This window comes from Quercus suber, unplaced genomic scaffold (assembly GCF_002906115.3).
Source record: "Quercus suber isolate HL8 unplaced genomic scaffold, Cork oak 2.0 scaffold_202, whole genome shotgun sequence".
NCBI classification, from domain to species: Eukaryota; Viridiplantae; Streptophyta; class Magnoliopsida; order Fagales; family Fagaceae; genus Quercus; species Quercus suber.
The window spans coordinates 345,930-408,418 of record NW_027069660.1 but is presented as its reverse complement, the minus strand read 5'-3'; the positions used below and the strand labels follow the sequence as shown (position 1 = coordinate 408,418).

At 33.7% G+C, this 62,489-nt stretch overlaps 7 protein-coding genes and 1 pseudogene across 8 annotated transcripts; 6 read left to right on the top strand and 2 right to left on the bottom strand.

Annotated features, from left to right (window-relative positions):
* Positions 1-6,002: 6,002 nt before the first annotated feature.
* Positions 6,003-10,476, bottom strand: LOC111994546 (uncharacterized; the record flags this gene model as incomplete). Its single annotated transcript, XM_065779205.1, is given in 8 exon segments — positions 6,003-6,390; positions 6,534-6,623; positions 7,495-7,630; positions 9,403-9,483; positions 9,652-9,852; positions 9,936-10,057; positions 10,060-10,126; positions 10,237-10,476. Coding segments are annotated over 8 exon segments (1,011 nt in total), but the record flags the coding sequence as incomplete, so codon positions are not given.
* A 2,160-nt stretch (positions 10,477-12,636) lies between these two features.
* LOC111997063 (phosphoribosylaminoimidazole-succinocarboxamide synthase, chloroplastic) lies at positions 12,637-19,730 on the top strand. Its single transcript, XM_024029109.2, has 12 exons — positions 12,637-13,188; positions 13,297-13,398; positions 13,502-13,631; positions 14,603-14,695; positions 14,779-14,867; positions 15,418-15,498; positions 15,675-15,764; positions 15,880-15,969; positions 16,148-16,198; positions 16,292-16,338; positions 19,167-19,224; positions 19,332-19,730. Exons 1-12 carry the CDS (start codon positions 12,877-12,879, stop codon positions 19,389-19,391), a joined length of 1,203 nt encoding a protein of 400 aa, XP_023884877.1. The 5' UTR covers positions 12,637-12,876; the 3' UTR covers positions 19,392-19,730.
* An 810-nt stretch (positions 19,731-20,540) lies between these two features.
* On the top strand, positions 20,541-25,582 carry LOC111997053 (uncharacterized; annotated as a pseudogene).
* Positions 25,583-29,142: 3,560 nt separating this feature from the next.
* On the top strand, positions 29,143-30,455 carry LOC111997057 (glutathione transferase GST 23). The gene is made up of 2 exons (XM_024029101.2): positions 29,143-29,539; positions 29,879-30,455. Exons 1-2 carry the CDS (start codon positions 29,225-29,227, stop codon positions 30,218-30,220), a joined length of 657 nt encoding a protein of 218 aa, XP_023884869.1. The 5' UTR covers positions 29,143-29,224; the 3' UTR covers positions 30,221-30,455.
* Positions 30,456-34,397: 3,942 nt separating this feature from the next.
* LOC111997056 (glutathione transferase GST 23) lies at positions 34,398-35,801 on the top strand. Its single transcript, XM_024029100.2, has 2 exons — positions 34,398-34,914; positions 35,254-35,801. The coding sequence occupies exons 1-2, from the start codon at positions 34,600-34,602 to the stop codon at positions 35,611-35,613; spliced, it is 675 nt and encodes a 224-aa protein (XP_023884868.1). The 5' UTR covers positions 34,398-34,599; the 3' UTR covers positions 35,614-35,801.
* On the bottom strand, positions 35,383-38,761 carry LOC111997055 (pentatricopeptide repeat-containing protein At5g27460). Of its 2 annotated transcripts, XM_024029099.2 has the most exons (5): positions 38,587-38,761; positions 38,202-38,457; positions 36,105-37,460; positions 35,866-35,954; positions 35,383-35,648 (listed from the first exon to the last, which is right to left on the bottom strand). In XM_024029099.2, exons 1-3 carry the CDS (start codon positions 38,622-38,624, stop codon positions 36,225-36,227), a joined length of 1,530 nt encoding a protein of 509 aa, XP_023884867.1. In that variant the 5' UTR covers positions 38,625-38,761; the 3' UTR covers positions 35,383-35,648; positions 35,866-35,954; positions 36,105-36,224. The 2 variants fall into 2 exon arrangements, with proteins under 2 accessions (XP_023884867.1, XP_023884866.1); XM_024029098.2 differs by having other exon boundaries at positions 35,866-37,460.
* A 2,565-nt stretch (positions 38,762-41,326) lies between these two features.
* On the top strand, positions 41,327-48,280 carry LOC111997059 (chaperone protein dnaJ 1, mitochondrial). The gene is given in 13 exon segments (XM_065779203.1): positions 41,327-41,643; positions 41,728-41,818; positions 41,903-41,992; positions 42,087-42,178; positions 43,944-44,027; positions 44,182-44,220; positions 44,487-44,597; positions 44,680-44,721; positions 44,822-44,909; positions 47,173-47,237; positions 47,400-47,462; positions 47,556-47,595; positions 47,874-48,280. Coding segments are annotated over 13 exon segments (1,002 nt in total). The 5' UTR covers positions 41,327-41,616; the 3' UTR covers positions 48,044-48,280.
* Positions 48,281-55,742: 7,462 nt separating this feature from the next.
* Positions 55,743-58,424, top strand: LOC112031981 (putative pectinesterase 52). Its single transcript, XM_065779227.1, has 5 exons — positions 55,743-56,045; positions 56,095-56,254; positions 56,352-56,588; positions 57,469-57,719; positions 58,134-58,424. Exons 1-5 carry the CDS (start codon positions 55,756-55,758, stop codon positions 58,294-58,296), a joined length of 1,101 nt encoding a protein of 366 aa, XP_065635299.1. The 5' UTR covers positions 55,743-55,755; the 3' UTR covers positions 58,297-58,424.
* The last annotated feature ends 4,065 nt before the right edge of the window (positions 58,425-62,489 follow it).

The following is a 62,489-nucleotide window of genomic DNA, read 5'->3' as shown; positions in this document are numbered from 1 at the left end:
GTACTGTTTCTTAGGTTTGCTTCTTAAGATTCAGTCATGTAACTATTTAATTAAAAAATACACTTTATTTCTATGAGAAAAAATTAACATAGCAAAATTTTAAAAGATGAACTTAAGGAACAGGTACTATACATAAGTCTTGCTCATGTCTAAAACACTATTAAAGAAAAAAATAATGCCTAAAACATATTTTGCTAATAAGTGAGTTGGTTGCCTTGAAGAGAGTATAAGTTTTCGTATCCAATTTATTATAAATGAATAAATAAAAATATGTAAATAATAATGATTTATTATTAAGAAAATTTCAAATATATAACATCCATTTTATAGAGATTGATTTTATTACTAAGTCGAGACATTCTATATTTCTTATTTAATGATAAAATACTTTGTCAATTAAATTAAGTGAAACTCACAAATAACAATCATATATATATATATATATAATATAATCAATCATGTGATTTTTTAAATTATTAATACATCAAAAAATAATTTAGGCACGAAACCTTAAGAATGAGTTGACTCTTCTCCTTTGATTAAGATGGTGTTGTTTTCTTAAATTATAAAACTAAGTAATATGTTTATTAAAAAAATTAAAAAGAAAAAAAACTAAGCAATATTATACTTAATTAGTATAATACTTTAAAGTGAATGTTAAAAGTCTTATAATTGAATTAACACTTTTTTATGTACAAAATACTTAAAAATTGATCAATTGCATATTAACAACATATTATAATTATTATCTTTACAAAAATACTTTTAAAGTCAAAATTTAAATTCATTCAATATTAGTACTATTTAAAAGTAGAAGTAATATTTTTTTTTATGAGAAGAAAGTGGGAGTAGTAGGAGGAGGAATGATACAATCGCACCTACCAGGTTGCTTTCATAATTGATTATGATTTTTTTTTTTTTTTTAGTTAAGATTTTTCATTTGTAGGTTTATATATAAATTATTTCTGGCTCGTTATTTTTTAATAGCTTGTCTTTTACAACTATACTGTTTATATCGTTTTCGTATGTAATTCCCTTTTTTTTAATCAATTAGTCAATTCCAAGTATCCATCAAACTACGAAGTACGTACACATATGATGTGATCTGATGATGGGACATTGGGAAATATCAGTGGCCACACGTGGATGATGATGACCTGTGTTTTTTGTTTTTTGTGTTTTCATTGTTTTCTATTTTGTGGTTACCATACTAGTAGATTTGTGTGTTTGGAATATTGTTTTTTTTTTTTTTGGTTATCAGGAATACATAAAACAGACAAAGGTTATCCCACACTAGAGGTGAGACCAGCACTAACAGTTCTATTAATATACATGCCAACCAAATCTGAATTAACTAAACACAAAATACCAGTACTTGGCGGAGAACTATATACAACAAAAGCATTATCCATTGAACATCCCCATCTTGCAAGCGCATCGGCACACCGGTTTCCTTCCCTATAGACATGCTTCACTTGAACCCGAGGGAACCTTCTTAGCAAGTACCTACAGTCACACAATAAAGGAGAATATGGTTTAACAGCATCCACATTAGAGCTAATAAGATCAACCACCACTCTTGCATCTAACTCCACAATCAAATTATGAATTCCTTCACTCAAGGCCAATTTCAACCCATCCCTTAAAGCCCAAAATTCTGCTGTGACACTAGTGGCAAAACCAATGGATCTCGCAAAACCCTTGACCCAATGTTCACTGCTATCTCTGATCAGTCCCCCACCCCCTGCCTTGCCTGGGTTCCCACCTGAAGCGCCATCCGTATTAAGTTTAAACCACCCTTCAGGCGGTTTGGACCATCTCACTTGGATAGAACTTCTTTGATTCACCTTTCTCACCTTTCCAACACAAAAGAAGAAGTCCACAGCTTGGCTTAAACAATGACTGTGAAGATTCATATTAAGTGGAATGTTTTCAAATACAACACTATTACGGTGTTTCCATAAAAACCAAACAGCAAAAGGAAAAACCATACCCCAAGGAATGCTACTGTGATGCACACGCTGGCTGTGACAATTTTCATACAACCAATCACCCAAACTTTGACTATGTATAGGCTGATTGATATGAGGGGTCCGCATCTTTGACCAAAAATGAAGAGCAAAGGAACACTCCCTTAATAGATGATTGATGGACTCTCTCTGTTTTTTACACACAGGACAGAGAGTATTACAATTGATGCCACGGCTTGCAAGGACCTCCCTCACAGGTGCACTATTATGCATACACAGCCATAAAAAACTCATAATCTTTGGAATGGTATCTAACTTCCATATCCAAGCACCCTTAAATATGTTCTCCACACCAACATCCTTCAGAATACTCTGATAAGCCGAATTGGTAGAGAAATCCCCATCCTTTGTAAATTTCCACATCAAGTTATCCTCACCACTTCCAAACTCACGGATTGGGATAGCTCTGATTTTCTCTTTAATGCAAGGAGGCAAGACAAAGGACAAAGCCTCCCACTTCCACTCAAAATTACTCCGAAACTCAGCTATGGTAAGCTGCATATCCTCCCTAGTTAATGGCCCCTCTACAAGCTCCCTTAAAGCTTGCCCATGGATCCAGCTATCCATCCAAACACTTTTTCTAGAATTATTCCCAACCCTCCACCAAATTCCCTTAGAAAATATAGGAAACCCAACCTTAATAGCCTTCCAATTAGAAGAAGAAGGAAGACCATCCGGATTGTTTGAATTAATTCTAATGTTGATGGGATCGCAGCTCAATTCCAATTGTAAAGTTAATCTTGTTTTTTCCCACATTCTCGATTTCTCTCGTTTTTGTTTCTATCTTTCTGTTTTCACTTTCCTTTTCTATAATTGTTCCCTCGCTTGGCCTGTCACAAATTCATTTTCTTGGTTGGCAAATACATTAGGACCATTACTTGCCCTTTAATGATTTTATGTGGACACACACATGTATATACTTCACATGTTAATTAAACAAATTATAAAATAAATAAATATTATATAAATAATATCAAAACTTTAGTGAGTCACTTGAAATTTTAAGGATGATATGTAATGTATAAAATATATTATATTAAAATATAAAATTATGATAGATGTCCAAAATAATTGAATTTTTTCTTTTATATTGCAAATCTTGAAAGTCTTTGAAATATAATTTTAATTGAAATATGATTTAAATTTCTTGAAATTTGGCTAATAGGTTTTTACCTAAGGTGAACTTATCATAACTAATGAGAATTTAACCATTGTGGTAGATAAAAGATAGTCATTTAACACAATTACGACTTCTAGACTAGACATTTTGCATATATTCCTCAAAAAAATAAAAAAATAAAAAAAAATAAAAAAACACAATCATACCCTCTAAACTAGACTTTTTTGTATAAGTGAGATTCAACTCAAGTCCCCTTATTCAATGATGAGAGATTTACAAGTTAAACACTTATATTAATCAAATATCACAAATGATAAGAAACTAACAAAAGTTTGGGAAAACATCTATATGATCAACATAAAAACCACCCAATGAATATAGAAGGCAAGACACGTAAGTGTGGTCAACGACTACCTTGAGATTGCATATATTTCACCATACAATTTATTAAACAAACAAACAAACCATGCCCTACAGTCTAAGGGGGGAGAAGGGGGATTTGCACAAGAACAATGATAATAATTAACGAAGAAAATATAAAATACATACATATATATATATAATGGGAAAAAAATGTAGAAATCTCAATAAAACCTGAGGTAGTTTGGAAAGTTGTCAAATGTGGTTTTGCTTTCTCAACCATATTCTTGGAGTAACAATGATAAAGGTCTTCAAATTCTTTTCCGTGGATGTGCTCACAATTTGTCTCGAAGCCAAACCGAGCCCCATTCTCACTTTCATCTCTTCATAGCCAAACATGACTAGCTTTAATGTCAGTTGGTGTTGGCATATGGGGTAATAGGTTTTGTATTTTTGAATGGATCTACCATAAATTGTTGGATTCTACATGAATTCCAGTTGATTATGGGTTTCTAGTGGTAGCGATGGCGTCGACATATTGGGGATGTTTGCTTGTAGGGTTTTATCAAAGGAAATGATAAACAAAGGGTCTATTTTTATTATTTGTTATACAATAGTAAATTAATAATGCGGTAATCCAAGTGTTAAATAAATGGCACGGCATTCTCCACCTAGGATGCTACATTAGTTTATAAAAAAAAAATTAAAAAAAAAAAAAGGTATTTTAACAAAAAAAAGGTAGTAATTTTGGCATTACCATAAAAATGAAACACAAAAAAGGAACAAAAACATGGTAACAAATTTTGACGACTTTAATTCCTTCCTACCAAATAAGGCGTTTACAACAATTAGCGAGTAACACATATATGAAGTAGTAGGAGTGTGCATGAGTTGGGTTGAGGAGTTTTTCTAATATGGTCTAACATGGTCAAGTTAAAAAAATCCAACCCAACCCAACCCACCTAGATTAGGTTAGACCCATAGGTTGGATTTTTTGGTTTAATTGAGCATTAGAACAAAAGTAATACAAACAAGAGCAAATTAATAATCTAATAAACCAAAGCATAGCACCAAACCAACACAAACTATTTTATTAATGATTCAAAGTTAGTAGGATATCATATAGTTCTATCCCAATTCCCAACTAAGTTTATAAACAACAAAAGAGTAAACAATAATATTATATAATATATATTTTAAATATAGGTGGGTTTAGGGCTGTCCACAGGTCAGGTTTGTGCCCAACCCGAACTCAACCAAAAACTTTCGGGTGGGTGAAAGCGAAACCCGAAATGCTAGTCGGATCGTCTAGTTCAAGTCTCGTCGGGTTTTGAGTTGTACCTATTGGATTCGAGTTTTGTTGCCAATGTTGTTATTTGGCCGAATTCATCGAGATTTGACCAGATCACAACGAGATCTGGCCAGACCACAACAACACCTCACCAGATCTTAACGAGATTTCGCCGGATCTCAACTAGATCTCGACTAGATCTTGCCGGGTCTTGTCAGATCTGGTGGAATTTCAAGTAATTCTTCGTCAGAGAACTCCAAATATTGCTGGTTTTTGTAAGTTTTCGTCAGAAAACCTTCAAATATTGCCAAAATTTTTTAGTTTTATGATTGGGTCAGGTGGCTTGGGTTATGGGGAGGAAACCAGCCAATCGACCTGAAGGTGCTGGGTTTTGTGGGTGGCAACCCGCCACCGACCGTCAGAGTGGTTGGTCTGGGCAGTTGGCAGTTCAGGTTTGGGCAGGTTGGTCAGGTTTCTAGGTTGGGTGGACAGTTCTAGGTGGGTCAGGTCAAGTTAGGCAGATCTATGAATCTACTGACCCATACCCAATCTGACCCATCGTAAAAATTTGTTTGACAATCTAATCCAACCTACCAATCCAATATAATTTGTTAATCGGCGGGTTAGCTATACACCTCTATACGAAAGGGGGTTTTATGTGTGTAGCTATAGATACACACACACACACACACATTATAGTTTATATTTTGTTTTTCATTATTTATTTAGAGGAAGATTTTTTTTTTTAAGACTTATATTGAATTTACAAATCTAAGGATAAAATAAGAAAAATAAATAATTCAATTAAGATTCTTAGGAATAAATCAAATATTATAATCTCACAAATCCTAAGAATCTTATTAGATTCCTAATTAAACTAAACATAGAAATAGTTAAATTTCTAGGCATCCAGATTGCAAGGCACATTTTCAGTAATCTAGATGCTAGAAGTAATGTGAATTTTTCCATACCAAATGCCACATTAATTAATGATTAATGAAAAATTAACCATTTGTCACATAATAACAAATCCTTGGCAATTGAATAAAAAATAACTTCAGCTCTATTTATTTTAGAGCACTAATCATTACCGACAATGTACGGAATGCGTGTGCCATTTTGAAATTCTTAAAATCATGTTTTCAAAATTGTAACTTAAGTCGTATTTTAAACACAATTTCCAAGGTTGTGCGTTTAGATATGTGCAACAAAATTTAACCTTTATTTTATTTTTTACAAATCTCTACTCTCTAGTACAAGCATTATAAAAGTGAAATTACCTAAGTTAATGACACGTTAGGAAAATTACAAAGCCTTTGTCTTCAATGATGATGATGGCAACAGCATAGACCTCCCTAGTGTTAACACCGTTTCTTTAACTGGGTGGTAACATATATTGCAACATAATTCATATCCAAGTCCTACTATGAAGATTGCTTGCTTGCTTGCTTGCTTTGGCGCATCTACAAAATCGCCAACCTTCAAGCAATGCTACTCACTGTCCTAATTAATTACTTAAGGTGGAGGAACCCACTTCCCCGCTTTGAATTCTTTATAGAAGCTGGAGCGTTTTGAAACAACATAAAAGACTGCATCATATAAAGTGAGAAAACAAGATTACTAAAGAAACCAAACGGAATTCCTTTCAATGTAAAGGAAAAGGAAATTAAACGTCAGAATCATGAGGATTATAACACATTTAATTTGGTTGAAACCATTAGTGAAGTCATACCTGGGATCCCAGGAATAATAAAGTTTGGTTCTTTCAGGACGTTGTGAAGTGTTCTTTTCTCGCCTACTTTTACCCATTTTGAGCCTTCGCCTGTGGAACATTGAGTATAAAGTTCACATTGATATGCATGTGTTATACACACAGAGTAACCACATTGGGGCGTTAAGAAAATGACAAAGAGGGAACATAAGCATCTAGAATATATGTACTAATAGTGCTGACATGCTAGGCAATAAAATATAAAATGTACATAGAGTATCAGGTCTAAGCATCGAAGTGTCGGTGAACTTAGTTCCATACATTATCTAGCATTTCTTGCTTCCTTATGATAATAGTTAAGTGACAATGGCATCGGGGGCTCAAGCTCAGTTTAAGCAAATGACCAAAAGACAAATCAGTCTTGAAATGGTCTGGAGCTCACATGAGTTAATGAGCATTAGCACATCTTTACACCACCTCTTGAATGAATTTGCTAAAAGGGAAAAGAAAATAGAAAGAAAACAAATCCAGTAATATGATTGGATAAGTTATTCCTTGTATTTCTGAAGTCAACAATGATTGGATTAACTTACACAAGTGATTTTTAATATATTGTCATCAGACTTCCAAGTAACTACTAAATATGACGTTTCTAATTTATAACATCAGCTGCAAGACCTCAATCTTAGTAGGCCACAAGAAGTTTGTTTTTTGATAGGCGAATCATTTACTCATTAGTAGCTGTACCTAAGGCTGCTTAAAAAGGATGAAGCTACTTCATTCATGATCAAAGGCCACCAACAAAATAGCTCCATAAAAACTAAAAAACAAAAGACATGCTCACCAGGTTTCTCTAATTTCAGAGTCCAACAGACTCCAACATAAAATAACATGTTTAAAACATGATCACCAAACCACTGACAAGGAAAAAGACATCAGTTGACATTGAAAGTGTGGTAAGGGAGATTAGAAAACATCCTACCTGAAGAGATTCCATGATTCAAACCCTCAGTTGTATCCTTCTCATCTACATCAATGCTTTCTACATGAGAAGTGGCAGTTCCCTCTAGGAGATAACGAAGAAGTTTTGACTTTGATAGACAAACTCCAGAACCAGCCTGATAAATCAAGGACTAAGCAATTAGAAACAAGATATAACAATGGTGGCAATTTCTAGATCAGGTAATTATTTCTTGAAGGATTTCTATGTAAAAATATCCAAGAGAACTGTGTGATGGTCAGAAGGATGATTTTGAGAACTTTGGATTGGTAATCTCCTATGAATTATTATATGACAATTTCCTGTAGCATAATATCATGTGCAGCACTGCAAATTGCCTAAGAAGTTTAATGACACCGATATTGTTTTCAACTGTAGTGTACATTAACATAAACGTTAATGTAGCAGTGCAAATTCAGATTGGCTATTTTCTGGGAAGCATGGATACGGACACAAGTATGGGCACGGCACGGTGACACAAGCAATTTATGAAAAAATTATAACACGAAAAGGCCGGTACAACGCCAATACGTTACCTCAAATGAAGTGTCCGTGCTTCCTAAGCTATTTTATCCAGACCAATTGATCTGTATTACATTATAACTTAGCCACTTAGTCGGCCAAATCTAAATTATCAATGGAGTTCATTGGTCCCAGAAAGCATATAAAACTCACTAATTTAACCAACTTCCCCCCCCCCCCCCCCCCCAACAACAACCCCCTCTCTCTCCCAAAAAAAAAAAAAAAAAAAGAGAACCCTATAAAAAGAAATAACACACATTTGTAGACATATAGGTAGCATAAATCGATCAAGGAAGTATAAAACAAAACTACAGGAATTGCACTTCCATTGGTGTAGCTACAAAGAAGCCAAAAGTTTCAAATACGTACAGCTTGTGGGTGCATGTATGCATATATGCCTTTATTCTTGCATGACAATGCTAGGAAGCAAAATTTTGTGTCCCATGAATATGCTCCATTTCTTCTTCTTTAAAGTGACAGAAACCTCATAAATGTAAGTGACATTTTGGGTGTAACATGATTGCCTCTCCAGGCTGGCTAATTTTGATCTTTGGCCTTACATGAGCTACTTAAAATAGCTTACTCCAAGTGACTGAATGCCTATGATGTTTTTTTTCTTTTCATATTTCTCAAAACTATTGGTTGTTTCATAAAGGGTTTTGTCACAATACTGCAGCTGAAGAACTTTTTGTTTTGCGTAATGCAGCATAAGCTGCAACAAAATAAATTACCAAAAAAGGGAAAAAAATTTAAAAAAAGGCTGAAGAGGACATAAAGTGAGACATGTGAGTCACTTTTGTTTGAGTGGCTCACATTAGGCTAAAGATCAAAGTTAGCCATTTTGAGTAGCTCATGCGAGGCCAAAGATCAAAGTTAGCTAGCCCAATGAGACAATAAAGTTAACAGAAGTGTCACTTCTATTAATAAAACTTCTGCTACTTTAGAGAGGGGGAATAATGGTGGGTCTTGAACTTATAACATGCCCTCCAACTTGTTCTTATGGAAGGACGTGTCCTTTGAACTAGAGGTCATTAACAAATTAAGGACATAGACGAATCTAACATCTAAATAGTCATGCCAAACACCTACCTAAGTCCATCCTAACACATTGATCTCAACCCAACATTCAACAGAAACTTAACAAATTGTTAATTATATTTGACTTAGCCAAGGAATTAGAGAAACATATATGATATGACAAAACCAAACATAGAGGGAACCTGTTTAATGTGTTCAATGTCACACAATACTTTGACATCTTTTTGTAAAAATTTATAATTAAAAAAAAAAAAAAAGGAAACACTAATTACCAAAATGTTGAAAAGGCAATAGTAGTCACTGAAATCAGAATCATATACAAGTGCTTACCTCATAGTATAACTCAATAGATTCACGGGTGTAATTGTTCTCTTTGTCCCAAGGCAAAGGTGGACAAGTATCTGAAAACATGTTTGAAAGCTAAGGAGATCACAGAAAGCACATAAAATATCATACACAAAATTCATAACTAAACTTTTCTAAAAGTAGATTCTCTTCCCGGGGCCCACCCCCAAAGGAGAAAGGAAAAAAAAAAAACCAAAAAGGAATGTATATAAAGCACTCTACTGAAAAGGATATCATGTCAAGATGAGCTGAAAACATGTCAGTCTCACAGAAGTCCTCGATAAAGTCACTGGACATAACCTCTGCATACAGAAGAAGAACCGGCCAGTGAAGAATATTATTATTATCTAATGTTGGCTTTCTTAATCTGGTAAGTTCTTGAAACATAGCCTTCCCAATCTTCAATCCTCTATCTTCAATCGCGGAAACAAGATCCTGCAATGTTTCAGTAGGGGAAAGGGGAGTATGAGCCTCAAGGTATTAAACAAGATATGTTTTGAATAGTGCAGTTGTCAAACCTTAGCCCCAGCAACAGCCCTGGAAACTTGAGCCTCACGCTGTTGATGTTCTAACCTCCGTAAATCAATCTCCTCTGCAAGCTTCTTTAGTTCTTTGTTGTTTGGATCATGTTCAAGTCCTTTTCACAAAATGATTTCACTTCAACCAACAAGTTCAATGACAAAGATGCTTTGGCAGCTCGGTAGAGTGCCTGATCAAAATTCATACATCATCAAAACAAAAGAACCAAGACAAAGCTAAAATCCCTGCCATTTTAGACAAAAAGCATCTAGCAGAGTAAACAAAAATAAAAATTACCACCTTGACATTTGTCGGGCAAAGCTTAATTGCCTCCTCAGCATCCATTAGAGCGCGTCTGTAATTTCCTAGCAGCAAATTCACATGGGCTCTATTTGAGAAGAGAATTGACTGCTCAGAGTCGCTTAAAACCTTCTGATTAATTGCCCTTGTGTAACAATCAATAGCATCAGAGTAATGTTTTTTACCCATCTTGACATACTGGTTACCATTTTCCTGCAAACCAACCAAACCGCAAATATGTTAGGTAACAATAAAAAGACCCTGCCAAAAAAAAAATCCCTTCATCGAACTGTAATTGAGCACAGGATAATACATATGGTGTTTTCTTTAATAGAAAGGATTCTCCAAATATATGGTGTTTTCTTTTTTCTAGTAAGCACTTAGAGTATGACCAAATATTTGACAGTGAGAGCATCTAAGAGGCTTCCATGGATATCAAGCACATCCAGATATGATCCATCAAGTATCGCAATAGTATCAAGCAANTAATGAAAAACAAAATATAAACTATAAATTATGACAAATTTATTAAAACTATAGTCTAACATTAATTTTTTTTTTTTTTTTTTTTCATACATGAAACCTAAATAGAACTTTGTTAATGAATATATCAACAAAGTTGTCTATCTGTTTATGGGTGAGTTTGGTTCAGCTTTTTAAAACTTGGTTTTTTGAAAAAGTGGAGTTTTTAAAAAGTGCGGTATGAAATTGGGCTCTTTTTAAAAAACTGAGTATTTGGTAAAAACCGTTAAAAAGTATTTTTTGAAAAAGTTGAATGTTTGGTTAGAACTTATAAAAGTGACGGTTCGAGTTGTAAATTACCAAAAATGACAATGTATATATAAGGAGATTTATTTCATACTTAAATCAACTACTTAATAATACTTACTCAAAAAAAAAAAAAAAACTACTTAATAATAATAATAACAACAATAATAATTTATTGTTAACTAAAATTTGTTGTAAAAATATTTTTACAATATTTTCACAACAAATCATACTTGTTAAGTTGTTACTGATTTTAATTTGAACACACCACTTAAAATTTTTTTTCACTAGTATTAGGTAATAACAACCCACCACTTAAGATTTATTGTGAAAATATTATAGTAGCCTTTCTTAGTTTTAATTTTTTATTCTTTATTTTATTTATTCTTTATCTCTTTTTCTTTTATCCACGCGTTTATTATTATTTTTTCCCTCTTTTTTTCTCCTCCACACATGTATTCTTTACTTCTCCCTATCTTCACTTTTGACTTTTCTTTATACTTTTCTTCTTCACTAGAACACACTAGAAAATCAAGCTTCTAGAATCCGTCCACTCTCATTCTAGAACATATTATTTCTTTTTTCTCTCTCTACTTTCCTCCACACATTCAGCCACACAGTCCACACCCACACACTTCTTCATCTTGATCTTCACAGGTAATTTCTCTTAATTTCACCAAAAATATTCAATACCTCTCTCAGCCCACACCCACGCAAATTGATTTTTGTGAGTCATAGTTTCCTTCTTGTAGTGAGGCTTTGCCTCATGGCTCATCAAGAATCAAGACCCACTTCAGCACCACCATTTGAGGCAGAGAGATGAGATGAAACAAACAGGCAGCAAGGGTAATTTGGCGTGAGAACTGAGGACATCTTCTGATTTATGGAAGGGTAATTTGGTAAATTCCACAGAATCCAACGGATAGTTGATTCAACGTGCACAGACTTTTTCCAAAATGCAACTTAGAGCTCCTTTATGGCATTGCGCATTCTCTTCAGAAACCAAAAACTCAACTTTTTCCAAAGAGTTGCGTTTTATACCTAACCAAATGGGCTTTTTGTATTTGTTTTTTTAAAAACGGGCTTTTTGGGTTGGAAAAGTTGAAACAAATACGCATTATGTTGTTTTGGTGGACAAGATAATGTTGTTTGTTTTGGCAGGAAAAGATAATGTTGTTTAGGCGGAAAGAGATAAAGAAAAAGGAAAATATATTACTGATTTGTTTTATATTTTATCTCAATTGCTTAAATGATAAGGAAAAAGTGTTAAAATTGTCAATTTATAAAAAATACAATTTTCTTTAAACTTGGGAATTTGGATACCCACCTATTTTAAAGGAAATCCACATTCCTACTAAAAGGAGGAATCCAGATTCCTTGACATCTGATTTCCTAGTATGATTTGCAACTAAATATGAGAATTTTTTTTACTCAAAAAAAAAAAATAAGAATCTTTAAATATTCCTGAAAATCGTAAAATATTACCCTGTATCAAACGCCTCATAAGATAATTTAGGTAAAATTTTATTATCTAAGTTTCAAGAAAATTAAAATTCTACTACATTCTAAAAAAAAAAAAAAAAAAAAAAAAAAATTTTTACAACCCAAACCAAATTCAGGAAAAAAAAAAAAAAAAAAAAAAAGAAGAAAAAAGATAGAGAGAGAGAGAGAGAGAGACCGAGAGACAGAGACCGCCCAGGCTCGCCACTGACCACTGACCCACTTTGCGACGAAGAGGAACTCCAGTGTGAAGGACACGGTGGCCGGAAGCGAAAACTTCCATCAGCGACGGCGACGGAGGCGGTTGTCCTGATCTGATTGTTTGTCTTGAAAAGGTTACAAACACTGAAGGAAAGAGAGAAAAAAAAAAAAATGTCTCAATGTATGTCTAGCTTAAACCCACCCAAAACCCTCATCAACCCCAAAATCCCAATAAAAGACCCATCTTTCCCTTCAATCTTTACCTTCAAAACAAGACCCAGATTCCAAAAACTCACAACAATCTCTGCCTCAGTGACGTCAAGCCAAAACCAAGACCACCCACCACTCTCATTGGACTCTCTCATCAGTAGCAGTCGCAAAGATGAGCTTTTTGGGTCAATCAAAAGCTCCTTGTCTAATTGTCTCTCTGAAACCAATCTCCACCTCACTGTCCCTGGCCTCAAATCCAAAACCAGAGGCAAGGTAAACCCTTTTCAACTCTAACACCAAAACTTCATTCTATTGTATTATTATCCAGAAATTCACTCACTCTACTATTTGTTGTGTGTGTGTGTGTGTGTGTGTGTTTAGGTTAGAGATATTTATGATAGTGGGGACTATCTTGTTCTTGTCACTACTGATCGGCAAAGCGCTTTTGACAGAATTCTTGCTTCCATTCCCTTCAAGGGCCAGGTTTTTTATTTTTATTTACTGGTTATAGTTGGATTTTTACTTATGGGAAAAGAAAATTGAGGTTAGCAAGAGTGTTAGTAAAAGACATTCTTATTTTTTTTAGGTTCTGAACGAGACGAGTTTGTGGTGGTTTGACAAAACTCGACACATAACTTCGAATGCAGTTGTGTCTTCACCGGATAAAAATGTTACGATTGCAAAGAAATGTTCTGTTTTTCCTGTTGAATTTGTTGGTGAGTAATTAGAATTCTACTGGTTTATATTTTCTTTCGGCTTACTAACATTTTATTTTTTGGGTGTAAACTACACCAATGCAATTGAGGTTTCGTGAAATATTATCTCCAAAATTCTTGAAGGTGACACTCCTTGAGGTTTGTATAAATGTAACTGATAATTTTATTCTCTCTCACACACTATGGCTTTCCTAACGGATATTTCAGTTTTAAAAATTATTCAGCGTACCCAAACAATGGACAAGATGACATTCCTCGAGGTTCTTAGATGAACAACACTCCCCCTTTGAGGTTTATATGAATGAGTAGAAAATTTTATATATAAAAAATAAAAAATAAAAAAATTCTGTTAGGGAAGTCACAGTGTGAGAGGGTGCACTTATCTGTTGCACTATAAAAAACCTAGGAGTGTCATTTTCATCTGTAATTTGATGGGAGTATCATTTCGTAAAACCTCAAGAGAGGTGGGTATAATCCACCCCCCTCCCCCCTACAGCGAATATTAAACCATAACTATGGCCTGTAATTTGTTGTAATGAGGTCCTAAATGATCAATCTAATCTCAATTGGTCTTATTTCAGAAAACTATCTATTAAAGTTGATCTTCTTGATTGTTGGTTGGTTTTATTTTTTTAATAAATCATTTTCCCAATCCTGGTTGCATGGGAAGTGTATTGTTTTTCAGATTTATGCATGTCATGGTCTGTTAATACTTCTATTTTATGATTTATTATCTTGTATAATTGTTGCATACAACAGCCCTCTCACATGGACATGGACTCACAAGCATGGGACCCATCCTATGTGAGAGGAGCGTTGTATCCAACTGTTACACAAGATACCACCTCCTCTTTTTCAGTATGGCATACTTTTAAGACACGGTTTCTTGTAGCCAACTAACCATCCTTTTCCCATTTGTTTGTTAGACCATCAACTCTTCAATTGACACCAAATATGCTTCTAATTTGTAGTTAGAGGCTATGTGACTGGAAGTACCGACACATCATTATGGACAGTCTACAAGAATGGTGTCCGAAATTACTGTGGCAATGTTCTCCCAGATGGTGCAATATCAATCTATGTTTCACTATCCTTTTTATCTAATTATTTTCATTCCCTATCTGATGGTCTCTTAATATGTATTAAGGCTTGGTAAAAAGCCAAAAGCTTCCTGAAAATATACTCACACCAACAACTAAGGCAGCTGATCATGATGTCCCTGTAACTCCAGATGAGGTTTGATCTCTTTGATATCATCAGTCTCTTCTGTTTCTGTCATTATGTACAATTTATAGTCACAACTACAATACTTTTGAATTTGTGCTTCTTTGTATAATGTAGTTTTCTGAATATAAATCTTTCTTATCTATCCAAAAAAAAAAAACCATACTTTTGAAGGAAAAACAAAGAAAGAATCAAGTGAAATAATTCATGAAAGACAAAAAGAGCTATTAGCTGTCAGGCTGACAAGATAAGTAAAGTTTTAAAGTCGAAACTCAAAAGATCAAGATTTGGACCAAAAATTTATAGTGAACTGTTTTCTGATTCATTCAGTCGAATAGCTAATGATTTATGATTATTAATCCTGTTGGTAGTAAAACAAATTGGAAAGCACATCTCAACATTCTTATGGCTAAATATAGGTGGTTTTTGTTATTTTGTCTATTTTTTGGTATCTTGTGATGGAATGACCTTGGTATCATATCTTTCAGCAAGCTTCACTAATGTGCTTAAAATGATTTTTCTAGCTAGCTTGGGTGGCTCATGTGGTGCATTTGTCTCACAGATAGTTAAACGCGGACTGATGACTCAAGCTGATTATGATGAAGCAAGTAGGAAAGCATTGAGCTTGTTTGAATATGGACAGGTATATAAGCTTTGTTGGTTAGCTTCTATTCCTAATTTTTGTGGTCGTGATCTCATTGAGATGTAATTGTTCATATCATGGGATTGCATTAATCACACTATCAATCATATTTATTTGTATGTGGCCTTTTTATAATTGCAAAATTAACCTGCTTGATCATTTGGTTAATATTGCAGCGCATTGCTTTGGAACATGGCTTGATACTGGTAGACACTAAATATGAATTTGGAAAGGCAAATGATGGTTCAGTTGTTTTAATTGATGAGGTTTGTCATCTCCTTTGAAGCACTGATCTCTGTTTCTCTCTTACACATACACCCTCATACTCACACAAAGTAATATTATCGTGATTGGATTACATTTCTTGTTTTGAAATTTTAGGTGCATACTCCCGATTCAAGCAGATATTGGATTGCCAATTCTTATGACGAACGCTTTCAGAATGGTCTTGAACCTGAAAATGTTGATAAGGTTTGTTATTTGTTATGTGATGTTTGCTAATTACCTCTGTAGCATAATAACTTGTGCGTGTGTTAATGTAAGGTTTCACGGATGTATACATCTGTCATGTACAACATGTGACCTTTTCAGTCTGGTAGGACTCTGTATGTCTTGTAGACTACTAATGGTGGATTAAAATTTAATATAGGAGTTCCTGCGGTTGTGGTTCAAAGATCATTGCAATCCATATGAAGATGAGGTATTTCATGTTCTTAAGTCCTATTGAATTTGCTTCTTGAGTTTTGTGCATATGCGTAAGCATCTAATGTCACTGTGGTGATACAATATTTAGGTCCTCCCTGATGCTCCTGCAGATCTTGTTTGTGAACTAGCCTGGCGGTATGTCTTTTCTGTTATTTCCTCAGGCTTCAAGTATTATGCTTTTACAAATAAATAAATAATGATGAAATTAGCCAATAATATATGGTTAATGTCCGTAGGAATGAGGCCACTGTGGCCATTAATAACAGCAGTTATACAGTCATTCTCCAGTATTTATATTCTATAATGTCTTTCTCATCTCTCTATGTTTTTTTTTTTTTTTTAATTAATATTTAATTTATTGTTGTAATTATATTCTGGTCCATATGGTCTCTCTCCCCTCTCCCTCTTAATTTTAGGGCATCTCTTTTTTTGATAGGTAATAGAATCTTTATTGATAATAAAAGTACAATGAGTTTACTATAAACTCACTGCAAAAAAAATGGATACAAACAAATCAAAGGGAAAAGCTAATAGAATTAATGAAATCAAGCAAAGAAGTACAATGTGTAAAACCCCAAATACGAGACCACTCAAACAAAATCCTAGTTAGTAAAGACTTCAACAGGTCCACAGTTCTTTCAGTGTTCTCAAAAGTTTGGGCATTGCGTTCCTTCCAAGTTAACCACATAAGACACTCGGTACCATATTCCAAACATTGGAAGAATGAATGCCCAACCAATTCCACCATGTAGAAAGTAGAGAGACTACTATCTTCGGCATCACCCACTATACCCCAAACAAGTAGAAGACTTCACTCCACAAGGTATGGACAAACTTGCAATGTAGTAATAAATGATCCACAGTTTCCTCCTCACATCGGCATAGGTAACACCAATTAACAAGAGGCAAGTTCTTCTTGACAAGGTTATCTATTGTGAGAATCCTACCCCTAGCAGTTGTCCATAAGAAAAAAGACACCCTTCTAGGAACCTTAACACTCCAAATGCATTACCATGGGAAAAAAACCAACGGAGCTTTCAATAATGATTTATAAAAAGAACGCACATCAAAGGCACCACTACGATTCAATTGCCAAACCATGGTATCATCACCTCCCATAGGTATTTTGGATGAGATATGCACAAAGAAAGCATAAAACCTTGCTGTCTCCTAGCGGTGTTAATTCGGGTTAGCGTGTTGGGTTCGTGTCCTGTCAAGGTAGGAGTATTTGACAAATGATTGAACCCGAACCCAATCCATTTAATAATCGTGTTATGATCCTTTAACCCTAACCCGACCTGTTAATAAGGCGGGTTGACTTGACCCAACCCGCTTGACGCACTTAATAAATGGGTTGTGTTGGGTTGACATCCCATTTCAACTTGCTTAATATTAAATATAACATCTATCTAGAAATATTTTTTTTTTAACATCCCAAAAGTAGTGTATACATTTCAAGTTTTCAATCCATATTTAAAATAATATAGTTCAACAAACATATAACATCCATCTAGAAATAAGTTTTTTACAAAAATATAAGAAGGTTTAGAGATTTAGGGTTTGTAAAATTTCAATTTTCAATTATATCCCTTGTAAGTTTTTGTAATTACCTACTTTTCTTTTTAAGTTTAAAATATAGATTGGATATAAATGGTATTTGACAAATCTAAAATAAAATGAATATTTATTTGTTATACGAGTTAAACAGATTGTATTAAATGAGTCATTTTAGGTTGACACAAATTAATTGGTGTATTAAATGTGTCTATTGCGGGTTACGTGGGTTGACCTGCTTATGACTTGTTTCTTATTATGTCGCTTTCGGGTAGACTTATTTATGATCCAAACCCGCTAAGGCCTAACCCTAACCAGCAAAAACCTGTGTCGGGTTCGTGCTGAGTTTGCGGGTTGGGTCAAACATTGACACCTCTACTGTCTCCCAATCCTGAAACTCACGGTGGAAGAGTAAGTTCCAACTTCTATCACCCCATCAGGTGTAATGTCAACCATATCAGAAATCCTAGCTTCATTATCCACAGAACAAGCAAACAATTCCAGATGTGATTCTTTCAAAGAAGTAGGACCACTCCAAGGATCATGCTAGTGACCATGATCCGTAAGAATTAGGCATTACCGTGATCCGTAAGAATTAGGCATTTAATTCCTTGTCTGACTGCTCCAGTGACCATGAGCCACTGATGCCTTGGATGCTAGCTGTGTGTAAATTGAAAGTGATATGTTATGTGATGTTAAATAAGCAATCATGTAACCCATGAGCGAAACTTGAGCTGAACATAATCTCTGTGCTCATTGCTCATACGCACTCTGGTTTTTTTTTTTTTTTTTTTGGGGGGGGGGGGGGGGGGCTTGGGGGGGTACTCTGGTTTTTTTTTTTTTTTTTTTGGGGGGTGGGGGGGAGGACTTGGGAGGGTAAGTAGCTCATAACCTTCTTGGTCAGCCCATGCTAGAGGCTTTTGAAACTCTTAAAGAGATTCAAGTAAACTCACAAATATATCGTAAGATGTTCTACATGGAGAACCTTTGTTCTGATCTGCAAAGGAACCAATAATGAAATCAGGGTAATATTGGTTTTCTCGCCTAAATAAATGATTTTCTTAGGTGAATTTTGTTGAACAAGACCTGTTTAAGGAAACTTATGAGGTGGTGATTAGCACGTCTTGTGTATTTTTCTGGCCTATAAGGAAGCTCACCTTTGTCTTTATTGCACGTGGGGCAGCTGTGTGTACTGCCTGGTCTTTTATTGGTAATGAATATGTTACACCATCAATAGTTAGTCAATTTTGTTACAAAAAAGCTGACCATGATGTTTATAATTGAGACTTATTTTCAATAATGCGTTTGTAGATTCACTCTTTAAGATTGTGTACTAACTTTCAAACTTTTTTTATTCAAATGGTGTGTATCTCTCATTCATTTATGTTGGGAACGCTTTATGTTGACAGATACATTTTCTTGTACGAGACAATAACAAAATCAAAATTCGAGATGCCATTGATGGAGGTAAATCAATGACATATATTATTACTGTTATATGTCATAAATAGGAGCATTTAAAAAAAAAAAAAATTTGTCATAAATAAAACCAGAATTTTGCTTTTTTCGTGCAGGAGCCAATACATGATCGAATTTCTCAAAATGTTGCACGTGCACTGGCCTCTTTACAGTAATTTAGGCTTAAAATATTGCATTAGTTCCATTCCATGCACGTCTTGTGGAAAAATCAGGAGAAGAAAGCACAAATTTTGTTCTTATAAAATGATGGGAATTTGGTCTTGGGAAGCACTGTGAGTTGCTGTTATTACATGCGCAATTTTTTTGTCGAGAAGGCAGCATTTTCAGTCTCCCAAGGCTTTGTCATCTGACTATGAGGTGGGCACAACGAAGCCAAATTATCAGTTAACTGACTCACTAATTGTTGTAAACTTCTTTTATATGTTACTTTACAATTTACAGGAATGTTGCTTTTTGCTTATATTCAATAATAGAAAGATCTTTTTTTTGTCCTATTTGCAATTTAGTTTTGACCCACAGGAAGTAATTGTGTTCGGCAATTGGTCTATTTTTGTGCTTTTGTCTTGTGATGTGATATTGGGGTGAGGGATTGGATGCATCTTTTCGATTTTTTAGTATGTTCAAGTCCATGGCAACATATGTGATATGTGGCTTGTCCCTTGATTATCTAATTTAAGGTTCAATTAGTAAGGCAATGTGCAGAACTGGGTACGTTGGGTTCACCACCCATAGCCATGGGAATCTATGGAAGTGGATATTACAAGAATAGCTCTGATTCATCCTTATTTTGCTACGTGGGATTCATCCATAGAGATTTGGATAAAACTTACTATGCATAGTTTTTTAAGGTGTATGTACATCTTAGGTTCATGTAGTTTTTTGTCAATATAGCAATATGGCATGACTATCTGGCTTATTGATCAATGTATTTAAAGTGCAAATTCTATTAAGACGGGGTATAAAACTCAGGTTTTACATCTTTCAGTTATATTGTGCCATATCAGCTTAATACAAATTAAAGAATAAATCTTACAACACACAATCATTTATTTTCCTCACTCGATTAATTAACCTATCCATAATCTTATCTTCCTCTAGTCGTATAGTTTGCACTGACAGAATCCTTTAAAAACAATCATTGCTGTGTCAAAATTTATTTCTATATAGGCGGCTAAATTATTCAAGACATCAATATTTATTTAAAAACAGACATTGCGAGTCAAAATTTATTTCTAGACATTGGGAGAGGTACATCTATAAATTGCCATGAAATAATATAAACACCTGCTTAGTAGAAATTAAGAATGGCTGAAGACTCTGTGAAGTTGCTAGGCTATTGGGGAAGTCCTTTTGCCCTTAGAGTTAAGTGGGCTTTGAAACTGAAAGAGATCCAGTACCAGTATGTGGAAGAGGATCTCCCAAACAAAAGTCTCATGCTCTTGCAGTACAACCCTGTTTATAAAAAAGTTCCAGTCCTTGTCCATGATGATAAACCCTTGGCAGAGTCACTTGTAATTCTTGAATATATTGATGAGGTGTGGAAGCAGAATCCTCTCCTCCCAATAGATCCATATGAAAGGGCCAAAGCATGGTTTTGGGCCAAATTTGCCAAAGACAAGGTAAGAGAAGAAGCCACCTTCTCTATGAGCTTAGTTACATGAACTACAATGCTGGTTACACACCAACTATCACACCCCTGATTATTGGGGATAGCTCTTAAATTATGCTCTTATTCATTGAAAAGAAAGCATGCTTCAGTTGGAGGACTATTGGTAATTCAAATATCAGGTGACTTATATGGAGATTTTTCTTACTTCTTAAAATCAGCATAAGATTTTTATGCAGCTCTATGATTACATTCTAAGAACATTCACATTAACTCAAGCAAAAAATTTCATCTATTTTAGCATAAGAACTTTTATTTAGTTATTTATTTTACATATTCTTTTTTTAAAACACTCAACATCAAATTATCTATTTTACATTACATTAAAATATCAAATTTTCATGATTTTTTAATTGTTCATCTTTTTTCATATACAATAACTACCATTTACTCTATTCCTTCGGCCTCGGGATACGTAACAAAATGATAATAAACTATATGCAAAATGAATAGTGTTAGCATAAATTTAAACCATTACTATAACAATTTTGCAAATTTACACATTTTTAGCTTGACTAATGTGAGTGATTTTGGAGGTTAAATGTGTAAAATTGATACCTTTTTCTATTTTGCATTGATGTAAACACTCTAACATGCAATTTCCATCTAAGCTAACTACCATAGAATAACCAATTCTTTATTTCAAACTCTAAAAAAATTTATCAGTCTACTCTTTTCAGTGTGGGCCAGCAGTGATGGCTGCATTTAGCAAGAAGGGGGAGGAAAAAGAGAAAGCTGCAAAAGAAACTCGTGAGAATTTAAAGACTCTTGAAAGTGGTCTTGAGGGGAAGCGTTTTTTTGGGGGTGAAACAATAGACTTTGTGATATTGCTGCTGGTTGGATTGGATGCTGGGCTCAAATGACTGGGGAAATCATAGGCATAAAGCTGATTGATGCAGAGACCATGCCTTTACTTGATGCTTGGTTCAAAGATTTCCTTGAGGTCCCTTTTATTAAAGAATGTATGCCACCTTGGGATAAATTGCTAGAGCACAACAAGGAATTCCACAAAATTTTGACTGCTGCATCGACTTAAAGTCTTTATATCTCTGAGCACATACTTAAGGCTACCTGCATATGGTGTATGAATAATTGTTAGTGAATTATATAAAACTATAAAGGATATGGACTTGGGCTGATATTCTTGATATGAATATCATGCATGTAAAATTAGCAAAATCTGATGAATAAGAATTGCAAAATTACTAGGCAATATTATATATATGCAATATTGGAAGTACAAGTTTTTGGCAAATTGGTGTTTTTTTGTGCTTTTGTTTTGTGATGTGATGTTGGGGGTGAGGGATTGGATGGATCTTTTTTATTTTTGAGTATGTTCAATTGCATGGCAACATATGTGGCATGTCCTTCATCATCTAATTTAAGCTTCAATTAGCGAGTAGTTATAGGACTACACACTTTTTTACAACTTTTAGTTACAACTTTGACATGATAGACTGTGAGTAGTTGTCTATTACTTACATATGAACTCACCATTTTTTCTTCACCACTCACACTGTGCAACATAACAATTATGGCAAAAAAGTTGTGAGATAAATTGTGGTACTAGATTTTGTCTCACTTAGTAAAGCAATATGCAAGACTGGGTATGTTGGGTTCACCCATAGGGAACCTATGAACTCTTAAGAATAGAAGTGGATATTCCAAGAACAGCTCTGATCCATCCTACTTGGATTCATCCATAGGGATTTGGATAAAATTTATCTATAGTTTTTTTTAGGTATATGTAGTTATGTACATCTTAGGTTCACGTAGGTTTTTTTTTTTTTTTTTTTTTTGGTGTCAATATAGCAATATAGTATAGCTTTAGTTTTTTTTAGGTATATGTAGTTATGTACATCTTAGGTTCACGTAGGTTTTTTTTTTTTTTTTTTTTTGGTGTCAATATAGCAATATAGTATAGCTATGTGGCCTATTGATCGATGTATTTAATTTTACTTGATAATTATTTACCCCTAACCTACAACAGAAACAACTGAACCTAAACTTTAACCTAAATAGACCTTTTTTATAAACATCTTCTTCTTTTTTTGGCTAATGTGTTTGGTGCTGAGACAGATAGATCTCTGACTGTGGCTGTAATGGTTGCCAATTCTTGTTCAACTGCTGTGATTTTCTTTTTCAAATCCTCAATAAGGGACTTTGAGGATGAAAAGGTATGAGTGACTACCTCAGCCATCTTTTGTTGATTATCCAGAATCTTTGAAAGAACTTGGTTTTGAGCCACAGCATTTTCTGCTTGCCAGTTTAAAGCTGCTTCTGCCGAGGAAACCTGCTTCTTGGTTCCATCTGGATCATAGACTTTTTGGGAGTAAATATTTCAGATGGAAAGTATACTTTGCAACCTCACATAGCCGTCTCTCTTGGTGAATTTCCAGACTAGCTCACAGGTGCCAAGCAAATACAACAGTTCCTTAGAATTGTTAATTATATGTCAGATTTCATCCCAAAGATTTCCAAATATAGGAATTGTTTGGCTCAGTTACTGAAGAAATCACCTCCCTTGTTATGAAGGTGGTATATTTTGCACTAGTCTCATGAAACCATTGTCTCACTGACATGTTGGCTCCACACAATGGTCTCATGAGACCGGCATGTTTACAACAATTAAAATTCTTGTTGTGGGCCTACTGTTCAGATTTCTTTTGCAAAAATAATCTAACTTAATTACAATTTCTCTCTTTTTCTATTGTCATCATCCATGGTGGGATTGATTTTCCCTCTGTCTTCTCTTTTTTTCTTTTCATTTGTCATGTGCTCAGAAAAAAGAAAAAAGAAAAAAAATAGTCCATCAAGGCGGCTAAATTATTATGGACGTCAATATTTATTTAATAACAAACATTGCGAGTCAAAATTTATTTTTAGACTTTCAGTAAAATTTATTTCTAGACCTCGGGAGAGGTACATCTATAAATTGCCATGAGATAATGTAGACACTTGCATAGTAGAAATTAAGAATGGTTGAAGATTCTGTGAAGTTGCTAGGCTATTGGGTAAGTCCTTGTTCCCTTAAAGTTAAGTGGGCTTTGAAACTGAAAGGGATCCAGTACCAGTATGGGGAAGAGGATCTCCAAAACAAAAGTCCCATGCTCATGCAGTACAACCCTGTCTATAAAAAAATTCCAGTCCTTGTCCATGATGATAAACCCTTGGCAAAGTCACTCATAATTCTTGAATATATTGATGAGGTGTGGAAGTAGAATCCTCTCCTTCCAATAGATCCATATGAAAGGGCTAAAGCACGGTTCTGGACCAAATTTGCCAATGATAAGGTAATAGAAGAAGCCACCTTCTCCATGAGTTTATTTATATGAACTATGCTGGTTACAGGGCCGGCCCAAGATTGTTTTAGGCCTAAGACAAGAATTTTATAGGGTTCTTTTTACATCTAAATATCACCTAAATAATATTTACTTATTTTTATTTAATTTCAAATCTATTATTAATTCTTACTTATTAATATGACTAATTCACCCAAAGTAAGCTAATGATAATTGCTATATAGGGTTTACAAATTGGCATATCACCAATAAAAGAAAAGTTATTCAAACATTCATTTTATTATATTATTTAAGTATCTAAGTAACACCGATCATATTCTTGTCACATCAGTTTGTAAATTTTTTCCCTAAAATTTGTATTGGCTTTAGCATTTTTCATACACGGTTTTTGTGTGTGTGTGTGGAGAAAATGCTAAACTTGTTACAAATTTTACTACAAAAAACTTACAAACTAATGTGACAATGAGGTGGCACTTCAACAAAATAATAAATGAGTATTGAATTACTTCATTGGTGACATATCAATTTGTAAGACCTATGTAATAAAAATTGTAATATACTAGCATAACTCTAATATTTAAGGCCTTCTTAATATTGGGATAAAATATACACCTAACTCACACTTTTTCTTTAATTAAAAAAAAAAAAAAAAACTTACCGCACAATATTTGGAGGTTTTTTATGTCAGGGGGCCTTAGGCCATGGCCTAGGCCTTAGGCCGGCCCTGGCTGGTTACACCAACTATCACAGCCCTGATCATTGGGGATAGCTCTTAAATTATGCTCTTATTCATTAAAAAGAATGTACGCATTAGTTGGATGACTATTGGTAATTCAAATACTAGATGACTTATATAGAGATTTTTCTTACAAGACAACAATCTTAAAATAAGCACAAGATTTTCATGTAGCTTTATGAGTACATGCTAACATGCAATTTCCATCTAAGCTAACTAGCATAGAATAGCAAATTCTTATTTCAAACTCTAAATACATTAATCAGTCTACACTCTTTTCAGTGTGTGCCAACATTGATGGCTGCATTTACAAAAAAGGGGGAGGAACAAGAAAGAGTTGTGAAAGAAGCTCATGAGAATTTGAAGATTCTTGAAAGTGGTCTTGAGGGGAAGTGCTTTTTTGGGGGTGAAACAATAGGCTTTGTGGATATTGCTGCTGGCTAGATTGGATGCTGGGCTCAAATGACTGGGGAAATCATAGGCATAAAGTTGATTGATGCAGAGACCATGCCTTTACTTGATTCTTGGTTCCAAGATTTCCTTGAGATCCCTCTTATTAAAGAATGTATGCCACCTCAGGATAAATTGCTAGAGCACATAAAGGAATTACACAAAAAAAATTTGACTGCAGCATCGACTTGAAGTCTTTATATCTCCGAGCACGTACTTAAGGCTACCTGCATAAGGTGTATGAATGATTGTTGGTGGGTTATATAAAACAATAAAGGATATGGACTTAAGCTGATATTCTTCATATGACTATCATGCATGTAAGATTAGCAAAATATGATGAATAAGAATTGCAAAATTACTAGGCAATATTATATATATGCAATATTGGAAGTACATGTTTTCGGCAATTTGGTGTATTTTTGTGCTTTTGTTTTGTGATGTGATGTTGGGGGTGAGGGATTGGATGCATCTTTTTGATTTTTGAGTATGTTCAATTGCATGGCAACATATGTGGCTTGTCCTTCATCATCTAATTTAAGCTTCAATTAGTGAGTAGTTTTAGGACTACACACTTTTTCACAACTTTTTGTTACAACTTTGACATGGCAGACTGTGAGTGGTTGTCTATTAGTTACACATGTACCCACTATTTTTCTTTCACCACTCACACTTTGCAACATAACAATTATGGCAAAAAAGTTGTGAGATAAATTGTGATACTAAATTTTGTCTCACTTAGTAAAGCAACATGCAAGATTGGGTATGTTAGGTTCACCCACAGGGATCCTATGAACTCTTAAGAATAAAAGTGGATATTCCAATTATAGCTCTGATCCATCCTACGTGCGATTCATCTATAGGGATTTCGATAAAATTTATTATTTATCTATAGTTTTTTTCAGGTATATGTAGTTATGTACATCTTAGGTACATGTATTTTTTTTTTTTTTTTGGGTCAATATAGCAATATAGCATAACTATGTGGCTTATTGATCGATGTATTTAAGTTTCACTTGATAATTATTTACCCCTAACCTACAATAGAAACAACTAGACCTAAGCTTTAACCTAAATAGACCTTTTTCAAAAATATTTTTTTTTTTTTTTTTTGGCTAATGAGTTTGGTGCTCCCTTGTTATGGAGGTGGCATTTTTTGCACTAGTCTTATGAAACTATTGTCTCACTAACATGTGGGCCCCACACAATGGTCTCATGAGGCCGGCATTTATGAAAATTAATCCTTGTTGTGGGCCCAATGTTCAGAATTCTTTTGCAAAAATAATTTGGCTTAATTACAACTAGTCGATATCCTGCACGATGCGCGGTGCATTTGGTAAATTTTGTATGAAATTATTTATGACCCATTGATTTCATGAATACTATTATTGTTAGTCACACTTAATCTATGAGGTTTTCTACTAAAACAAATATAAACTAAATACATTGGGGAGAAAATTCGTCTAATTCATGCAACCAAGAAATGTCACCTACAAACCTGTTGGTTCTTAGGTGTCTCTCTTGTATTATATATGTTTTATATATTAATTAGCTATAAAACTTCTAGAATTTCATGATACAACAATAGAAAAAATAATGCCATAGTGATGCAATAATATCACAATTTAACCTCCAAATTTTAATTGAACTAAAAGTAGCCAAAAATAGATCCTTACCAAGTGTACGCATCATACAAAAAACCAAAAATATAAATAGGCACATAATATGAAAAAATAAGCCTAAATAAATTACAATGCTACATAAGTAAAACCATATACATAAAATCTAAACAAAATATTTAAGATGAACATAATATTTTGAAAATTAACCTACCTCTCAGAAAGAAAAACAAAGATATTGTGAGAAAATGATGGAAGTTTAATTTTTAAGTTCATTGGAAATGGGGATTTATGTTGGACAAATGTGGAGACAAAATAATATTTGTCCAATTCATTAAATTCGACTCTTGTAATTATGCATTGAAGTTAGTCTTATACAGAAATTTGAAAAGTTTTTTTGATTTCTACATTTCCCATATGACTTTTTAGATCAATCCGTATCAATTCAAAGCATGTAAAATTATATATGTATACAAATTATTTGAATTATATTCCTATATTTCCCATGACTTTTTAAATTCACCCGTATCAATTCAAAGCATGTAAAGTTTAATGTATACAAATTATTTGATTTTTATGAATACATTGAAATAAATGTATTTGTCATTACTTAATAGTTTGACATAAATGCTAAATTTAGATGAGATGGAAGTCTAAATGAGAAGGATGTCCTACAATGTGCCCCTTGGCAAAATCTCATGCTTTTCCACATAAGGTGTCTGCTTTTATATATATATTGAATGAATTGATGTGGAGACAAATAATATTTGCCCAATAAATTGAATTCGACTCTTGCAATTTTGCATTGAAATTAGTCTTATGCAAAAAGTTGAAAAGTTTTTTTGATTCCTACCTTTTCCATGACTTTTTAGATCCATTTGCATCAATTCAAAGCATGTAAAATTATAAATGTATACAAATTTTTTTAATTTTATTCCTACATTTTCCATGACTTTTTAAATCCATCCATATCAATTCAAAACATGTAAAGTTATAAATTTATACAAATTTTTTGAATTTTATTATTACATTGAAATAAATGCATTTACCATTACTTAATAGTTTGACATTAATGCTAAATTTAGATGAGATGGAAGCCTAAATGAGAAGGATGTTAAACAATGTGCCACTTGGCAAAACTTTATACTTTCCCACATAAGGTCTCTGCTTTTATATATATATATATATATATTAAATGAATTGATGTGGAGACAAATAATATTTGCCCAATAAATTGAATTTGACTCTTGCAATTTTGCGTTGAAGTTAGTCTTATGCAAAAAATTGAAAAGTTTTTTTGATTCTTACGTTTCCCATGACTTTTTAGATCCATTTTTATCAATTCAAAGCATGTAAAGTTATAAATGTATACAAATTCTTTGAATTTTATTCCTACATTTTCCATGACTTTTTAAATCCATCTATATCAATTCAAAACATGTAAAGTTACAAATGTATACAAATTCTTTGAATTTTATTAATACATTGAAATAAATGCATTTGTCATTACTTAATTGTTTGACATAAATGCTAAATTTAGATGAGTTGAAAGGCTAAGGGTCCGTTTGGATACAACTTATTTTTGTTGAAACTGAAAACACTATAGCAAAATAATTTTTAAATGTATGAATAGTGCTATGGGACCCTTTTTAATATTTTTTTCTGAATAAAGTGGTTGTGGGTCCCATGAATAGTACGTGAACAGTGCTGTTGCAGGTGCATGAACAGTGCTGCTACAGGTGTGAACAGTGACAATGGTCTCCCTAAAACGCGTGAAACAAAAAAAAAAAAAAAGGGGGGGGGGATGCTGAAAAGTAAAACGCAGAGTGAATCCAAACCCACAATAAAAGAAAATAATGTTAAACAATGTGCCACTTGGCAGAAGCTCATGCTTTCCCACATGAGGTTTCTGCTTTTATATATAAAATAATAATAATATATTGATTGATTGATGATTTCTCACTTTCTCTGTTGTCATCATCCATGGTGGGATTGGATTTCCCCATCTTTCCTTTTTTTCTTTTCATTTGTCATGTGCTCAGGAAAAAAAAAAGTCCATCAAGGCGGCTAAATTATTCTAGACGTCAATATTTATTTAAAAACAAACATTGCTAGTCAAAATTTATCTTTAGACTTTTAGAAAAATTTATTTCTAGACATTGGGAGAGGTACATCTATAAATTGCCATGAGATGCCTGCTTTGTAGAAATTAAGAATGGCTGAAGACTCTGTGAAGTTGCTAGGCAACTGGGTAAGTCCTTATTCCCTTAAAGTAAAGTGGGCTTTGAAACTGAAAGGGATCCAGTACCAATATGTGGAAGAGGATCTCCAAAACAAAAGTCCCATGCTCTTGCAGTACAACCCTGTTTATAAAAAAATTCCAGTCCTTGTCCATGATGATAAACCCTTGGTAGAGTCACTCATAATTCTTGAATATATTGATGAGGTGTGGAAGCAAAATCCTCTCCTTCCAATAGATCCATATGAAAGGGCCAAAGCACGATTCTGGGCCAAATTCGTTGATGATAAGGTAAGAGAAGAAGCCACCTTCTCCATAAGCTTAGTTATATGAACTACTATGCTGGTTACACCAACTATCACAGCCCTGATCATTGGGGATAGCTCTTAAATTATGCTCTTATTCATTATAAAGAATGCATGCATCAGTTGGATGACTATTGGTAATTTAAATACTAGATGACTTATATAGAGATTTTTCTTACAAGACAAAAATCTTAAAATAAGCACAAGATTTTCATGCAGGTTTATGAGTACATGCTAACATGCAATTTCCATCTAAGCTAACTAGCATAGAATAGCAAATTCTTATTTCAAACTCTAAAAACATTAATCAGTCTACTCTTTTCAGTGTGTGCCAGCACTGATGGCTGCATTTACCAAAAAGGGGGAGGAACAAGAGAGAGCTGCGAAAGAAGCTCGTGAGAATTTGAAGATTCTTGAAAGTGGTCTTGAGGGGAAGCGCTTTTTTGGGGGTGAAACAATAGGCTTTGTGGATATTGCTGCTGGCTGGATTGGATGCTGGGCTCAAATGACTGGGGAAATCATAGGCATAATGCTGATTGATGCAGAGACCATGCCTGTACTCGATTCTTGGTTCCAAGATTTCCTTGGGATCCCTCTTATTAAAGAATGTATGCCACCTCAGGATAAATTGCTAGAGCACTGCAAGGAATTACATAAAAAATTTTGACTGCAGCATCAACTTGAAGTCTTTATATCTTCGAGCACGTACTTAAGGCTACTTGCATAAGTCATATGAATGATTGTTAATGGGTTAAATAAAACAATAAAGGATATGGACTTAAGCTGATATTCTTGATATAAATATCATGCATGTAAGATTAGCAAAATATGATGAATAAGAATTGCAAAATTACTAGGCAATATTATATATATGCAATATTGGAAGTACATGTTTTCGGCAATTTGGTGCATTTTTGTGCTTTTTTTTTTGTGATGTGATGTGATGTTGGGGGTGCAGGATTGGATGCATCTTTTTGATTTTTGAGTATGTTCAATTGCATGGCAACATATGTGGTTTGTCCTTGATCATCTAATTTAAGCTTCAATTAGTGAGTAGTTCTAGGACTACACACTTTTTCATAACTTTTTGTTACAACTTTGACATGGCAGACTATGAGTGGTTGCCTATTAGTTACACCTGAACCCACAATTTTTCCTTCACCACTCACACTTTGCAACATAACAATTATGACAAAAAAGTTGTGAGATAAATTGTGATACTAGATTTTGTCTCACTTAGTAAAGCAACATGCAAGATTGGGTTCACCCATGGGGAACCTATGAACTCTTAAGAATAAAAGTTATATGTAGTTATGTACATCTTAGGTTCATGTATTTTTTTATTTTGTCAATATAGCAATATAGCATAACTATGTGGCTTATTGATCAATGTATTTAAGTTTCACTTGATAATTATTTACCCCTAACCAACAACAGAAACAACTGGACCTAAGCTTTAACCTAAATAGACCTTTTTCATAAATATCTTTTTTTTTTTTTTGGGCTAATGAGTTTGGTGCTCCCTTGTTATGGAGGTGGTATTTTTTCCACTAGTCTCATGAAACTATTGTCTCATTGACATGTGGGCCCCACACAATGGTCTCATGAGACCGGTGTTTACAAAAATTAATCATTGTTGTGGGCCCAATGTTTAGACTTCTTTTGCAAAAATAATCTGGCTTAATTACAACTAGTTGATATCTCGCGCAATGTGCGGTGCATTTTGATAAATTTTGTAAGAAATTATTTATGACCCATTGATTTTGTGAATAGTATTATTATTAGTCACACTTAATCTATGAGGTTTTCTACTAAAACTAAATTCAAACTAAATACATTGGGGAGAAAATTTGTCAAATTCATGCAACTAAGAAATGTCACCAGATCCTAGTGAAATTGTCGCTTGCAAACCTGTTGGTTCCTAGGTGTCTCTCTTGTATTATTTATGTTTTATATATCAATTAGCTATAAAAACTTCTAGAATTTCATGGTACAATAACAGAAAAAAAAAAAAAAATAATGCCATAGTGATGCAATAATATCATAATTTAACCTCCAAATTTTAATTGAACTAAACGCAGCCAAAAATAGATCCTTACCAAGTGTTCGCATCATATAGAAAACCAAAAATATAAATTGGCACATAATATGAAAAAATAAGCCTAAATAAATTACAATGCTACATAAGTAAAATCATATACATAAAATCTAAACAAAATATTTAAGACGAACGTAATATTTTGAAAATTAACCTACCTCTTAGAAGGAAAAACAAAAATATTGTGAGAAAATTGTGGAAGTTTAATTTTTAAGTCCATTGGAAATGGGGATTTATGTTGGACAAGTGTGGAGACAAAATAATATTTGCCCAATTCATTGAATTCGACTCTTGTAATTCTGTGTTGAAGTTAGTCTTATGCAGAAAATTGAAAAATTTATTTGATTCCTACATTTCCCATGACTTTTTAGATCCATCCGTATCAATTCAAAGCATATAAAGTTATATATGTATACAAATTCTTTGAATTATATTCCTACATTTCCCATGACTTTTTAAATTCATCCATATCAATTCAAAGCATATAAAGTTATAATTTATACAAATTCTTTGACTTTTATTAATACATTGAAATAAATACATTTACCATTACTTAATAGTTTGACATAAATGCTAAATTTAGATGAGATGGAAGCTTAAATAAGAAGGATGTTGTATAATGTGCCACTTGGCAAAACCTCATACTTTCTCACATGAAGTATCTGCTTTTATATATATATATATATATAATGAATTGATGTGGAGACAAATAATATTTGCCCAATAAATTGAATTTGACTCTTGCAATTTTGCATTGAAATTAGTCTTATGCAAAAAATTGAAAAGTTTTTTTGATTCTTATCTTTTCCATGACTTTTTAGATCCATCTATATCAATTCAAAGCATGTAAGTTATAAATGTATACAAATTCTTTGAATTTTATTCCTACATTTCTCATGACTTTTATATCCATCCATATCAATTCAAAACATGTAAAGTTATAAATGTATACAAATTCTTTAAATTTTATTAATACATTGAAATAAATGCATTTGCCATTACTTAATAGTTTGACATAAATGCTAAATTTAGATGAGATGAAAGTCTAAATGAGAAGGATGTCATATAATGTGCCACTTGGCAAAACCTCATACTTTACCACATGAGGTCTGCTTTTATACATGAGTAAACATTCGGTCTGGTTGTGGCGTAAAATCAGTATTTTATGCCAGCCAATAGGAGACTACCACGTCATCTCCTTCTAAAATATTATTATTTTTATAAAAATATCTCATCATTCTCTCTCTCTTCACGGTCACTCTCTACCTCTCTCTTCTCACTTCTTCCTTTTCTCTTCTTTATCTCTCATTCTCACTTTTTCCTTTACTCTGTCGTTTGTCTCCACTCCCACCACCTTGAAGGCGACGGTAGCCGTGGGTCATGGATCGTTGTTGACTAGGTTTCATCAGCTCTCTCTCAAAAAACTCAGACTTCTCTCTCTAAAAATTCAAACCTCCCTCTTTAAATCAGGGCTCTCTCTGCCAATCTCTCTCGACGGTGGCAACACAGTGCTATTGGCTTGGTCATGGCAGTGGTGGCATTAGGGTTGTGGGTTTTGTGGCATGGGTTTTTGCTGGGTTGTAGGGTGGTCCGATGGTTGTGGCGCGTGGTGGAGTGGTCATGGGCCATGGTAGCATATGGGTTATGGGTTATGGGCTAGGGATCGACATTGACGGCGCGTGGTGTGTGGCTGGGAATAGCGGCCTCTCTCTCTTCTTTCACTCTCCGATTCTCTCTCTTCTCTCTTCTCTATTTCTCTCACTCCAATTTTGTCTTTCAGATTGGGTTTTGGTTTGGGTTTGATTTGGAGAGGGATTTAAATGACTCATTAAAAGCAAGCCAGTGTAGAGTAAAGTATAATCTTTTATGGAGAATTAAAGAAAAAGAGATGGTGGCTACGGTCACCACCAAGGTGGTAGCGGTGGAGACAAACGGCAGAGAAAAGGAAAAAGTGAGAATGAGAGAGAAAGAAGAGAAAAGGAAGAAGTGAGAAGAGAGAGAGGGAGAGACTGACCATGAAGAGAGAGAGAATGATGAGATATTTTTATTAAAATAATAATATTTAAAAAAAAATGACATAGCAGTCTCCTATTGGCCGGCTACGCCATAGCCTGACCGAATGTTTACTCTTTCTATATATATATATATATATTTTTTGAATGAATGTTTACTCTTTATATATATATATATATATATTTTTTGAATGAATGTTTACTCTTTATATATATATATATATATATTGAATGAATTGCTGTGAAGACAAATAATATTTGTCCAATAAATTGAATTTGACTCTTGCAATTTTGCATTAAAGTCTTGTGCAGAAAATTGAAAAGTTTTTTTAATTCTTATATTTCTTATGACTTTTAAGATCCATCTGTATCAATTCAAAGCATGTAATAAATGTATACAAATTCTTTGAATTTTATTCCTACATTTTCTATGACTTTTTAAATCCATTTATATCAATTTAAAACATGTAAATTTATAAATGTATACAAATTTTTTTGAATTTTATTAATACATTAAAATAAATGCATTTGCTATTACTTAATAATTTGATATAAATGCTAAATTTAGATGGATTGGAAGGCTAAATGAAAAGAATCTCAAAGAATATACACTTGGCAGAACCTATGAAGTCTCTTTATATATATATATATACGTTTTTTTTTATTGATTGATGATTACTGTCTCTTTTTGTTGTCATCATCCATGGTGGGATTGGTTTTCCCACTGGCTTCCCTTTTTTTCTTTTCATTTCTCATGTGCTCAGGAAAAAAAAAGTCCATCAAGGCGGCTAAATTATTCTAGACGTCAATATTTATTTAAAAACAAACATTGCTACTCAAAATTTATTTGTTGACTTTCAGAAAAATTTATTTCTAGACATTGGGAGAGGTACATCTATAATTTGCCATGAGATGCCTGCTTTGTAGAAATTAAGAATGGCTGAAGACTCTGTGAAGTTGCTAGGCAACTGGGTAAGTCCTTATTCCCTTAAAGTAAAGTGGGCTTTGAAACTGAAAGGGATCCAATACCAATATGTGGAAAAGGATCTCCAAAACAAAAGTCCCATGCTCTTGCAGTACAACCCTGTATATAAAAAAATTCCAATCCTTGTCCATGACAATAAACCCTTGGCAGAGTCACTCATAATTCTTGAATATATTGATGAGGTGTGGAAGCAGAATCCTCTCCTTCCAATAGATCCATATGAAAGGGCCAAAGCACAGTTCTGGGCCAAATTCGTTGATGATAAGGTAAGAGAAGAAGCCACCTTCTCCATGAGCTTAGTTATATGAACTACTATGCTAGTTACACCAACTATCACAGCCCTGATCATTAGGGATAGCTCTTAAATTATGCTCTTATTCATTAAAAAGAATGCATGCATCAGTTGGATGACTATTGGTAATTTAAATACTAGATGACTTATATAGAGATTTTTCTTACAAGACAACAATCTTAAAATAAGCACAAGATTTTCATGCAGGTTTATGAGTACATGCTAACATGCAATTTCCATCTAAGCTAACTAGCATAGAATAGCAAATTCTTATTTCAAACTCTAAAAACATTAATCAGTCTACTCTTTTCAGTGTGTGCCAGCACTGATGGCTGCATTTACCAAAAAGGGGGAGGAACAAGAGAGAGCTGCGAAAGAAGCTCGTGAGAATTTGAAGATTCTTGAAAGTGGTCTTGAGGGGAAGCGCTTTTTTGGGGGTGAAACAATAGGCTTTGTGGATATTGCTGCTGGCTGGATTGGATGCTCGGCTCAAATGACTGCGGAAATCATAGGCATAAAGCTGATTGATGTAGAGACCATGCCTTTACTCGATTCTTGGTTCCAAGATTTCCTTGGGATCCCTCTTATTAAAGAATGTATGCCACCTCAGGATAAATTGCTAGAGTACATCAAGGAATTACACAAAAAAATTGTGACTACAGCATCGACTTGAAGTCTTTATATCTCCAAGCATGTACTTAAGGCTACCTGCATAAGGCGTATGAATGATTGTTAGTGGGTTATATAAAACTATAAAGGATGTGGACTTGAGCTAATATTCTTGATCTGAATATCATGCATGTAAGGTTAGCAAAATCTAATGAATAAGAATTGCAAAATTACTAGGAAATATTATACATATGCATCTTTTGCAATCACAAATACAATGCTGCAGTTCAATAAAATAATTGCAGGATGTTAATACCTCCAAAAATGATAACTAATTATCTTATCAGTTGATTGCCACAATCTCCCTGAAGGAAATGTGCCCAAGTGACATCTGCCTTCCAAGATCTGCACAATTATAATCAGAACACTTAGAATGAGCTTTTGGATTAAACTTCTGCTTCTTCTAAAAAAAAAATTTTTTGAAAAGCTTGCACTGGGTAGATAAGCTATTATCCTATCCTCTTCAAGAGAATCTTCAGTTGTATATGATTTCACCTCATGCATCAAGTTTTCCTCGTGAATCTTTAAACCCAGATCAGGCAATCCAAAAATATAAAATGTATTCCATGTCTTTGCTAGAAGCCACTAGGACTTAATCCATGGCAACAACTTTGCTTAAACATTGAAGGCTTGAACAAGTGCAGAAGTCTCATCATCCATCTCGATTTTATCTTTTTCCATCATCTTAAGGATGTCAAAAGCTGGTCTCTTAGCTTGAAGGTGCATTCTAAGCAATGATTTATACAAAGGTAAACTTGCAAGACCAAAACTGTGGATAAGTCTAATATACCAATTTGCATCTTCAAAACTCCCATGCTTTTCAAAGTATTCTGCCATGGCCATTAGAATACCATGTGATGGCCTCCAATCACAATGCTTCAACATAGCAAATCCTTTCTTCATGGCATTAATGGCTTTGTCCATGTTTTTGCTTTTCACCCATCCCTCCATGAGAATCTCCCAAGTCTTGTAATTTGGACACCGACCTCTCTCCAACGTGTGAAGATGCAACGACTCAGCTTTGTCTATCATTCCATTCCGCATATAAGCACCTAGAAGTACATTGGAGACTCTAATGTCATAATTCCGGAAACTAGATTCCCATTCCATAAAAATTCTCTCAGCCTCTACAATATCACCTAGCTTCACCAAGCATGACAGTACACACATGTAATTGGAACATGTGATTCTCCCTCCTACAGCTTTGCTACCTTCCCATAGCCTCAATACTCCCTCCTTATCATTCAAAGAGGCATACAGCGTAATGAGGAAGAAATAACCAAGGCGGTTACAAGTAGACAGCTTCTCTTCTGCATTCTTGAGGACCAAAATAGCCTTGTCAACAAGTCCTGCCTTTATATAAACGTTAGCCAAAGTCGAAAGGGTGCTCCATCCAACTTGTATGTTCTTATCACTCACCATTTCTTTGTAAACCATTTCCGCTGAAGCAACCCCAGATACCTCACCACATGCATTCATCCAAAGGTTGTAAGACAGAACATTTCGGGGTAGATTGTTTTGCTTCATCTGTTGAATGACAAGCAGCACTTTCTCACACTGAGATGTGGCCATATACAGCTTCATCATCTCGTTAAAGGGATGAGTAGTCACAATCAGTCCCATCCCACTCAACTTCACCATTAGAGCCTCGGCATTCTTGGTGTCCCTCTCTTTGACATAACCATGAAGAAGAGCTAGACATGCCGCTTTCTTTGAAGCACTGTCAGTTAATCGTGTAAAATAGTCTTCACCCTCTCTTAAACCACACACTTTGATGATTAATTCCAGTTTGACAGCATGATCACCCGGTGACATCCGGAAACCGTTTCTAGTTTCCATCCATGTTACTATCTGTACATTAAACAAACACATCACATGTTATTTAATGAACTACCTAACAATAACATAATTAGCAATGCTGAATATAATCTCGCATTCTCGCTACTCCTTTCCAGCCACTTGACTGTGCTTATTAGTGACCTAATACTAGTAGTGACACTGACGCGCAACCTAAAATTAGCAATAACACAATGGAATTTTTCGCACAGATTACTGACATTAATATTGAGACAGAAATTAAATTTATATGTGGAATTACATTTCATTAATTATATTGTGTATTGTGTGGATTGGATTGTGTGACACAGTGTCAGCATTGTGAAGGAGTGTGTTGAGTACACATTGTGGGTTCAGGTAGCTCAATTTATAAAGTCACTTAAATAAGAGCCTGGATTGAATCTCGCTTACACCAAAATAAAATCTATTTCTATTAATGCCTTGACCTAACAATAAAGAGTAATCATTATGAAGTAGACGCGATAGGTTCAAATCCTATCATATCTATCAAAAAGAGTCCACATGGGTCTATCCAGGCTATATAAGTGATTATTTACTCGTAACTAAACTGGTAAAGTATTTTTTCGCCGAATAACGAACTGGGTTTGTATCTAAAAAAAAAAAAATTACAATTGGGTACCATGTTGAAGTGGCTAGTGTGTTACAAACTTACAATATAAAGCAAGAGTAATAGTTTAGGCAGGATTAAAATGAAAATGGGTTATATTTATGAGTGACAAGGGTTTAAATTGAAACCTCGAGTGCGTGGTCATGGCGTTTAGACTTGATTAGTTGCCTGGTGATGCGTCGAAGCTCGTAGACTGAGAGCTTGTGGCCTTGCTCGGCTCGATTCTGAAGCAAGGTAATTGCGCTGCGCTTTGGGGATTTGAGCCTCAGAATCTCGCTCATAAGGTCTTTGTTACCGATTCCAGATCGTGCAGTAACGTTTAGTGGTGATGATTTTGAGGATATGGGTCTCCACTGACTTGCTGCTCCGAGTTGATGCTTGACGCTGTGTTTTTGGTTAGTTTCAAATTTTCAAAGTGTCAATTGCGAGAACTGAGAAAGGTGTGTGTGTGTGGGTGTGTGTGAGAGAGAGAGAGAGAGAGAGAGAGAGAGAGAGGTGAAAGGTGGTACCCACCGTCTTATTAGAGTGGTAAAGAGCGAGCGGTTCGCCATAGAAACCACCTATTTCAGCGGTGCTGTGCTGTGCTCTTCTCTCCTGAAAGTTTTGGCGGAGTAATGGCGTTTGGTTTGGCAGTGAACTTTAAAGGGCTATCTGTCTTCGGATCTGGGCTTTCCGCGGTCCAGGTCTGTTAAAAGCTTTTGACCCGTTACATGAATTTCACACACACACACACATATATATATATATATTTTTTTAAAATCCAAATTATACTTTTAATTTAAGCTCACTTATTTGAAAATTTCTTTTTATAAAAAAAAAAAAAAAAAAGGTCAAAAAACTAACTTATTTGCTTAAAAAATCACTTTGTGTCTAATAAAGTTATTTTCTGTTTGGATAGAGTTTATCTCCATTTTTTTATTATAAGAAAACTCTCCAAATTAGTTATGAGGAAAATTCTTCAAATCCACAACATGACAATTCAAATGATCAAAAAAAAAAAAAAAAATTTTGATCATCCACATGTACTTTTCAGACTCATTACATATTTAATGAGACGTGATTTATTAAATAATTTACTAAGTCATCTTAATTTCATACAAATGGATGATTTTATGAATATCATATAATGAGTTTGGAGGAAAACTTTATTCTCCTTGTTTTTATCTTTGAGCAAATAACCCAAACAAATTATACCTAAGAAATAAGGATTTAAAAAGCTGTATGTGAGCTAAAAAATGGCTAATAAGCATGTCAAAATTTGTCGCATTTTATTTGTATAGAGTGGGTTTTATATCGATGATATAATGGTACAATCAATATGGGTAGAGCTTCTCATCCAATTCTCAAGTGCATTAGACAAGACACAATGGATACACAAGATCAAATTTAAACATGTTTGCATATAGTATTGTTAATGAACCAAGTTATTTATGAATGTCTTGAACGTTTGTTTAACAAACAAACCAAACTCAAGCCCAAGGTTAGGCTTGACTATTAAATGAGTCAAACTCAGGCATTATAATGTATTAGTAGATATAAGACTTGTTTTAACTATATATATATATATATATTTAGACTTGAGATTATGTTATGTAAATTTATAAATAGGTCCATGTGATATTAAATTACCATCGGTAGTTTATTGAGAATATTACTAGTTGATTTGTGATAGGATAAAGAATTTTAGTCATGATTTTACTATATATTGAAAAATAATAAGTTAATCAAGTAATTCATGAATATGCTTGAACTTATTCAACAGTAAAATTAACCAACTTAAATATATAATCTTATTTGATAATAAGTTAAAGTTTGGATTGCGTTTGAAATAAAACTAAATGAGCAAGTCTAAACTTTTAATACTTGACTTGGTTTGACTCATTTACAACCTTAGTAATAAAAAATATATATATATAACTAGAAGAGAGAGACAATAAAATATAGTATTTCAGTTTTAGCCTTTTGGCTAACGTATGTTGTATATATACTGTGGCAGGCCAGTAGAATCAGCACAATTGGGCCCAGTTTAAGGAGTGTGAAGGCCCAATTATCAACTTATTTGACCTATGTAGGCCTAAGTGGACTAAGAAGGGGCTTTTATTGAAGAGTCATTTGGTTTGAGGAAGTTCGCTCGGATAGGGATAACACAAAGAAAGCAAGACAAAAACTACATAAGGCCAAGGCATATGATTTGAGGAGGACAATAATGGTCAGTCTAGATAAGGATGAAATGAAGCTTCCCATAAAAGCATCCATCACCTCTGCATAGAATGCACTACACTAATCATGCCAGCCGCATTAATGGCTAAATGATACTTGAACAATGCCAACACAGCCTATAACCTACTCAACATAGCCTCAAAAGGAAGGATGGAACAAGTACCCTAGAGGGAGATTAGCAACCTTCCATGTGAAGGGCTAGGATCGAAACATGAGCACTATAAAAGAGAAGAGATCCCTAATGAATAGGGATCGGATGCTAATGATCAGAGAGAAAAACACTCATCCTTGTAATCTATCAAGTGTAAAAGGCTCATCGGCCATTCCAAGGAATATAAATTTAACATTTTATTCTTAATAAGCTTGTTTAAATCCAATCTTTTTGTCTTTTCTTTATCTTTAAGCATAACTTACCATTTAGGAGTCCAAGTGTTAGTTCTTAAACCTATTTCTACAAATTAATTGTATTGGGCCTTGATCTAGGCCTATTCATCTTTTGGGCCTCAAATTTTTCCCCCACACATACAATCATATTGTTCATGATTACTAAAAATTTTAGCAACACACTTGTTGGTAAAGCTTAATTTTAAACGTGTGTTACTAAAATAGCAATTTGGGGATTTTACATCCCAATGTTAATGCTCTTATTGCTTTTTTTATGTACCAAAGCAATGAATGTAAGCCTTTTTTTAAATATTTTTTATTTATAAAAAAATATTGGAAAATGATGTAAGCCAAATTTAAAATGATGTTAAATTTATGGATTTTTTTTTTTTTTTAAGAAACAAACACACACATACAGGGAAGAGGAAAATGAGTTCTAATATAAAGGCACATCACAACTCCATTTAAAAGTTATGGTAACTTGTAAAGGAGGGTAAGATTAAATGGGACAAAAGAGAAAGAGAAAAGAAAAAAAAAAAAGGAGAAAGAGAAAAGAGAAAAAAGAAAAAAGAAAAAAAAGAGAAAGAGAAAGAGAAAGAGAAAGAGAGACGGAAATTTTAGTTTGGATTTTAGCTTTAAAAGTTTATTAGCTTAAAACAAACGGCGCCGTTGCACTTTCGTAATCCCCAAAAAATAGTACCAGTACAGTACGGAGCAGCCAACCGTTACATGAAACCCTAAACCCCGGCCACCAAAATTTCATTTCACCGATAAATCAATTCGTCATAGTTCTTCACCTCTCCGATCATTCTTTTCTTACATAATAACAATACGAATTTTACACCTTTTTAAACCACACACAATTTCTCTTCAATTTTTTTCCAACACTAACAAAAAAAAAATCTCACTGCTAAAAAATTTTCACTTCGTCTACTTCAAATGGGAAGACTCAGTTTGTTAGGGCTGGTAAGTCAATCCGTACACTCCAAAACACCTTTAATCAACCAGAAACAATCAATTCGGTAACTCTTTTTTTTTTACTGTTCGCAGTATCGGCGGCATTTACTGTCTTCTGGAACAGTAAAACCGGCCATCGATAACGACGATTTGCTTCGAAAATTTTCTTCATTTCGCTCACAAGGTAATGTGAGGTCTAAAAAATCACAGTGATTAACTTGTGATTAGTTCGAATTTTGATTTATGTGTTTGCTTTTGGTGCAATCAGCTTTGCATAGTTGCAGTTTTGTATTTGGGAAACCTGTTGATTACGCACTCACAAGAGTGCGGTTCGGAAATCGTTATATTCATGCCACAGGTTTTTTTTCGAATTTCGATTACTTTTGTGAATAATTGGATCCTTTAATTGATTGATAGGATTTGGTTTTTATTGAGTGCTTTTGTGTTTGTAGGATTTTGTTCTTCGAATCAACGTGACTACTATGAAATTCTTGGCATTTCGAAAAATGCCAGTCGAGATGAGATAAAGAAAGCATTCCATGCTGTGAGTACATTTTGGAATTTACATTTATCAATGTAGTTAACCATGTTCCAATCACCATATGTAACTCTATGATTATCGATGTGTAAGTTTTAGAAATAGTATGGTGCGGGTGTAGGGTGGGTGTGGATGATGTCACTTATGAAGTAGTGTGCGATTGAAAATACCTATGAAGTTAAGGAGAAAGTTTTATAAGACTAGCTATACTTTATGGTACTGAATGTTGGGTTGTTGAGAAGTAACGAATTCATAATACGAGCATGGATGACATGAGAATGTTAAATGGATAAGTGGAAATACACAGAAAGATAGGATTAGACATTAAGAAATTTGCTTAAAGATAGGTGAGGCTCCTGTTGATGAATTTTTGCGAGAGAGTTGGTTTTGTCATGGTTTAGAGGAGAGGGAAGGCATAGGAAGACAAAAATAACATTAATAGAAGTAGTTTAAAAAAATGCCAATTAAGTAAGTAACAAAAAGTATGATTTCATATACAATAGAATACCTTGACTAGTTTGTTGATCCATAGCTGACCCCAAAATTTTGCATTCTAATTAATATCAGTAAATGTAACACTACATGATTACTGTTGTGTAAGTTTTAGAAATAGTATGAGGGAAGCATGTGGTATACAAACCATTCTAAATTTGCCTACATTTACTTGGACATACTGTGTTGGAAATGAACTCAATAATATCTTGATCTGCCTTGTATTATGTAATATCAACTCTTCTTCTGGATTAATTATATCATTTTCAAAATAGTTTTTTTGATGAAATTTTTTTGTTTTTGTTTTTGTATTTCCTTTAGTTAGATTTATACAGTCTGTGAGGGGTTGAAAAAAGTATAGAATGGCAATTGCAACTAACAAAGTGTGAAATTTAGTGATTAAGATGCCTGCCTTCAAAGCCAATGTGGCTTCCCCTCAATGGATCATGATACTCTCCATTTGCTTTGAAATGGAGACGGCCCATTTTATGATCTAGATTTAATTTATATTAATCTAAAGGTGCACATGGTACCATGTTGTTTAAAATCTTATCCATTCAAGCCTCCTAGGCATGAGGATAAATTGCTTAGCTCGTCAGGGGTAAAAAACTCTTGGATTACCCGGTAACTAGTTCTGGCAGGTGAGGTCAGTTGTCCGTAGGAGTTTGATTAACAGTGAGAATTGTTGTATAGTATGCTTTGCAATGTGTAACTAATCTGAGTGAAGTTCTCCTATGTCAAAAAAAAAAAAAAAAAAAAAAAATTTCTTATTCATTCAAATAATGAATGATAATTGGTTTGAATGAGATGGTATCACTTACACCTTTAATTTAGCGCAAAACTAAATTCTCATTGTGAGTGAAATGGTCACTCAATTTTAAAAACAGTTTGAGATGATGAGGCTTGTTATCTTGGCTAATCTGTAAAAAGGAAGACGGGAAAAGTTGGATAGATGTATTCTTTTAAGAGTTTTAGATGTCTTAGATTTAACTTACAACATGACATAAGAGTGTTAATTTGTTTTATGGGTTTTATGTTTCTAAAAGAATAGTGGAATCCCTATGGGATGGGTCCTTTTTAATTTTCTATAGCACTACGAATGTGATAATTAAAAAACGTTTGACCCTTGGCAGATTGAATTTTCATTTTGTTTTTATACATTTTTGGGCATCATTTTGAAATTTGTTATTTTGGCTAATGCACCTGCTTACATATAATCATTGTAACAAAAACATTATCATTCTCTGTTTAAGTTGCTGAGTTTCATTTTATTACGCAGCTTGCAAAGAAGTACCATCCAGATGCGAATAAGAACAACGCATCTGCAAAGAGAAAATTTCAAGAGATAAGAGAAGCTTATGAGGTCCGTAGTTGTGTTTGGGTGGCAGGACATTAAACACTTATTTTTCAGTGTTCCCTTCCCAATTAATATTGAAATTCTCAAATGGTATTTTAAATTGCCTAAATTTGCATATAATTGGTGATCTTGTTCATCATTTTGTTGTGGTTAATTTCAGATTTTAAATGATTCTGAGAAGAGGGCACAGTATGATAGGGTAAGAACGTTTTTCTTTCTTCCTATGGTTATCTGTGATCTTTATATTATTATCATTTTTTTTGGCTGCCAACTTATGCTAGTTTTTGTGTTTAGTGTCTTTGTTGTGTATTCATTAATGTAATAATGTTTGTCATCCATCCAGTGGTTGCTGCTGAGTTTGTGTCTGTTGACATTTTCAAAATTTCTGCAATTTAAATCTTGTATCTCCTATTCAAGGTTTTCAAACTAACTGAATTCTTTTATGTGTCTTTATTTCCAATAAAGAAGCGCACCCAGGGTAAAGAAAATGTAGAATATGCGGCTGGTGATGCAGAGGGGTTTAGATATGCTTATCGTGCTCATTTCTCTGATTCATTCCATAAAATATTCTCTGAGGTAGTTTTCATAACCTTAAATGTAATACAGTCTATTGTCAATTTGTCATGGATAAATTTAAAAGTCATTTGATACCTTACAGATCTTTGAAGAAGAGGCCGATCCATTTGTATCTGATATCCAGGTGAACTCCTTTTGCCTTTAGTTTCCAATTATGAAATGAGGCTAATTTCCTGTATTACCTTGGTAAAACATGTGATCTTAATCTTTTTGAAATTTCCTAGGTTGAGCTGTCACTCTCCTTTTCTGAAGCTGTAAAAGGATGCACAAAGGATCTGTCTTTTGATGCATTTGTGCCCTGTGATTCTTGCTGTAAGCAAACTCATATTTTGTTGGAATTAATTATGTGTGTGATATCACTGCAGAAAGTGCCTTTATTCTAAATGTATAAGTAAGAATTTTTATGGGTTCCTTCTAACTCCACATGCTAATTTAGGGAATTTTTTTTAAAACTTGCTATGATGTTGTCTAAATTATCAGTGTTCTGCAGCTTAAGTGTTTGTTTGTGTTATAGCTTACCAAATCTGTCAGTTTCAGGTCCTGGAAACAATTCTTGAAGGCCTACTGTAAAATGGGATTAAAAGTCAATTACATGAATGTAAATAGAGGATAATAAGTATTCAAGTAGCCTAACTTAATTATAATTGAATTTGAGATGTAATAGGTTTGAGGACAACCTATTGACCATCTTCCATAGAATCTTATCCACTCACTGATTTCAGTTGAGTCTAGCTAAGAATATGCCACTTCCATCACTTGTACTTTCACTTGCTTTCACAGAACTTTTAGAATAAACTCTATTAGCAGATGTACCATCTGCGTTCATGTTGCCAGGTGTATTTTCCAGAAGCCTCAGCCATCCCATTTGGAGAAGGCATGGCAAAAGGACTAAAAGGACAAGATCTTGGAGGAATGGTGGTGAACATATTTGTCACTGTGTGGATACATTGCTACATATGGACATGGAAGCATATATTTTTTTGATAAGTAGATGTGGAAGCGTATGTGGGGAGCCTGGGGACTTGACGCTAAGAACCTGTGTGGAGGTATAGGAGAATATGCCTGAAATCCCAACCAGTCGAGATTAAATGTATCAGTGCTAGTAGTGGATGACTGCTCCTGCATAGTTGTAGGAGGTGGAGGAGTTTTCGACGCCTTCTCTTTTTGCCTGTTTATCCAGCTTGCTGCCACATATGTTTAGCATCACCACTTGCTCAAAATTTCCTTCAAACCATTTACTTTAAACCTGGACCTGTCAAAATGAAATTGTTATCACTTTGAAACTAGATGTGGGGAAGAGCTAGAATGAAGAAGGGGGGGCATAGGGGTCAATTTGAAAACAGGCGAGGCAAGATGGGGAGAAGCTCTTTGCCATTTCTTTTTTATAAATTTTTTTGATCTAATTTGATAGGATTGGAAGGGGATGAGGAGTTTGGGGATTAAAGACTGTAAGGAAAACAATCTACAAGGGTAGTTAATGATGTAAGCTCATGCCTTAAAACATTCTATACCATGATGGCTCGATAAACAGCGCCTACATCCTAGAAATTTCCAAGTAAGTCAGTACTTAAACAAGTTTATAGTAACGTAGCAACTAGTTGTGCTCATAAAATCAAGTTTAGTGTAGTGCATTTTAACTAGGCGCACCTCTGCAGAAAGGGTTTTCTTTTGTTGTTGTTGTTAACCACACCCCCCCCCCCCCCCCCCCCTTCTTTCCCCTTTTGAAACTGCTTTATGTTCTGATAAACTATCACTTGTCCCCAAACTTAAGTTGTTAGGAGTGATGAATCTAATCATTTAACTATCATTCTAACATTCCTCCTCATTTGTGGGCTCAAACTCCCCCTTAATAAGTGAGGTGCAACACATGAGATTTTAACTGTTCAAATGGGTGGTAGATTGGAGACAAGGTTTGAATTCAGGACTACAAGCTTTGATATCATGATAATTACTTGTCCCAAAAGCTAAAACTATTATGAAATGGTGAATTTAATCATTATTAGAACATTAGTAATATAAATAATACTTTGTGATAGCAAGTTGCCAAACAAAGCTCAATGGAGAAAATTCAATCAGACTGGAAGAATATAGCAAGATGTTTTCTTGTCACCTTTAAAGTTGATGGTAAAGCTGAGATAAAGCTTGGCCATATCAAATAATTGTGATTACAATTTTTTCCCTTTCTCTCTAGATAGCAGTAGAGGAAGCATATCAGGGGAAAACCATTTTTTTGGAATCCATTTAATTAACATCTAAAAGTTAGAAGGTTTAACAATTCCAAGAAATTCATGAAAGAAAGTGGATTCAAGGCTTTCATCCAATCATGTAGAGTCCTTAGATCTAATTTTATTTCATTATCAACGAAAACCTAATTACCACAAGTCTATTGTAAAAATTTTGAACCGATTATGAACAATTGGATATTCAATATATTGCTTTGTTTTGATGAACATGTTTAAAGTAAAGCATGCTTTGATCTTATTCATGCCCTTTATGTAATCCCCTTTTAAGTCTGTTGATTACTTGGTATAAATGATTGGGCTGCTCTTATCTTCGTGTTTATCTCATGATGTAGATGGGCGTGGTTATCCACCTGATGCCAAGACAAAAGTTTGTCCAACTTGCAGAGGCACAGGGAGTGTAAGTGCTTTGAAGATCTACATTGATGATGATTAGTGGATAAATCATTCTGAAAGGACTCACGTTGTGAGGAGGATTTCTTTTGCCTTTTATTTTGGAAGTGTGACAGGTTAATAGTTTGAATGTTCTTTTGCTTCTAATCCTATCTAAATCATCAACCAGGTAACAATTCCTCCGTTTACATCAAGGTGTGGCTCTTGTAAAGGGTCTGGCTGAATCATTAAGGTCTGATATGAATTTCAGTGAATAACTTTATTGAGCTTGATTCTTGATTTAATTATAAGATATGTTAATGATTTTTTAATTCATCTGGTGCAGGAACACTGTATGTCATGTAGAGGATCAGGGACGGTTGAAGGTGGGATCGCATGCTAGATATTTGCCACATTTTGTCTTCTGCACTACAAGTATTTTGGTACTTCAGTTACGTCTTTCTCATCCCACAGCAATATGGGAAATTGTCTGGGATTACTTGTCTGCACTTTGTTATAAGTGGGCCTGGTCCGATTCTGAGTGTAAAATAGTAGCAAGAGTGCCCTAAATTTATGGGTACATTGTAACTCTAAATCTTCTACACACAAAGTGTCAAGCATTCTTTACCAGTTTTAACCTATTTTATGTGTTTGTTGTTTTCAGGGAGCAGATACAAGATTGCTTGCTTTCAGACAGTGAAGATGAAATTTGACTTGACTTGCCCTTTCCTATGGTCCTTAATTTTTGAAGCATATAATTCATTTTTGGTGTTGGATCCTATTACAAATCGCTCAGTTAGACAGTTACACAAAGATAGCTTCAACATGCCGTAACAAGTGAACAAGAATCTAAAGTATTCACTCACATCAGTTCAATTGCCTGCCTTATGAATGACATCATAGCTTTCCTGCCGTCTAAGATGATATATAAATGGTTATCAAAGTTCTCAAGTACTGAGAAACTTAAGATTCAAATCTTTTGTACTTTGAAGTGGAAGATATTACTAGTTGGTTACAGTGTTTATCATTTTACCTATTAATCCATTTGAATCCCCCTCCATTGGTTGGAAACATATCTTCTTCTTATTCTTTTTTTTCCCTTTGCTTCATAAATTTTGTTTGCCTTGGTTCCTAAGAATTTTGTCTTTGTCCAACTTGTTTCTATCAGTTATCCATAGTAATAAAATGGAGGATAGGTGTCTGATTGATATGTCGGAATATATAATGCATGGAATTGCTTTTACAGCAAGCGAAATATTGTTGTTTACATAGAATAAAAAAAATGAGTGCCTATGGATTAAAAAGATTAGCGCTTATGAAGCTGTCAAACGAGATCAAATAATTATCGCATATGGAATTCAAAGGCTCAATCTCTCCATTTGTCCAGATTCCAGAGACTCCAGACCTTTCAGATTCCAACCATTGTGGGTGGCACACCCACAACTCCCAGAGATGATTGGTCTAAGGGTTCATACTTGCAAAGGGTAATTCAATAGTTCATTGTGGCAGCTCAAGTATTTCAAGTTAACCTTATTGGTTATCTGAAGAGGAAGGAGCAATATAATTGTGCAGTCCTGTTTCTGATCACAAATTCAAACCGACTTCTTCAATCATCGAGCCAAATCCAATTTGAGATATGCACAGGCACACAATGTACACCTGCTCTATAAATATTTCACTCAGATTCTTTGATGATTCTACTTTTATGTAATGGTTGCGTTGAAATGCTTCCAGGGGAACTGTGAGCTTTCCTTCTCGCTTCTTTCTTTCTTGTTGCTTCGGTCATGGTGTGCCTGTGAGCAACGGCCTAAGATTCATACATGTTCCTGTTGGCATGTTCGTTGGATGAAATTAAAGTTAATTTGAGATGTTTGAATATTGGTTTTCTGTTGGATTACTTTTGTGAAAATGAGATTTACTTGGCATTAAGAGTGGTGTATTAGATCTATAGGACTGATTGTTCTTTAAATGAGAATGTTGAGATTAGGATGGAATGATTAGATTTGAAATGATTGAGCTAGGTTGTTGACAGTATTTTAGATTTAGTCTAATGGAGGGATTTTTTTTTTTTTTTTTTTTAGAATTTAGAATTTGTGGTATTTTTGGGATGATATTATGTTTTTGAAACTCTTGTTAAAATCATGCATAAACAGATTTTGTCATTTGCTACTAGTAAAGTTTACTAAGGTGGTTGATAGTATAAAACTCCATATAAGGTTCAGGACCTTCCCTTACCTAGGTAATGTGGGATTTAGTCAAGATTTGCTTCTCTCTTACTTTAGCCCTATTAAGAGATTTTTTGTACTTTTGGGCCCTATACCTTATCATTGGCATGCTATTGTCTATTTTAAGTTCCCCTCAAGATTTTAAATTGCTTCATACTAATTAGAATATCAAGTTTTCATATAAGGAATAGAACCTCCTACATAGGCGATGTAGGAGTCTATGTGGTTTTGGTTCTCTCTCACCTCAACTCACTTAAGGAGAATTTGGGTTTCCCGGCATTGAAGGTTTTTAAGAAGGTAACCTAGTGATTTTGTGGCATTTTTATCATTTTAAAGGTAATGGGGATATCATAGAATTGAATTAGGGATGAGTCATAAAGTTTGATAGGCTAAGGCTTTAGTAAAACTGGGTTTTTGGTTGAGCCTCACAAATACAGTGGGCTGGAAAATGGTACTGAGTTTACTTTGCATCCATGTAAGGGCTATTGGACTAGACGAGATTTGCGTCTCAATTTTAGTTTGGACGCTTTAGTTGTCCATTGGTTTCTGAGTTGAACTGGGTGAAGACGCATTAGATTTATTTTAATCTAGTTGGACTGAAGCAAATGACCCCAATTCATATCTTCATTCATTGACCCAATAAAAATTGATATCAATGACAACTTAGTGCAAAGTTCGATTTTAATCAATGTATAGTTTTAGCAAGACTCACAAGATTCTTGTTTTTTGTCAACTAGTCATTAGATAAATTTAATGTAACTCACGGATAAAATGAGTTGATTATTGGAAATTGAACTAATTCTGGTACCAACGAATAAAATAAAATTATTGGATTCATCAAAACATACATATAAAACCAAGTTGCACCAGCTGCTTTACAAAAAATATATTTCACTCAGATTCTTTTGACAATTCTTCTTTTACGTAATGGTTGCATTGATATGCTTCCCGGAGCACTGTGAGCTTTCCTTCTCGCTTCTTTCTTCCTTGCTGCTTCAGTCATGGTGTGCCTGAGAGCAATGGCTTTTATATAATGCTAACGGGAGGTGCCTATGCCTGCAGCATAATCATATCATCGAACATCAGCTACTTACAATTGATTGTTCATTTTTAAGAATATTCTCTTGTCACCAATTCAAACCATATTCCAACAAAGATAATATAAATTATTAGCTTGCAATGCATCTTCACACAAAATTAACAAGTGAGTTTAAGGGTGTGCATGGGTTGGGTTGGAAGCATAAATTATTAGAATTCATATAACATGTGTAAATTATATTCAAAATTCCTAAGTTCATCCAAATTAATTCTCAAAATACCAAAAGCAATCCAACTAAAAAATTAAATAAGGGTAACAGAATAATTTTATATACATGATGGGCCAAGTTGGGTTAGATGGGTCGAAAAAACTATCAACCTAAACCCAACCTGATCCAAGACTCAAAATAAAATTCCAACCCAACCCACTAACCACGAAAACCAACTTAAAGTGTCAAGTTAGGTTGGTTTATTCGGATTTAGTGGGTTGGATACACTCCCCTACTACAAAAGGTACAAAGAAAAACGAAATAATAACAAGCCAGGACACTCTCTAATATGCCACAAGTAAAGTGCCTTTCTAGGCCAAACATGTAGATGCAGCCCTTACGTTTTTGGTGGGAGCAACATGTGAATGCTTCATATTGGCAACCAAGCCGAAGTGTAGATAAATTAGAAAAGTGGGTAACTCCAAACAATCGAGTAGCATTCATGAAAACTCATCTCAATTAATGTTTCTAGTATTACTGTATTAGGAGGGAGAATTAATCTGATTACCATCTCTACCCTTCAAAAAAACACTAAAGGCCTATCTTAAAGCTAAAGTGTTTTCTTTCATACCTCAAAATACGACTTCAGCCTTAGGGAGGTATTGGTAATCTTGTAGCGCCTCGCTCTTGACAGCCTCGTGTCTCTTCTTTTCCCTTAGCTTGGGAGAAGCTGCAGCTAGCATAATTAAAAGACAATTAATCAGGGCCATAATATATAGGATGCAGTGATATAAACTACAGCAATCCACTGACAAGGAAACGAATTTCTACAAAATAATAAACTGACAAGGCTTTATCACCAAAACAAAAAACAAAAACAAATAAATATTGTAATGCCCAAGACAAGTTCTCATATGAGGTTTGCAATTCCCATTTGTGAAGCATTATAATATCAAAATATAAATTTAATGTCAATTCCAAAGCCTAAGGTTGGTGTCAGCACTCCCGGCCCGGAACTTCCATCATGGCTGAACTTGACACACAAAACCCTGTGTACGTAGGCAAGAAACTTCTAGTTAGAAAAATTAAAATCACCTTAATTGTCTAATTTAACAGCTAGCGCAACCAGTAGACACATGGAATTTTTTGAAATCACATTGTCTAATTTAATAGCACGCACATACTCCACTGCCTTTTCTTGGGGGGAAGGCATGGGTTGAGAGAGAATCTGTTGGTTGTGACCTCAATATCTTTGGTTCGTTCTTGATCGAGTGAATTCATCTGTGGAGCGTGAAATTGTTTTGACCTTCATAGCGGCGAAATTGCCGAGATAATCCTTAAAAGACTAGTAATTATTTCTGCCAGAGCGAGTGAGCGAGGGAGGAAGAGTATGTGCAATAAAAATTCCTAGTGTAAATTTTTTTTTTTTTTAATATCTATTTTAGCATAATTTTTTACTTTAAAATTACATAACCATTTTTATAAAGAAATTCACATCAAATTATCTATTTTACACTATATTTTATTAAAGTATTATTTCTTTTTCAATTTTTTACTAACTCTCTCAAATTATATCTCTTCATATGAGTAAAGAATTAAAGTGTTAAAAGATAGATTTGTATAAGAACAGTATCTGTGCATATTTGCTTAGTTACTGTAACTACAGATGCATTTTGCATAATAATACATAAGTTGATGTGGATGATTTTTGTAATTTTTGTAATTTTTTTTTTTTTTTGGTTGAGAAATAGATAATTTTTGTAGCTAGTTGTGCAAAATGTGCCCTTATGCCATTTTATACAAACTAGTATGAATGCTCTTAATGACCACCTTAAAAAAGATTTCTAGAGCCACCACTGACATTTTACGGGTAATTACTGGGTACTCCTGGAATATTCAATAATTTTCCACATTTTACAACCAAAATTAATCCGTTTATACAAATTGAAATACTCATACAATTCTTCATTACACATATGTCGTACATTATACCACCAAAATTAATTCCTCCAATATCTAATTTGTTACTCCATCTAATTGATGCTTCTCACCTTACTCATCTATGAAGTAATGATTTCCACAATATTAGAGGGGAGGTAGCAATGAAGTAAGATAAAATTTGAGGAAATCAAAGGATTTGATAAAGAGATAGAGAAGAAGAGGCTAAAAAACCTAATTTTAGGGAAAAAAAATTATGAAAAGAATAGTGTTCAATGTACAAATAATAACTTCAATAGTGTCGAAGGAAACATACCTCTTTGAAAAGCAAAATGGTGATGAAGTGAGAAAAAAAATCGAGTAATGCTACAGTTACAAATTATTTTACAACATTTTTACAAAATGTTGATGTAGCCAACCTCTTATTTGTTTTTATCTAGGTCCACCATTAATATCACTTTTTCATTTACCAATAATCACTCATCACATCAATAGTTTGTACAATTTTTTATAAAATAGTTTGTATCTTTAACATTATTCAAAAAAAAAAAAAAAAATCTGTGAAGATCAAAGGAAATGTGGAAAGACAAAGACTTGATAAAAAGATAAAGAAGAAGAAATTTAAAAAAAGAAAAAGTGAGATTAGTAAAAAATTATGCAAAGAAATTACTCATTCTAATTAATGTAACTATTGAATTATAAGAAAAGGTGCTTATGGTTATGGAACTGTATAGATCAAAAAGACTTTTTCTTTTGATGGAAGATTAAAAGGTTAGTCTTATGGAACTATCAAATGAAATCAAAGAATTATACATTAATTGAAACGACGGTGCAAATGATACTAATAATAAACAAAAGTAAATAGATTTTTCATAAACTTGCGACTGACTGTATTAATTTCTAGGATTTTCTTGAAAGTTGAGAATGTGAGTTATTGCTTATCTTTAGAGTCTAGAGTAAGGGTGTTCACCAAACTGCACAAACCTCACCAAATCGCACAAACCGCACCAAAATTACTCGCAAAATGGCATAATTACATCGTACCGCAAATAAAAATGCACCACACTGCACTGCATGGTGCAGTGCAATTTGCAGTTTTATAATAAGAAAACCGCACCCTCTCTATATATTAATATATTTATTTTTCTAATATTAAATTTATTATTAATTAATAGTTTAATACTTCTCAAAAAAATTAATAGTTTAATAAACCTAGTTTTCAAATAATAATAATAATAACCCTTGTAAGTGTTAATTAGGAAAGCTAACCCAAAAAAAAAAAAAAAGCTCAATATTTTAATACTTGGTCCAAAACAAATGGGAAAATCAGTTTTTTGCTAGGCAGGAAAAGCCCAAAATCTGAAAAAATATATTAATTGCAAAACGCATCTTATACACTACACCGCACAAGTGACTGCAAAAATGAAATTCAGTGCGGTTATAGTTTTTGTTAACTCTAAACTGTACCACACCGCACATGTGACTACAAAAATGAGGTGTGATGCAGTTATGGTTTTGCCTAAACCGCACCGCAAAATGCAGTGTCAAAAATTATCCAAAATCGCACCGCACTACGAACACCCCTCTAGACAAATCCCCCGTGCAAGGGATGTCAAATTTTTTGATAAACAGAGTTACCATAACATTTTCAAAGGCTAAATATTCTATTTAAATCAAGTCCCATTTTTTCATTTTGCATTTTTTTTTTATAGATTTATTTAGTATCCGTTTGGATACAGATGAAAACCCAGTGTTTTGTGTTTCACTTTTGTTTTGTTTTTTTTTTTTTTTTTTTTTGAGAAGAGCGCCACAAGTGGGATTATACACTGTTCAATGGGCCTTTTGCACTGTTCACAAAACCCACAAACATCTTTTTTCAACTAAAATTTTATTTAAAATGGGTCTCACGGCATTATTCACAGATTTAAAAATTATTTTGTTACAGTGTTTTCAATTTTTAGTTTTTAGTTTTCAGCAAAATAAGCAGTATCCAAATACACCCTTAATAGAATAATACACAACAACCACTATATCGATGAATAAAAGAGAAAATATTTTTTTTACACTCATTTTACATTTCTTAATGTACATATCTTAAAGAGAAATGATATGTCTACAACATTTTTACAATATTTTTACAACAAATCTTAAGTGACAGGTTGTTACTGGTTGTTATTATTGAGGCAAAAAAGTAATCTTAATGTTAAATTCAAATTTGAATCAATAACAACTAACCACTTATGATTTGTTGTAAAAATGTTGTAGGCGTAACATCTCTCTATTTTAAAAGACAAAAAATGTAATATTTACATCTAAAACATAAAAACGGATGTGAGAGAATAAAAGCTCAAGAATAATATTTTCTTTTAATAAATGGACTATGAATAAATCTAGTCTCGTGCTTATTGATGTTTCTCATCTCAACTTGATGGACATGAGTCACAACTCACAAGACTACGAAATGTTTTAGGTCAAAGAAATGAGCGCCCTAAGAAAAAAAAGAGAAAAAAAAATGGTATATACCAATTTGAAATTACGTTGATTTGATTGCCATTAATAGAGGTCTATAATTAACTTCCAAAACGATAATAACTAATTAATTTCCTTCCATTCTTGCTAATATTTCAGTTTCTTTGTATATAAGGTAAATATTAATTTTCTTCAACTAATTTCAGGGAAAATCACCGTGTACCTATTGCAATATTATTTATGCAGATTCACCATATGCCTAGCCGGAACCGGATCTCTTAAAACTCTTCCCAAAACCAACATATATATAATTTCCATTTTACTATACAATTCAAAAAACAAATTAGGAAATTTTATTCCTATTAATTTTAACTAACTAAATTTTTTTCACGTAATTTATTTTTCCCATTTATATATAGGCTATAATCAAGGTCTTTTTTTTTTGTTGTTGAGAAAGTACTATAATTAGGGTCATCACCTAATGCTTAGACTTTACAATTATATATTTTCTTACCGCCATTGTGCCATATACTGACAATTCTTCGTCCCCAAGAACAAACTGATCATTTTCTCAACCAAAAAAAAAGAACAAACTGAACAACACTTCCAAAAAAAAAAAAAAAACCTCAATAGTAGTTAGTTGCGTCTGTGAAGTGTTTGCTGCAACATGTTGTGGCAAAGTGACCTTGATGCATCTTCCAGACAGTATTCAACCAAAATGAAGCTTAATCTTCCAATATTTATTTTCTTCATCTTGGTTACCTCCTCTAAGGTTTCAAGGGCTGTAGATTGCAAAAATGAAAATATAATGAGGTCCACCATTACTGTGGGCAAGTCTGGTCCTACAGGAGTATTTCAGACAATACAAGCCGCCATTGATTCGATTCCTTCCAACAACGATCAATGGATTCCATTTACTTCTTTTTTTTTTTTTTTTAATCAAAGAGAGATTACAATGTTTTTTTTATTATTAAATTGAAATTTGGTTTCATATATTAATGTGCAGTGAGAAGGTGACTATTCCTCCGGAAAAACCATGTATTTTTTTGGAAGGAAGTGGGCGCCATGTCACAATTATTACACACGATGACCATGATCAAACAGATACAAGTGCAACATTCACATCGTCCCCAGACAATGTTGTTGCTAGTGGCATTACCTTCCAGGTATCGATCAAGGCACAAACTTGATATATAATATATAAATGAAACAACATATATATAAACAGCAATTAATTAAGTTGATGTCTGTTTGTGTTGGCAGAACTCGTACAATCGGGCTCTAGCGCTGAACTCCTACTATAGCAGCATGGCAATAGGGGACCCAATAGCAAGGGCAGTGGCAGCCAGAATATATGGTGATAAATCAGCATTTTTTGAGTGTGGTTTTGTGGGATTTCAAGACACACTATGGGATGTACAAGGACGACATTTCTTCAAAAACACCTACATTGAAGGAGGCGTAGATTTTATTTGGGGCAGTGGCCAATCAATATATATGGTACATGATAATGACTAGTTTATTTTTTATTCAACTTCACACAAACACTCAAAATACTGCAATTCAATTAGTTTAGCAAATATAATTCTTTCGTTGCAAATGGCTTGGTCAAAGTTTCAGCATATGCTCATGGAAAATATTCATGCTAATATTAAGGAAAAAAAATCGTAACATCCAATTACACCTCTTAATTTTGGGTGAATGGATATTTTCATCCTTAACTTTAAGGCGTCTTTCTTTTTTCTTCTTTTTTTTGTTATTCTAGTCGTTAAATTTTTATGTTCTTGTAGGTTAGCTCAACTAATAAAAAAATTTATTTTTTTAATAAAAGATGTAGGATCCAACCTGTCTGCACTAGAATTCGAACATATCTATCTATTATTAAAATAAAATAAAAAAACTTTCATGTTCTTGTCAAATTTATTGATCATTTTGCCCATTGTAATCTATAAAATTTATCCAAACTTTAAGGATATAATTTGGAATTTTGACCCCAAAAAAAATCATTACAGGATATTAAGAAAAATTATTAGATATTCTCAGAGTACTATAAATGCGTACTTCCCTTCTCTCACATAAATGGTGGGTTCTACCTTGAATTTAATTAGTGGGACCGACTATTCATATGGGAAGATGAAATATATATTTATTGTATTCCGGGAGTACATAATAGTTTATAATTTTTAAAGTGGGATTCTAATTGAGATAGCTTGAATATGGTTTAATTCAATAGCATATTTTCTTGAATCTATCATTCAAAATTTTTTACCATTAGGGCAGAAAAAATTATCCATTTTAAAAAAAAAATTAAAAAATTTGATATGAGTTAATATTATGTTCACCATTATAATATAATATTTGTTATTTGTTGTGTATGCAGGATTGTATGATAAATGTTACAGTAGGGACAATGCTCCCTCAAGGCTGTATGGGTTACATAACGGCACAACGTCGTGAATCCGCAAATGAAGCAAATGGGTTTGTGTTTAGAAGGGGTAGTGTTTATGGGAGTGGCCAAGCTTTGCTAGGAAGAGCTTATGGTCCCTACTCTAGAGTCATATTTCATCAAACAACCTTCAACAATGTGGTAGCTCCTCCGGGTTGGGGTGCTTGGCATTACCCAGGACAAGAGTAAGATTATTTTACTATTCTAAATACCAATTTATCTTTGTATATTTATATATTATTATGAAATTATTAAGTATAAACAAAACGAAAAAGAAAAGAAAAGACACAAGTTCTTTACAATATATATACTCTATGGTTGATATACATACAATAAAATAGTTTCCCTAGATAAAAATGAATTGATAATTTGATATGCCTTGATTTGAAACCTAGATAAAATCGAGGTTAATTATTTGCATAATAAAAATGGAAAGTTTGCTAAATAAGAGACACGCTATATATGGTAAGTGATAGATATTTATCTCAATATTATATATTGTGAGCAAAAGTAGGGTTTGGAGATTAGCCCATTTAGCAATTACTTTGTTTGTATCAATATTATTTAGTCTTTTTTGTTTGTGTGTGCAAAAATAATAGGGACAAGTTTACGTTTGCTGAGGTTGATTGTCGAGGACCAGGATCTGACACTTCGAGACGAGTAAATTGGATGAAGAAGTTTAGTCCCTCTGATCTAAATCCTTATACAGTATCAAAGTTCATCAATCAAGACGGGTGGCTTAACAAACTACCATCAAGATAATTATTACCGATCCGTTTTCTTTTTTTTTCTTTTTTCTTTTTTGTAATTTGCTTATTCTTCTTGCCACAAATAAGAAACAATCTTTGCTTTGAGTCATGATCTAATTTTATTGGTTATACTCTTTTGCACTAAGATTTGAACAATATTGACTGAAATTTTCCATTATAATATTATTACACTGATTGTAGGGGTCATTTGGCTAAATATTGTCACAATAACAATAAAGGAGTAACTTTTTGTTGAGGTTTTTTTTTTTTTTTTTTTTTTATTAAAAAAATGGAATTGAGAAGAAAGAAGCATTGTGATATTTTGGGTGCTGAAATTGGCTCATTTTTGCAAGTTGCAACATGAATTGGAAATTGCATGTGATGTGGTCTGCATTTTCGGTACTTTGGGAGGCCAAAATATACTACCAATTTCGGTCTGATATATTAAGTCTGACCTCTGAAGTGACCATTTTCGGTCATTGCATGGCCAAATAAGTCTGTTGGGACGTAACCGTGATCATATCATACCCATTGAAATATTTTGTAACGTCTAGAAATCTGGTGCACTTAATTTATAACCCTTTGAAACGTATCATTTTAAATGTATGTCGGGTTGTTTCGGCCTATATTTTATGCTACAATCAATACAAGATCATGTGTTTGGGGTGAATTTTTAAAATATGAGAGAATAATTTCTTTTGAATTAAAGTGATATATATTTTTTATAATAATAATATAATGATGGTGAGTTGGATTATAAAGTTATTTTGAATTTTTAAATATATAATATAGACAACTCTGAGGTCTGAAGTGGTACATTAATTAACTCTCTCTCAAAAAAAAAAAAAAAAAAAAAGTGGTACATTAACACAAAAATATTATATTCGATTGCCTGAGCCACGTAGAAATGAACTCCATTATAGTACTTATGAATTTTAGGCTGTGTTTGATTCATGTAAATATTTTCCGAAAAATAAATATTTTTCAAAAATGTTATTTTCGGGAAAGGAAAATGTATTCAGGCTATTTGACTTTCTCGGAATTCGTTTTACGGAAATCAATTCCGGTGTTTGGTTCCTTCAAACATTTCTATGGTGTTTTACAGAAATCCACTGGCACCCACACACCATCACCCACACACCAGCACCACACAACACAAAAACCACCAAAACACCACCACCCACACCACCACAACAACAACAACAACAAAAATCAGAGATTAAAGAGAGAAAGATTGAGAGATAGATCAGGAAAGAGAGAGATCCAATTTGGCCTAGAGGATGGTGGCGGCCAGATCGGTAACTGCGGTTCGAGCTTGGGGCTTTGGGCGACGAAATCGGTGGTTCGATCTAGAGGCGGTAGCGACGACGGGAGTGGGTGGTGGCTCGTTCTAGAGGAGGTGAAGATCTCGCGGCTCGATCTCACCGATGTGAGCTCAACGGCGCGTCTGGGCTTGGGGCGATGGTTTGAGCTCGATGGCGCAAGCTTGATCTCACTCTCTCTCTCTCTCTCTCTCTCTCTCTCTCTCTCTCTCTCTCTCTATTTTCTGAAAAATGAGATTTGAAGGTAAAAGAAAAACGAAAATGATTTTACACCAATTCTGGGTTATTTTTCGGTCAAATGTAAAATAATTTCAATTTGACCAAATTTTCTGTGCCTACCAAACGCACAACATGTTGTAAAACAATTTCCTGAAATGCTTTTCAGCCAAAACAAACACAGCCTTAGCATCCATATATTCCAGGAAAATTACGTTACAATTTGCACTCTAATTGTTTAAAATTCACATTTTGCATCCTAAACTATGATTTGTGAAGATTATGCTTTGAATGATTTGTGGTGGGACAAGATTGACTATATTATGAGATTCACAAGACCTATTTATGAGATGTTTTGAGTGGCTGACACGGGGTCACCCATTCTTCATAGGTTGTATGAAATGTGGGATTTAATGATAGAAAATGTGAAAGAAAGAAATATACCGGCATGAAGGCAAGGAAGAATATGAGGAGTCTCCATTTTATGAGGTGGTACACAGTATATTCATTGATCGGTGGACTAAAAATTGCACACCACTTCATTGCCTAGCTCACTCCTTAAATCCTAAGTAAATTTTCTATCTTTTTAATCTTTTTTTTTTCTTTTAGGCATTTTGAAACAAATAAACTCATTATTTGTACTTATTTATTTGTTTTTACTAGGTATTATACCAATCAATGGATTGATAAAGTCAAAGGCTGTGTTGTTCCACATAAGGATGTAGAAATTTCTAAGGAGAGAAACAAGTGTCTCAAAAAAAAAAAAAAAATTCCTGATATTGATGATAGAAAGAAGGTGAATGTGGAGTTTGGTTTGCTTTCAGGAATTATGAGCTATGATGATGATAGCATGGAAGAAAGGTGGACCTTCGATCCATCGCTTTGGTGATTAGTCAATGGGTTAACGATGCTTCAAACCATAGCTCTAAAGCTTCTTGGGCAGCCTTATTCATCATCATGTGCTGAGAGGAATTGGAGTACATATGGTTTCATCCATTGTTTGAGGAGGAATAGAATTATTCCTAAACATACTGAAGATTTAGTATTTGTTCATTTTAATCTTTGACTTCTTTCAAGAAGGAGGGAAGAGTACACTAAAGGAAAATCTCAGAAGTGGGACATTGGTGGAGATACTTGGGATGAACCATTTGGAGGACCAAGATTGCTTGAGATTGCAAATCTCACACTAGACGAGCCAAAGATAGAGATAAGTCTTGTTGAGAATGGTGACTATGGTGATGACGATGATGTTGTTGTTTTGTGATCATCTTGAAAGTTTAAAGCTTGTTTTTCTTTTATGTTTTTAGTTTGATGTTGAATATAGTCTATTTAAACTTTTGGTTTGTAATTTAAACATTTTATGGGTGTTATTATACTACTTTGGGTGTTAGTTTACTTATTTGTTATTCTTACTTAATATAAATTCTAGACATAAACATATTTTATGTCTAAAAATATTTAAAAATATACCTAAATATAAATATTAATTAATTAATTACCGTACCCATGCTGTGTCATACCCTTGTTTTTCAAAAATTGCCGTACCCTTGTACCCGTACCTATGTCCGTGTCCGTGCAACATAGATTCTGACAACCCCGTATGGTCCATTTCTTCTTTTGTTTCAAACATCCATATTCTAGCAGAGTCATTTATGTCCTGATCTTTTCTTTGGGTCAAAAGATGCTGTAACTCTGCTTCAGTGGAAAATTATGCATTAAGAATTTCTTGTTTTTTCAATTCGGGCAATCTTCCCCCTATGTTAGCCTCTTTTTGTAAGGAAGATGCCCACTTTGTTTTTCTTTTCTTTTTTGCTTGATGAATTGCAGATTAAAAAAAAAAAAAAAAACCTCAGTATTAATAAATTTTGGTATCCTTGTAGTATATATCACTTTTGGTCCAAGAAGATAAAGTAGGAGATGAGTGACACAGTTAGGTTCACAATTTCCTAAGGGTTTGAAAATCAAATCAACTAAATTGTACTTGTAACTTAACTGATTGGTACCTTACAATATTTCAAATAAAAACGTTTACATTTAAATCCTCTTGCATTGATATAAACATCAAATTATAAATAAATAAATAAAGTTGTATTTTCTTCATTTTATATTTAATTTCATGATTTATTTGGATGTTACACGTGCGTTTTCAAAACATAGATTAAAAAAAAGTTATCTTAAAAAAATAACAATTATTAATTGGAACTATTACCCTTTTTTTTTAGAAAATAATATCAAATCATTGCATTTAAATTTTTTTATTTAATTAGAGTTTGCACTTGTCGTGGAGAAAACATACAATTATAGCTTTGTAACTGTCAATGTCGAGAAGACAATTCAGCAAGAAGAAAAGTATAATTTTGATTGTGAGAAATCAAAACTTTAGATCCCAAATTACAGATTATGTCAATTTTATGCTAATTATAACTCTAAGCCCAATTGTTAATATGATTAGACAATTGAGATATGCCTGGATAAACAAAGTCAAGCAACAAATTTCACAAACACATGCACCTAAGTATGAAGACGTGTTTATTAAGAGAAAATCGATGATTAGAAAACTTTCCGAGACCTGTACCACCAACCAATCTACTAGTAAGAGTAGTTGATAAGGGTTGTGAGTTGTGTTTGTAAGGATTGTGATTAGGGGCTGAGCTGGCAGTGATTACCT

Coding starts and splice junctions, on each gene's coding strand:
- LOC111997063 (XM_024029109.2), top strand. CDS start 12,877: ATGTCTCAATGTATGTCTAGCTTAAACCCACCCAAAACCCTCATCAAC. Junction 14,696..14,778: donor TGGCAATGTTCTCCCAGATG/GTGCAATATCAA, acceptor ATATGTATTAAG/GCTTGGTAAAAAGCCAAAAG. Junction 19,225..19,331: donor TCGAGATGCCATTGATGGAG/GTAAATCAATGA, acceptor TTTTTCGTGCAG/GAGCCAATACATGATCGAAT.
- LOC111997057 (XM_024029101.2), top strand. CDS start 29,225: ATGGCTGAAGACTCTGTGAAGTTGCTAGGCAACTGGGTAAGTCCTTAT. Junction 29,540..29,878: donor CCAAATTCGTTGATGATAAG/GTAAGAGAAGAA, acceptor TACTCTTTTCAG/TGTGTGCCAGCACTGATGGC.
- LOC111997056 (XM_024029100.2), top strand. CDS start 34,600: ATGGCTGAAGACTCTGTGAAGTTGCTAGGCAACTGGGTAAGTCCTTAT. Junction 34,915..35,253: donor CCAAATTCGTTGATGATAAG/GTAAGAGAAGAA, acceptor TACTCTTTTCAG/TGTGTGCCAGCACTGATGGC.
- LOC111997055 (XM_024029098.2), bottom strand. CDS start 38,624: ATGGCGAACCGCTCGCTCTTTACCACTCTAATAAGACG. Junction 38,458..38,586: donor TTTACCACTCTAATAAGACG/GTGGGTACCACC, acceptor CCAAAAACACAG/CGTCAAGCATCAACTCGGAG. Junction 37,461..38,201: donor GCCATGACCACGCACTCGAG/GTTTCAATTTAA, acceptor TTTAATGTACAG/ATAGTAACATGGATGGAAAC.
- LOC112031981 (XM_065779227.1), top strand. CDS start 55,756: ATGTTGTGGCAAAGTGACCTTGATGCATCTTCCAGACAGTATTCAACC. Junction 56,255..56,351: donor CTAGTGGCATTACCTTCCAG/GTATCGATCAAG, acceptor TTGTGTTGGCAG/AACTCGTACAATCGGGCTCT. Junction 56,589..57,468: donor GTGGCCAATCAATATATATG/GTACATGATAAT, acceptor TTGTGTATGCAG/GATTGTATGATAAATGTTAC.